Source organism: Leucoraja erinacea, chromosome 28 (genome assembly GCF_028641065.1).
Source record: "Leucoraja erinacea ecotype New England chromosome 28, Leri_hhj_1, whole genome shotgun sequence".
Taxonomy (NCBI): Eukaryota; Metazoa; Chordata; class Chondrichthyes; order Rajiformes; family Rajidae; genus Leucoraja; species Leucoraja erinaceus.
Genome location: NC_073404.1, coordinates 15,076,400 through 15,142,844, shown reverse-complemented (window position 1 = coordinate 15,142,844; position 66,445 = coordinate 15,076,400). Strand labels below are relative to the sequence as shown.

The 66,445-nt window shown below is 41.9% G+C and overlaps 1 protein-coding gene across 2 annotated transcripts; it reads left to right on the top strand.

The window, feature by feature from the left end:
* Positions 1 to 31,154: 31,154 nt before the first annotated feature.
* On the top strand, positions 31,155 to 66,219 carry ube2g1a (ubiquitin-conjugating enzyme E2G 1a (UBC7 homolog, yeast)). 2 transcript variants are annotated; one of them, XM_055657841.1, is made up of 6 exons: positions 31,155 to 31,321; positions 54,804 to 54,906; positions 57,495 to 57,592; positions 59,403 to 59,581; positions 62,409 to 62,524; positions 65,275 to 66,219. In XM_055657841.1, exons 1-5 carry the CDS (start codon positions 31,276 to 31,278, stop codon positions 62,493 to 62,495), a joined length of 513 nt encoding a protein of 170 aa, XP_055513816.1. In that variant the 5' UTR covers positions 31,155 to 31,275; the 3' UTR covers positions 62,496 to 62,524; positions 65,275 to 66,219. The 2 variants fall into 2 exon arrangements, with proteins under 2 accessions (XP_055513816.1, XP_055513817.1); XM_055657842.1 differs by lacking the exon at positions 31,155 to 31,321 and adding an exon at positions 31,763 to 31,796.
* Positions 66,220 to 66,445: the final 226 nt, after the last annotated feature.

Sequence of the window (66,445 nt, the reverse complement as noted above, 5' to 3'; positions counted from 1 at the left end):
CCTTCTTTGGTCCTGCTTTTCCAACCCCTTCCCTTTCCACCTCCCTTTCTTTTTTTCCTTTTCTTCTGCTCCCTCCTCTCTCTTATCCCTCCCCCCCGCCCTCTTGTTCTCCCCCCCTCTCCCCCCTTAACTTTTTTTCCCTTCCCTTTTTCCATGACGCGCTTTCATCCCTTTTCCATTTGTCTTCTCCCCCTCTCCTCCGGTCTATATTCGTTTTCTTTCCTCCGCTCCCACATTCTCCCTCCTCCCCGCGCCCCTTCACTCTACTTTACTCCCCTCACTCTGTCTCCTGCCCGGCTCGTTCGGTGTTTTTTCTCCCTCTCTCTCTCTCTCTCTCCTCTCTCTCGCTCTCCTCTCCTCTCGTCCTCTCCTCTCCCCTCTCCTCTCCTCTCTCTCTCCCCTCCTCTCTCTCTCCCCTCTCCTTCTCTCTCCCTCCTCTCTCTCTCTCCCGCTTCCTCTCCCCTCCTCTCTCTTTCTCCCTTCTCCTCTCTCTCTCCTCTCTCTCCTCCTCTCTCCTCTCGTCCCCCTCCTCTCCGCTCTCCCTCTCTCTCTCTCTCCTCTCCCTCTCTCTCCTCTCCTCTCTCTCCTCTCTCTCCTCTCCTCCTCATCCCCCCTCTCCTCCCTCTCCCCTCTCTCTCTCTCTCTCTCCTTCTCCTCCTCCCCCTCTTCCCCCCCCCCCCCCCCCTCTCTCCCCCTCCCCTCCTCTCTCTCTCTCTCTCCTCTCTCACCTCTCTCCTCTCTCTCCTCTCCTCTCCCTCCCTCGTCTCCCCTCTCTGTTGATAGACCAGAATGTACTGGATGCAACTTACAGTTTGGTCTCAGTATCCTGAAGTTATGAACGACAAAGATGGCAGGGTTCCCCATATAATAACGATGGAGTTAAATAGAAGAATGGAGCCAAATATAAGAATGTATCATTTTTGCAACTTTGAACAGGTTAGCAAAATTGTTTAAATGAAGCAAATTGTGTGTAGAATTATGTGCAGTGTATCAATGCTTGCTCAACATGTCAAGGTTACAGGCTGTGGTTCTATTCCTGATTGGAACAAAACTTTTGATCCTCACTAGACATTACCCGTTGAAGCAACACCATGTGGGGATTCTGTCTCTCAGCTTGAGACTACAATCTCCCACCATTGCAGAAGTGGGAGAATAGGTGGATAGTAAATGCACATAATTTACATGGAGAATTGCACAACAGTGAAGAGAATGATGTATGCACAAATTGTGTGACCGCATTTAACAATCGGGTTTAAAAATAAAAATTTGAGTCCTACGAATTCCAGCGCCATCCACTTTGAGCAACAAATCAAGGAAAATAACAGGATTGATTCAGTGCTATTGTGGGTATTCAACATTATAGGTAAGTTATTTAGTTATTGGCACTGTGTTGATAAGATTACGTTTCTTTGCAATGTTCCAAAAGGAGTGTTGCACAAGAAGTAATGTTTTCACATTGAGACAAAACAACCCAGAAATACTTGCTGTTCTGTTTATCGTCATCCTTTTTTAGTTGGCATGCTGGAAAACACAATGTGATATTGTTGAATTTACAGGTACTATTTTGCAATGCAACTAAAATCTTGCCTGCCCTCTCAGAAAAGATCCCTTTGGTGTTATTCAAAGGCTTCTTGAATTCAGAATAGTATTTATTTCACAGCAATCACCACCAATATTGATAATATAGGCATTCAGGTTTTTTTTTGTGGAATCTTGTTCTGTGCAAAGTGGGTGGAATGGGACTAGAAATACTTCAATGTATGAAAACGTATGTTGGAACAACAAAGTCACTCCACCAATATCCTAACCAGCACAATGTTCAAAACCTTATATGCAGCAGAATCAGCAACGTCAGGGCTTGTGATCAAGTCATTAAAATAAAGCAGGATGAGGCTTTTGTGTTCCAGCCAAGGCTCGTTCCTACAATCAAGGTACGCACCATCTGTGAACCCGGTATTTACAGCAAAAAATAACATCAGTCAAATATACCCGGTATGACTAAATGCGCTGGTACAAAAAACCCCATCAAATACGTTACTCTTATAACCAAAGTCTATTAAAACAGCAGATTCAACATAAGCAAGATAAAGGGGCTGATGTAACACGAAGCTCATTAAATGTGATAGTTTGACAGAAGCTAATTAAAAGATCAGCTGCAATGGAACTACAGATAAACCAGGAGGTCCATAAAACCCACAGTTAAACATTGAAATCTTTCCATTAAGAACAAATAAAATTCACCATTGCATACTGAAGTTATTAAAATAGTAACTTGGTGCTTTTCTGTATTTCAAGAGTGCCAAAGTGTGCAACTTGTTATGTATTCACCTCAAAAGCCCAAAATAAATTGTGTTGCACAAGCAGCCAATGCAGCATTGGCTACCCGCCCATCTTCTGTAAGCTTCAGTTCATCTAAAGCTCTTCTGTACGTAACATAACTCTCACCATGTTTCATCACTGATGTTCTTTCTGATCTATATTTGGTCCTGCTTGGCAAGCATTCAAATATAAAATTATCATTTGTCAGTCTGTGGCCTCTGCATTTCATTCAACTTGCTCTTAGTTCAGGAATTCCCTTCCTACATTGCTCTGCCTCTCCAGTGATATTGCCAATTTGGACAAGCTTCTTGATAAATCTGTTTGTGTAGTTTGATATGCTTTTCTGTTTGATAACACTCCTGGAAAGTACTTTAAAATATATGACTGTCACATGGTAGGATGGTGTTGTCCAACCCAACTCATATTACATCTAAGCTAAATTAATTAGTTGCATGCTCCAAGGGAACACATACTTAAAAGATTTGGAGGATCTAATTCGTCAGATTGGAAATCATATTGCTTTAAACTTTTGTGCTGGAGAGTAAGAAGAGTTGATTTAAAATGTTAATACTGTTGGTCCAGATCTTTGTTATCTTCATTTAATGAGATAGAAGAAGGGAACAGGGGCAACGCGATGTTGAGGAATCTGATGCTAAAATTAAGTGTTAAACAAGTGTTGAAGTGGTAATTATGTGCTATGACAGAAGGATGATTACATATTAATATATCTTGTAACCTTTCCCTCCACCATCATCCCCAGTATATCTGTTTCTTAAGTGACTCACTTGAGCAAGTCATTTTAGCTGCTTCTAACTACAATTATTAATCCTTCACCTACTTTTATCAACAGAATTACAAAACTCGCCCCAAGAATGAATAATTGAATCTTGAAATGAGCCATCATTCATTTTAGCAATGTAAATTTTGTGCACTTTAATCATGGGGAATTTCCACTTATTTACCATTAATCACATAGTGCAGTTTGCAGCACCGCACAATGTTTTTTATTAGACCATGATGATGCGAGGAGTAATCTCACACGGATGAATAATACTCAACCTCCACTCCCAGAATAAAATTAAGGCACCATCCTTCCCTCCAAATCCCACACCTGTTCCCATGGTTTCACAGAGAGACCATGATCTTCTTGCGAATGAAACATAAATCATAGGAATAGTTAGATCTCAAGCTGGGTGTTGAGCAGCCAGGTTGTTGTCTGTCAATGTTTGCCAGGCCCTGAGCTCCATTTGGTGGGTGGCAGAGTGGGTGGTACACGTACGTGGTGCCGACGGACAAGAAGTGGAAGCCAAATAACTGAATGGAAACAAAGCCGAAACGCCAACTAACCGAAAGGGTGGGACGCCTAAATGCAAACTAACCGAAAGGGCGGGACGCCGAAAAGCCAACTAACTGAAAGGCTGCGTCGCCTAAAAGCAATGGTTTCATGTCGAGACCATTCTTCAGACCTGAAGACTTAGTTTGAAGAGTCGCGGCCCGAAACGTCACCCATGTGGGAGAGTGGGAGGACATAAAATTGTTTGTTATGCACACTTGCCATCGGCCCGCCAGGGAATGAGTGTATCCACTGTTGTGTTAAAAGCGATTTACTATGCCCCTAGCCATCTGTCCACGTGGCCGGGGTGGGAGTGAATCCCCCGGTGTGGGTGTCAGGGTCGGGGGGGGGGGTCAACCTGGTGTTGGGGTCCGATGGCGGTGCATCGCGGTCAGTGACTGTGTGGGCGGGGACCAGCCTGTCCCACGCCTCCACTCCACCCGGCCCACAGCCCGTCACGGTGGCCGCATGGGGAGATGATGCGGAGGGTGGCCGTGGGAGAGTGGGAGCTGTCCCAAAGGATGTGCACCTTTGGCCACTTACAACCTGAGTTCAGATTGCCCAGTCACCTATGGCTTGTGTTGGAAAATGACCCCCACCCTCCCGCTGGTGGAGACAGAGGAGAGAAGGGGGCGAGAAAGAGAGAGGAGGGGGGAGAGAGAAGATGGTGGAGGGGGAGAGAGAGGGGGAGGGGGAGAGAGAGAAGGGGGGAGAGAGAAGAGGTGAGAGAGAAGGGGGAGACGTGAAGGTGGGGATCATTTTCCTGTGGGTCGGGTGGAGCGGAGGTGTGGGACAATGTTCATCCCTCCACAGTGATGTGATGGACGCGGGGATCTGGACCAATCGCTGACAAGTCCCGCCCCGCCCTTCCCCGGCAACGTCATGTTCGTTATATGACTTTTCTGTCGAGCGGCATTCAGTTCCTTGGCTTGTAGGTGACGCCGCCTTTCGGGTAGGTGGCGTTTCTACAGAGCGGCCATTCGGTGAGTTTGCTTTTAGGCGACGCAGCCTTTCGGTTAGTTGGCTTTTAGGCATCCTTCCCTTTCCGTTAGTTTGCATTTATGCGTCCCACCCTTTCGGTTAGTTGGCATTTTGACTTTGTTTCCATTCGCTTATTTGGCTTCCACTTCTTTACTTCGGCTTCTCGTCCGTCGGCGCCACGTCCGCACACGAGAGCGGGCACCCAGAGATGACATGGTTGGCGGTCTGTTGTCAGGCCCGTACGAAGCTTTTCAAAAAGGGGGGTGGCATGACAGGATTACAAAAAACTTGATGTGAAATATTGTGCGCGCAGCGCACATCATGAGCGCAAAGCGTGAAGTCCCTTGATGCCAGGGTCCTGGGCCTGCTTAAGGGCCCTGGAAGCTCTGGGGTTTTAGATGCTCTCTGATCCATTCTTAGCCTTTTTTTGGAGCATTTTTGCACCAAAATTATGACCAATATTTCAGAAATTAACAGAAATCTGAGGTAGCTTTTTCACACAAAGGGTGCTGGGTGTATGTAACGAGCTGCCAGAGGAGGTAGTTAAGGCTGGGACTATCCTAGTGTTTAAGAGACATTTGGACACGTACATGGATAGGACAGATTTAGATGGATATGGGCCAAACGCGTGTGAGTGGGACTAGTTTAGATGGAACATGTCGGTCGGTGAGGGCAAGTTGGGCTGAAGGGCCTGTTTCCACACTGCATCATTCTATGACTAAAAAGTGAAGAAGGAAAATGCATGTAGATAAGTAGAGCAGATTTGAAAGAGGAGTGAAATGTAAAGGCAGAGAGCGGTTTATGGGTGGAAAGGAACATAGGAAAGGAGGAGGGAGAGTGGGCTTGGGCAGATGGGTGAAGGGAAAATAGTCACAAAGTGCTGGAGTAACTCAGTGGGTCAGGCAGCATCTGCGGAGAATATGAATAGGCGACGTTTCACAGAGTGCTGGAGTAACTCAGTTGGTCAGGCAGCATCTCTGTAGAAAATGTATAGATTATATTTTGGGTCAACACCGTTCTTCAGTAATATTCATGATGTGCCATGCATAGACATTCCTGAATGTAACCCAAACCATCGTGAGCTACTTTGTTACGGTGCTTGCCCTCTCCTATAACATCTCTGCTGCCTTGGGTGATGTAGGACATCACCGGTAGGCGGCGCGACTCTCGTCAGCAGCGGCCTCTGCAGCCCGTCCGCGTTTTTATTATTTTCTGTCTATGTTTTTATGTAGTTTTTGTTATTTTTTGTTGGGGTGTGTGTGTGGGGGGGTGGGAGGGAGGGGGAAACTTTTAAATCTCTCCCTGCACGGGAGACCCGACCTTTTCTTGTCAGGTCTCCGTTATCGTTGGGGCTGCAACGAGGAGCGGCCTCCAACAGGAAGACCGGGGAGCTCTGGTGCCGACGACTCACCGTCGCGGGGCTGGCCGAGTCCAGAGCGGGTGGAGCGGTGGAGGAGAGCTGCTGCTGCTGCTGCTGCGGTTGCTGCGGCCCGACCTCCGGAGATTCGGAGGCTGCAACTGCGGGTCTGGCGGACGGCGGCACCGGGAGCCCGCGGGTCACTGGAGGGAGACCGCTTTTCAGGGCTCTCGCAACGGCGACTTCTCCCGCCCGAGTTGCGGGGTCGAAGAGCTCCTGGAGCGGGGCCTGACATCACCACCCCGCGCGGCTTGGAATGGCCGCGGGACTCTGCGAGCGCACGCCGGGGGCTCCAACATCAAGACCCGGTGTGCGACCTTGCACCACCCGGCGTGGCTTTAATGGCCACGGGACAATCACCATCGCCAGTCGGGGGCTTTGACTTTGACTCTGACATCGGGGGGGGGAGAGAGTGCAGTGGAGAGTTAAGTTTTTTTGGCCTTCCATCACAGCGATGTGATGGATGTTTATGTAAATTATGTTGTGTCTTGGGTCTATTTGTTTGTAATGTATGGCTGCAGAAACAGCATTTCGTTTGGGCCTCAAGGGGTCCAAATGACAATTAAATTGTATCTCGTAGGACAGGACACAAGCTTTGGACACGGTGTGAAGCTGTTGCCGTCTGTCCCAGCTTGGTAAAAACCTGGATGGAGTGGATTTGAAGAGGATGTTTCCACTGGTGGGAGAGTCTAGGACCAGTGGCCACAGCCTCAGAATTAAAATACATTCCTTTAGGAAGGAGATGAGCAGGAATTTCTTATTTCAGAGGGCGGTGAACTGTGGAATTCATTGCCACAGACAGCTGTGGAGGTCAAGTCAATGGACATTTTTCAGGAGGAGATTGATAGATTCTTGATTGATACGGGTCAGAGGTAATGAGGAGAAGGCAGGAGAATGGGTTTGAGGGAAAGATAGTCATAGAGTGATACAGTGTGGAAACAGGCCCTTCGGCCCAGCATGTCCCATCTGCACTAGTCCCACCTGCCCACATTTGATCCATATCCCTCCGAACCTGTCCTATCCATGTACCTGTCTAACTGTTTCTTAAATGTTGCGATAGTCCCTGCCTCAACTACCTCCTCTGGCAGCTTGTTCCATACACCTACCACCCTTTGTGTGAAAAACATACCCCAGATTCCTATTAAATCTTTTGCCGTTCACCTTAAACTTGTGTCCTCTGCTCTTCGATTCACCTACTCTGGGCAAAAGAATCAACGATATCTATTCAAATCATGATTTTATACACCTTTATTAGATCATCCCTCATCCTCCTCTGCTCCATGAAATAGAGTCCCAGCCTACTCAACCTCTCCCTAAAGCTCTGGCCCTCTAGTCCTGGCAACATCTTCACAGTACCCTTTCCAGTTTGATGACATCTTTCCTATAACATGGTGCCCAGAACTGAACATAATACTCTGAATGCGGCCAAACCAACTTCTTATGCAACTGCAACATGACCTCCCAACTTCTATACTCAGTCTGACCCGCTGAGTTACTCCAGCACTCTGTGAAACGTCACAGAACAAGGCAAGATTAGCAAGTTTGCTGATGATACAGAAGTGAGTGGTTTTGCAGATAGTGAAGATGGTTGTGAAAGATAGCAGCAGGATCTGGATCAATTAGGTGGGCAGAGGAATGGTTGATGTTTGCATGGTTCCTTGAAGGTCGTGTCGCAGGTATATCAGGTGGTCAAAAAGTATTTTGGCACATTGGCCCTCATCAGCCAGAGTATTGAGTATAGAAGTTGGGAGGTCATGTTGAAGTTGTATAAGACGTTGGTGAGACCACATTTAGAATATTGTGCTCAGTTCTGGGCACCATGTTATAGGAAAGATGTCAAACTGAAAAGAATACAGAGATCCCCATCCTGGATCAGTCCAATCAGGATTGTGTCAACCGCAAACTTGAGAAGCTTGACAGAGGTGTCTGCGGAAGTGCAGTCATTGGGTGCAAAGTGGTGATTGGAGTGGGGTGGGTGTAGAAGGGCCCAGTCTTTGCAGACTGAGGTCAGGCTGTGAGTGGGTGTGAAGTGTTGGTTGGGGTGGGAAACGGTCCACTCTTTTCATACTGGAGTCTTGCCTTAAGTAGGTGTGAAGTGGTGAATGGGAAGGAGAGGGTGCAGGATCCATTCTTTGCAGACTGGGGTCTGGCTGTGTTCGTTGGGGAAGGGGTACCAGGGTTACGTTTCTGATTTTCAAGCCTGCAGTAAAACTCATTCAGGTTGTTCGTCAGCTCACGATTGGCCAAAGAGCGGGGGGCTTTCCTCTTATAGCTGGTGATTTCTTGCATGCCCTTCCGAACTGAAGAAGAGTCATTAGCTGAGAACTTGCTCCTCAACTTCTCAGAGTACCTTTCCTTGGCAGCTTTGATTCCTCTTCTCAGCTCTTTATCGATTAGGCTATCTTTTAACCCTTTAACGATTAGGCTATCGGCTTGACACATATTTGCCCCCAGCCCCCCCCCCTCCCCCCGATCTCAAAATGGAAATGTTACATCTTTATAATGATCCCACTAAAATGTGTATTTATGGCACAAACTATGGAATTCATATTTTTCAGTATTGTTATCAAGGAAAAGAAAGCAGTTCCAATTGTTTGATATTATTTGATATTGTTTAATATCATTCATATGGAGGAGAAAATATAATAGCTCTAAAACCTACCTTAATTTTGCAATCTCACTCAAGATAATCCCCCTTTCCCTCTCCCCATCTCTCTCTCTCCTCTCCCTCCCTTCCCCTCTTTCTCTCCCCCTCCCCTCTCTCACATCCCCCCTTCTTTCTTGCGAGGGGGGGGGGGGCGAAGATGAAGGGGGCATGGGCCCAGCAGGCGGGGGGGAGGAAGGTGGCGTGGGCCCAGTGGGGGTGGCGTGGGCCCAGCAGGGAGTGGCGTGGGCCCAGCAGGAGTGGCGTAGACCCAGCGGGGGTCAGCGAGGGTGGCGTGGACTCAGCTGGGGTGGCGTGGGCCCAGCAGGGGTCAGCGAGGTTGGCGTGGGCCCAGCGGGGGTGGCATGGGCCCAGCAGAGGTGGTGTGGGGGTATGATGGCTTGGGCCCAGGCAGTGGGGGTAGGCGAGGGGAGCGTGCTTCGCCGCAACGGCGTCTGGTTTTGGGGTTACAGCCGTTGGGTTCATATTCAGCCACTCCCGCCCAGGGACGGGAGAACAGAGAACTGGCCGTTTCCAAAGTGGAAACGTTGATTATCCCCCCCCCCCCGATTATTTATTTATTTACTGGTGACTTTTTTCTTAGGTGGGGGGTAAAGGGGAGTGCGGTCACACCCAACGCACCCCCCCTTTGGACGGCCATGGTTGATCTGTTCTGCATGCACAGGCTGGGCTCTGGCGGAGTCCCCATCTCCACATGCTGGCATTGAAACGCCCAACTCCAGTACGAAGACCATGATAATCCCACTGTTCCTGGGCCACATGCCATTCCACACTTGGTAGCAAAGTTTGTCTCTTGATAAAATAATTCTGCATCACATCTGACCACAACTCTGAGGAGGGTTACTTGTGCCAAGGCAAAACACTGCATAATGGAGGTGGGCCAGATGACAAATAACCTAATCCCATAGCTGGTAGTCACTAGATGATCTTTCAGTGAACATGCGTTAATGAGTTGAGACAATAATGTGTAGGAGAAAGGTGTGAGGCAAAATAGGGTAATATACAGTTATTACCAAAGCAATTGACAAGAATTAGACTTCGCAATCATGAAAGACTGTTGATATATTTCACTAATCTGTTATTGTATCCTTAGAATTTGGGTGGCTGGTCCAGGTGAGTCACAAGTTATAGTAGAATTTGGCCCATCAATCTACTCCTCCATTCAATCTTGGCTGATCTCTACCTCTTAATCCCATTTTCCTGCCTTCTCCCCATAATCCTTGACCCATTCTAATCAAGAATTTGGCTATCTCTGCTTTAAACATATCCACTGACTTGGCCTCCACAGCCCTCTGTGGCAATGAGTTCCACAGATTAACAACCCTCTGACTAAAGAAGTTCCTCCTCACCTCCTTTACAAAAGAGTGCCCTTTCATTCTGAGGCTATGACCTCTGGTTCTAGACTCTCCAACCATTGGAAACATCCTTTCCACATCCACACTATCTATGTAGTGGATTAATCTGCAAACTTCTTAATCATGGCCCCTTGCATGCAAGTCCAGATCTATTAATACTGACATGAGCTTCCATCTGCCCTGAGTAATCAAAGAACTGCAGATGCTGATTAAAACACTAATGGACACAAAGTGCTGGAGTATATCAGCAGGTCAGGCAGCGTCTCTGGAGAAGAGACATCTCAACCAAAAACGTCACCTATCTATGTTCTCCAGCGATGCTGCCTGACCTGCTGAGTTGCTCATACACGATGTGTCCTTTACAGTAATCTAAATATTGATTTCACCTTTGAATACACTCAGTGCGTGAACATCCACAGCCCTTTGAAATAGAGAATTTAGAAAGAGTCTTGGACTAAAGTGCGAGGTGATATAAATCGGTGGTGATGGGGTGGGTGGGAGGCTGGACAGTTGAAGTAAGGTATAATGTATTTTGACAGGCTCTATCTAATCAGAATTGACAGCTTTCATAATGTTCTTTCACTGCATTACTGCACACTTTCCCTTGGGTCCCAGACTTAAGTCATGGACTATTGGGTAAGTTACAACAGAGCTATGGGTCAATGAGCTAGCAAAGTTTGGACAAGAAAGGACGAAACCAGAGGAATCAAAGAAAAATTAAAGATATATTTAACCTTTGATTCTCAATTGATTAATGCACTGACCTTTAAATAGCTTATAGTTCATTGTACATTGCTACACAACATGATGTGCATCAACAGGGAGGCTGGGGACCAATCCCAAATTAGGCCCTGGGCAGTCACAACATTTGGATGTACAGAGACAGCTCCTTCATTTGCAATGTTGAATATCAGTTGCTTTCCTAGGATTGTACTGGGAGATGAGGAAAGGTAGAATGGTAATGGCAGGGTAATAATTTGAATATCGTGGAGTTAAGCAAAGCAGGTGTACTTTATTTTGCTCCACAGGGAGATTTAAAAAAAAAGTTTATCATTTGGTGACTTGCAGCTTTGTGGCCTCTGAAGAATCCTGATTAGATTGGTTTGCTCAATTTCATTGTTGTTAGTAGTTCAATTGGAATTTTTGTCAGGTAAATCTATCAAGGTATACGGGGTAATAAAGCTGGATGAATAGAGCTGCAGATCAGCCTTTGCCCAATTGAACTGATATTAATATAAACTGTGTACCGGTGATGCTGGGTACCTGTATAGTAAGATTTCATGTTCTAATCCCACACATAATTCAGAGAAAACTATTTCCAAAATATCACAGTGCTCCAGCTTCCATTTCTCCCATTGATGTACTGTTTCACAGTGTTAGGCTGCAAGTCAAGATGGATTGTTATTGCTAGCCTTTGAAATAAAAGATGAATTTTCAGCTTGAAAACTTGAATCAGAATACTGGAACTCCATTCACAGGTGAAAGATGTGCATGGTGCATTGATATATGTTTGGCAAGATGTCTTTGCTTAAAGCAGAGGGGAGCAAATTTAATGTTTAAAAAAAAAGGAAAATAAACCAGCAGAAGAGAGTAATAATGCCTTCAAAACAGTGAGCTATTATTGATCTGGAAGCCAGTGCTTCAAAGGGTGGTGTTAATAGATTCAATCAAAATGTTCCAATTTAATTTGATAAACAGTATAAAGGAAAAATGTTGCACTCCTCTCTGGACCAAAGACGAATAATGCAATTAATTAGATAATTCTTCTAAAGGGTTGGAACTGGTATGATGGGATTTCCTGTTCTAATCCCAGGCATAATTCAGGGAATACTATTCCTAAAATATCACAGTGCTACAATTTTTCCCATTGATGTACTATCTATTTCACAGTGTTAGCCTACAAGTCCTGCATCGTATGTCCCCCATTTGTAGATTATGATCCTGTGAACCCTCACAAGCCTCTGATCGGACCTGAACATATTAATTTTGTTCTCTCTACAACCACCTTCTGGCTTTCCATACACTACCATGCTGTCAGTTTGTTCTTTTCATGCGCTAGCAGAATCTGCTCTGAGGTGCACAGCCTGTAGACTGCTGCCTATTGGTGAAATGAAATTTATATCACAACCACCAATTATTCTCCTAATGGTGGATTAGAACATTAGAAAATTTATTATCCAAGAAAAACATCCACAAAAACTCATTCATACCCATTGCCATAAACAGCTTAAATAAAAAATGAACAATGGACAAATTAACCCTGACGCATTGTCACTTTACACGTATCCACAACTTTTATCTTGTCTATTTTTACAGTTTTTAATCTTTATATTTCCTTTTCAGATCGATACACACTGTGTGTGCTCGCAGAAATCTGTGTTGTATGACTGCTTATCAGTGCATTGTCCTGTCTGTATGTTGAGCCACGTCAAAGAAGATTTTCTGTTACGACAGACAATAAAGTTTTCTGAATCTGAATTTTGAAACGCAATCATTGTAAACATGTGTATCTTATTTATTAAATAAGCAGGAAAGGGTTTACAAGTTCCTGCTTTCCATGGAAATTGTCTTGCCCCCATTATAAACACACAGAAGAGTAAGGAGCAATACTTTGTTGTTCAGCCTCTCCAAGTCTTTTCCCAGAAACACTGAAGACTGTACAAGATTTGAATACATCTTATGGTTACTGTCTTTCCCTGTCTCTCCCTGTCTCTCCCCTCACTTTCATTCTCTCTCTTTCTCTATCTGTCTCTTTCACTCAGTACCATGTTTCCATATTTCTTGTTCTTCATTTCAATCAATTTCACCATCATTTTTGCTCCTCTTCTGTGTTTCTTCCTACTGCTGGAGTAAAATTGGATCACCACTTTTGCAGAAGCAATGAGAGGGAAAGAGCAGTTTTGTTTACTGCATTTTCATGGAAAGGGGGCAATTTTAAATGTTAATAACTACACCACCATGATAAAATATGATAGTCTCTTAACACAGATTGCATGGACCAATGGCAGGGTTTGCAGGTGTCCTTACTCCATCACATCCATGCTGTAGCTCATAAACATTCAGGTCCAATTTACTTCACGGTGAAATATTTTTCTAAGTGCTTGGGAACACACGAAGGAGATTAAAACTGACTGACTTTCTCAGCTGAGGGCACAGAATTATTAGAACGCTCTGTGTGTGTGTGTATGTGCGTGTGTGCGCGCGCACATGCTCATGAGTTATATATGTATTGATGTCTGCTCAGTTATGCATTTTTGAGCACTGGGAATCTATAAAAACATCTGATTTTCCTCATATTACTCTTCATATTTCCATTGATATAAAAGGAGGCCATTTTCTACACATCTAGTCTATGCTGACTCTCAAAGCAAAAACACAAGAAAATCAGATTTGGGGTAAGCGGCAAGCCCTCCCCCAATGATATAAATATATCCAATGACCAGGCCTCCTCTACCCATAGATCACTACCTTCTGAGTGAAGAAGGTTCTGTGCACTTCAGTTTTAAATGATCAGCCCTTTATTATGTATCTATGTCCCCTTGCTCATGACCACCCTCAACATCTTAACATTTACCCAGTCATCCCCTTAGAATCTTAAGTGTTTGAGTAAGATCACCCTTTCTTCTTTTAAACTTCACAGAATACAGTCCCAAACTGCCTAATCTGTCTTGATGGGGCAATCCTCTTCTCTCAGGAATTGGCCTTGTGAATCTCTTTTAGACTACCTCCAATGCTGTTATAACCTTTTTTAGATAAGGAGACCAAAACTGGTAACTCTTTGTCTTCAGCTGACAGAGAAAATCAGTCAATTTCAGGATACATTCCAGATGTATACTTTCCAACACCCTGTACAACTACAACACATACTCCCTATTTTTAAGCTCCAGCCTCCTTGCAGTAAAGGCCAATATGCTGTTTGACTCCCTAACTACTTTTTGGACCTGCCTGCTAACAATGGCCTGTCTCCTTTATCATCGTTACTTTTTTGCATATCTTTCATTCATTTGTTCTATATCTCTCTATATCACTGTCTATATATTTTGTTTCCCTTTCCCCCTGACTCAGTCTGAAGAAGGGTCTCGACCAGAAATGTCACCTATTCCTTTTCGTCAGAGATGCTGTCTGACCCACTGAGTTACTCCAGCTTTTTGTGCCTATCTTTGTTTTAAACCAGTTCTGTAGTTCTTTTCTAAACATTTGCTATTTATGCTCTAGAACACCTCGATCCCCTTGGACTTCACTCATATGAAATCTCTCTCCATTTAGATATTATTCCATCTTTGGTTCCTCATAACAAAGTGTCTTCTTCTTGGGTATGGCATGTACAGCCTAAAGTTGTAGGACAACTTGTTATATTTGTTCTTATTTGATTGTGCACACCAGGTTGATTGCATTCGTCGAAACAGGGCGGACCACGTGAAGGTTGCAATCTCCCACCCCAACATAATGTCTGACCTCACACTTCTCCAAATTAAACTCTATTTGCCAGGTTGTTGCCCAAACACTCAGTCTATCTGCATCTCATTGCAGGATCACAATGTCTTCATCGCATTATGTCCTTCCATGTATTTTTGTATCATCAGCAAACTTGCAAACCTTAGACACCAGATGCTGGTTTACCAAAGACGACAAAGTGCTGGAGTAATTTAATGGGTCAGGCTGCATCTGTAGAGGCAATAGATAGGTGATGTTTCTGGTTGAGACCCTTCTTCAGACTGACCGCAGTGGAGGGGGAAGAGAGATGGTGGTGGGACAAAGCCTGGCAAGGGATAGGTTGATACAGTGGTAGGGAGGGAAATTGATAGGCAGAAGGTTGAACAAAGGGCAGAGATGAAAAGACAAAATGTGTGACATAAGATAAGTAGAGAAAAGGCATAAAATGTGAAACCAAAGGAATATAGGGGTAAGGGGAAAGGGAGAAGTGTCTTTATCCATTTTGTACACATCTTACATTTCAATCTCTCCTCCAGGTCATTAATGTGAATTATAAACAATTTAGGGCCAATAACTTATCCCTGGGCCTGAAATGACCACTTTTATTACAACACTTTGTTTTCTAGGTGACCACCAGTTTTCAACCTATGTTAATACACTTCCTCCGATTATTGAGTTCTTAAGTTATGCATCATCCTTCTGTGTGGCACCTTGTCAAATTTATTTTTGAAAAAAAAACTAAGTTTGCATTTTCCCTTTTGTCAACATTCTTTGTCACACCCTCAAAAAATCCAAGCAACGTATGTCGAACCTGATTTGCCTTTAATAAAAACATGTTGACTTAGTTTGATTATATTCAGCTTCCTTAAATGATTCATTATTTCTTCCTTTATTATCGACTCTCGTATCTTGCCAACAATAGATGTTGAACATCAACTGGCTTATAGTTCTCTGCCTTCTATCTTCCTCCCTTTTTGAACAACGTTAGCTGTTTTCCAATTTACCGGGTCTGAAGAAGGGTCTCGACCCGAAACGTCGCATATTTCTTCTCTCCATAGATGCTGCCTCACCCGCTGAGTTCCTCCAGCATTTTTGTCTACCTTCCTCTTGGAATTTAGTGAGTTTTGAAAAAATGTCAACCAATCTCTGTAGTAATTTCCTTTAAAAACCCTTTGGTGCACGCTGCCCAGTCCCACCTTTAGCGAGTTTATCGAACATTTTATCCCTTGTGATTGGGATTTTTACAAGTTCTTTCCTGTTATTAGCCCATCTGTTATCTTGCGAATATTTACAATTTCCTCCGCAGTGAAAACTGATTCAAAACATTGACTAAATATGTCTGCCATTTCTTTGTTTCTAATTCACCAGCTGCATTTTCTAGAGGTTCTGGGCCTACCATAGCCACCCTCTTCCTTTTGATATAATCATAGCAATATTTACTGTTTGTTTTGATAGCACACCCAAGTTTTCTCACAAGATCAATTTTATCCCTCGTGAGCTTTCTCATAGAAACATAGAAAATAGGTGCAGGGGTAGGCCATTTGGCCCTTCGAGCCTGCACCGCTATTCAATATGATCATGGCTGATCATCCAACTCAGTATCCTGTACCTGCCTTCTCTCCATACCTCCTGATACCTTTAGCCACAAGGGCCACATCTAACTCCCTCTTAAATATAGCCAATGAACTGGCCTCAATTACCTTCTGTGGCAGAGAATTCCAGAGATTCACCACTCTCTGTGTGAAAAATGATTTTCTCATCTCGGTCCTAAAAGATTTCCCCCTTATCCTTAAACTGTAACCCCTTGTTCTGGACTTCCCCAACATCGGGAACAATCTTCCTGCATCTAGCCTGTCCAACCTCTTAAGAATTTTGTAAGTTTCTATAAGATCCCCCCTCAATCTTCTAAATTCTAGCGAGTACAAGCCAAGTCTATCCAGTCTTTTGTCATATGAAAGTCCTGACATCCCAGGAATCGGTCTGGTGAACCTTCTCTGTACTCCCTCTATGGCAAGAATGTCTTTCCTCAGATTAGGAGACCAAAACTGTACGCAATACTCCAGGTGTGGAGTATGATGGATCTCGTCTCACTGATGGATCTAAAAAACTTTCCAGTCCTTTATACGCCCTGTTTTTAACTCAACATTATCTTTGATGTCATATAAAGCAATCCCACGTTCTTATTCCCCTAATAATTCTCTTTGAAATGCCCATCAATTGATGGAATTTAAAATAGTCAACTAACCTATCAACACAGATAGACACAACATGCTGGAGTAACTCAATGGGTCAGGCTGCTGTCTGAACAAGGGTCCTGACCCGAAATGTCACGCATTCCTTTTCTCCAGAGATGCTGCATGACCCGTTGCGTTACTCCAGCATTTTGTATCTATCTTTGGTATAAGCCAGCATCTGTAGTTCTTTTTTTCCACATTTTAACCTATCAACCAGCTTGTATATGGGATGTGAGAGGAAACTGGAACACTGTGCACCATTGAATAACTGACAAATCATTCCCTTGCTGCTGGGAAGTGCAAAGCCTTTTTTTAGTTGAAATAAAACAGCTCAGATTTCCAATGAGAACGGCTGAGCACAGGAACTTGAAATGTGAGCTGATATGTTATCTAAACCCGTTTAAGCCCTAGGTATTGGTAAAAATGATTACTTATCTGAGCACATATAGCTTACTGATCTACCATTAGGAATTCCAAGGAGCATTTACAATCACCGATTTCCATACTCCATAAATGAAATCAATCTGACTTGATCAACTCAATTTGTATTTCAATATTCCAGCACCTAGCGAAGTAACTGCAAGCTTCGAATGCTGGAATCATGAAAGGAGAGAGTTTTTGTATCTACCAAAGGAAACCTTGAAACTCAGAATATCAAGTACCAAGAATTACCCAAATCCCATCAGAGATGAAGCAATTTAGATGCTTGGGTTGGATTGGTAATGTAAGCAAGGCATCAGAGGTTGCCATTCAAAATTGGATGAGGAAGGTAATGCTGGTAATTTTTCCTTGTACTACTTCGGCAATCAATCAATTTGTAAGGAGATACACACAAAGTGCTGGAGTAACTCAGTGGGTCAGGCATCATCTCCAGAGAAAAAGGATGGGTGACATTTTGGGTTGGGTGCCTTCTTCAGACTATCTGAAGAAGGGTCTGAATCAATTTGTAAGTCTTTACTACACCTTGAATAGAACACAAATCAGACCCACCACCCGCATTGCCTGGCACCTCTTGAATTAAAGATTAATCTCCTGGACACCTTAAGGGTATTAAAAACATATTTTCATTTTGTTTGAATATTTTTGTTTACTGCTTGTTTAAGCACAGGGGATAGGAAAATATATTCTGTTTGTTTGGTTGGGGGATGCCAGCAAGGAACCGTGTAATGAACCCTCAAAGTATGTCCTGCCACAGTTGACAACTATATTATATTTAGACTGGTGCCAGTGCTTATTTAGGCAAATAAAAAAATAAAAATAAAAACATACCACAATCTTCTTTATTAAAGACAGCCAACTACCAATTAAGAGTGGTAGCTGATACAACCGAACCATGTATCAAAAGCCATACGCTCAGCTCCTAATGGTAGATTAACTCTCATATACATTACAGTGATTCTCATGAAAAATTAAATCCATACTGAGTATCTACAATATACCCACGTAAATTGTATTAAGTATATATCTATATGAAATTATATAATTAACTAATTATTTACAGATGTACATGTTTCCAAATACATGGACACATCAATCAACTAAGTCACTTATAAAATCAATCAATCCATTGGTCTTCACTTGCACCTTCTCCAACCTCATCTCTATATCCGTTGTTCATGATGTGGACTCTTATACATTGGTGAGATCAAACGCAGACTGGGCAATCTTTTTGCGGAGCACCTTCGCTCAGCCCACGTGAACCAACCTGATCTCCTGGTTGCTGAACACTAATTCTCCTTCCCATTCCTACATAGACCTTTCTGTCCGCGGTCTCCTCCATTGTCAGAGTGAGGTTAAAAGCAAATTGGAGGAACAGCATCTCATATTTTGCTTGGGCAGCTTACAGCCCAGTGGTATGAATATTGATTTCTCTCACTTCAGGTAGCACCGGCATTCCCTCTCTCTCTATCCCTCCCCCACCCAAGTCACACTAGCTTCTCATTTTCACCCTACAAACAGCCTGTTCCCTTTATCGTAGTTACTCTTTTGCATATCTTTCATTCGTTGTTCTTTATCTCCACAACACCGTCTATTTCCTTTATCCCTAACCAGTCTGAAGAAGGGCCTCAACCCGAAACGTCACCCATTCCTTCTCTCCAGAGATGCTGCCTGTCCTGTTGAGTTACTCCAGCTTTTTGTGTCTATCTTCGGTCTTCTTACCTTGTATGTTTCATCTGCAAAAATACTTTGTTTTCACGCCATACACTGTCAACTCTGTGAAACATATTTTTCTGTAGCATGAATCCTCTGTTCTCAGATTAAGGCTCATGTGCTTCGTGATTCCGGAGTTACACCATAAAACCCACTCTTATAATTCAAATCCATACTCATCCTGCATATCATGTTTACCTTCACCATTTTTTGATTGTCGTTGACATGTCCCAATTGACCATGTAAACCGTCTAACTTCAGTTGCCTATCTTTACTATGGAGTTCCTGATTCCTGATATTTCCGTAATCACCGCATGGTTCCATTTTAACAAACCTCCATGTGCCAATAATCAGAGTACTCTCATCATCCCTCCCACAAGGAACCAACTCTCCTGATTTTGTGACTTTTGCCACCCCTTCAACCCACATTGAATCGTAGTACAATGTTAATTGTCAGGTTGCTCTGATTCTGAGTCCAATTCAACTGTGGAAAAAGCAGGGGAGGGGGTTGTGATTGTTTAAGCATCATGAACCTTCCAATGCCAAATTGACCCAAAATGTTAATTATTTTCTCTTCCATAGATGCTGCCTTACCTGCTCTGTGTGGTTCCAGAATGTTATATTTTTGTTTCATATTGCAAACACCAGCATGAGCTCCATCATCAGTAGTTCTATTCGTCCCCACATCATTGCACATTAATTAGTCTAATGGCAGTGCCTACTCCTGGGTTTGCACAATCAATGGATCAATGGTGCTTTATTTGTCACATATGCTACCGCACAACAAAATTCTTCTTACATATATAACACATGCAGACGTCGCCATTTTTGGCGCCATTATTCAAAGTCCAAAATCCAGTTGGCCCACATGCTTGATGTACTGGAGCAGTTCCCCTGGATCAAGGTCTCTCTCACCGTCATGCACATTGACCAACACCCAATTCTGGTGTAAAATGGAGATTTCCTCCTCTTGATGTGCTTGAGGATATAGAGCCGGTCTCGGTTTTCAGTTTTGGGCTAGCCTCCCAAACAAACACACAAATGTGGGCACTGTGCCCAACAATGTCACTGTACACGTCAGTCCAAAAATTACCCACATAAAAATTACCCACATAATAGATTCTGCAGGCCCATGCATGCTGTGTCAACTTTGTGGATCACCACACAGTTGAAATTCAGAACCTAGCCCACACTTCAGCCATGTAATTAGCTATAATCACTTTCATATTCCTCTATCTGCCCTTGAACCACAGCACTTGAAATATAGTGAACTACTGCTCACACACATTGAGAGAAATCAATCATAATCTTCATTTGTTGGACAATTTTCATAATGTAGTTCCTGACTTCCATTATCTCTTTGTGGTCTGAATGCGACCTTGGAATGACCAAAGTGCTGAAAGACTCCTATCCATGTAACTATGGAGGTGACAATAATGTTAATTTTTGGGGCTGTTCAAAGTGCTTCAGAACCCCAGTCCTGCAGCACCCCTCCATGGCTATTTCCCTTCCCCCTTCCATCAGTCTATCCTGCCTTTTGGGCCTTGTGACCACCGTGAAGAAAGAAGGGGATACCGCCATTAATGCCCTCTGTCCAAACCCAACACATCTACCTAAACAAAATAGCCTTGAATTTTATTTTATCTGGATAATGTAACAGAATGCTCTAGTCAACCACACCAAACCCCCCTGAAACACCTGATCAAAAAGTCTTCAAATTGCACCATCTACCCAGCTTTAGCCTGACCCTATGCTTGCTATCTGTTTTCTCTGGAGCCTGTCTGCCCTTATCTCCTTTGTAAGATCTTTGTAGGTGCTGGATTTAAAGGACTTCAAGGTCATTACCATGTCTTCATTCCTGATCTTGTTCCCAATTTGTGCATGAATAGGCCAACCAATGTCTCGTATGTCTCTGGCCCTTCTCCCAGTAACAATATCGCCTTTCTTTTGCACACTAAGTTCTGTGACCTCCCTCGTTCACTGTCAGGAATATTTTCTACTTCTACTCATTTCAATACAGTGCAACCACAAAGTCTCGTATGTCTCTGGCCCTTCTCCCAGTAACAATATCGCCTTTCTTTTGCACACTAAGTTCTGTGACCCTCCCTCGTTCACTGTCAGGAATATTTCTACTCATTTCAATACAGTGCAGTAGCTGAATGACTGTGTAGGCAAGCTCCACTATGTATCAACTTTAGCCACTTGGAGAAACCTGCTCCTAAATATGTTCACCATTATTCTCTTATCTTACCATACAGCAACAAACTAAGTGAAAGCAAAATTCCAGAAAAATAACCACACAATTTCCACATAAAATATCCTGCTTTTCTGTTAAAGTTGAACATAAAATTATTTTCCTGCAGCATCCACCACAGCGGTTTATATTCCCTCCATTCCTCCCGGTGCAAACTTTAGAATGAAATAAAATCTCCTCAGTAAATAATAGTCCAATCTTCTCCCTAACTTTATTCCCACTTTTTGCTAACCACGTCAGTATCTTCAAGGATCAAGGGGCTGTCGAACCCATCAGCCAAACTAAGTGCAGTTGGTTAACATAAACATCCACCACAGCGTTTCCCCACATTCCTCAAAACCTCCTTCGCAGCCGGCGATCCGAAGCACTCTTGTCGGGGTGATCGAAACTCCCTCGTCGGGACAGTTGAAACTCACCACGGCTTGGAGCTCCCGAATCAGTCTCGAACCAGGGTCTGCGGGCTCCACAATGTTAAAGTCCACAGGCCCACGGTTGGAGCTCTCCACAGTCGATCCCTGGCAAAGGGATAGCAAGCTCCACGATGGAAAGTCCGCACCACGCCCGCGGTTAAAGCGCTGGGTCGGTCTCCAGGAAAGGCCGCGCCACTCCACAATGTTAGGCTGCAGTGGGGACGGAGATACCATACGGAAAAAAATCTCATCTCCGCCAACGTAAGAGATTGAATAAAGTTTCCCAGCACTGTCCCCCCCCCCCCCCCCCCCCCCCCCCCACATAAAACCAAGGAACATTAAAACATACTCTTGAACACAAATTTATAATAACAAAAACAGAAGAAAGGACAGACAGACAGTTGGCGAGGCAGCCACTTGCTGGTGCCACCCAGTATATTACTCCCAATTCCACATGTCCTAATCTTGTTCACCAACCTCCTGTGTGGAACTTTATCAAAATCCTTACTCTAATCAAAATATACCACCTCCACTGACTCCCCCCCCCCCCCCCCCCCTATCTTTTCTACCAGGCACATCCTCACACCACTCCAGCAGTTTAGTCAAACATGATTTTTCTTTCTCCCTTCCTTTCTTAAACAGTGGAGTCATATTTATTGCCTCCAATTCACAGGAACAGTTCCATAATCTACAAGAACCTTGGAAGATGATTACCAAGACATCCACTTTCTTTAAAACTACCTCTATCAACACTGTGCAAGATAGATTGTCACTTCCCAGCAATTTAGTTGTTTTCAGGTTCACCAATTTTTCTATTACTATATTTTGACTAAAATCTACTTTCTTTATTTTTACCATACCCTGGATTTGTCTATATATCTGATAGGATTGTGTGTTTTATTTCATGCAGACAGACGTAATCATTTATACCTCTGAAATTTCGCTTTTTCTTACTATAGACTCTCCTGACACTGTCCATAAGAGGCCCACATTTGTTCTCATTAATCTTTTCCTATCTACACACCTATAAAAACTCTTCCTGCCTATTGTGTTTCTTTCCAGTCTACACTCATATCTATCTTGTATTTCATTATCAATTTGTTTATCAATCTTTTGCTTATTACCTGTATCTGCAATAATTTATTGCTCTTCTGATCTATCACTGCTGATGATTTTTCTTTTGCTTTGTTAGCAGAACACGTGAATCCTCTACATCAGTGGTTCCCAACCTTTTTTTGGCCATGCCCCACCTAATCACCTCTAAAATCCTGATGCCCCCCCCTTGCTTTCCCTTGAGAGAAAACGGAGGAAATAGATATTATAAGGGTAACTTAGCAAAAGCTCTTTGAATCGCATTTCTAAATCCAATTCAATAAATAAGGTTCTCCCATGACCTCGCGCGCTTCGTGCAACGTGCTTGAAGAGCGATGGCGCGGTGATTATGTAATAACTACACAATAAAGACCTTTTTTACCCCCAAAAAAATTATTTACTCAAAATAACATCTGAAACATAAACTACATATGTTTACCTGATGGAAAATCCAAAAAAATAAAAATCGAAAATTTGGACCCAGACCTCCTCAGTCGCGCTCAATTGCCCCTCTTAAAAATCAAATTTCCCCCCTGTGGGGCGTACGCCCCACGTTGGGAACCACTGCTCTACATGAATACAAATATATCCATTGTTCGGCACTCTCAACACACCTCGGTTTTAATGGAAGATAAACACAAAATGCTGGAGTAACTCAGTGGATCAGGCAGCATCTCTGGATAGAAAGAATGCGTGATAGCATTGTTATCTTATCAGCAACACAATTTAAAGGGATTGTTCCGAACCATTCTCAACACAGTACAGAGATGTTGATTCAGGAATGTTCCCTTTAATATATCTACTTGTATGTGTAGGCCCTGCCAGGGAAAATTGAGTACAATAGCTTACACTCTATGGAAATTTACAACAATTTTTTAAAAATATATATCATTTTGAAGGGGTATGTAATGGTGGATGCTGAGAGGTTGCTTCCCTTGGCCAAATAATCCAGAACCTGGCTGCATTGTCTCAGATTAAGAGGCCAGACATTAAGGGCTGAGGTCAGGAATATTTTTTTTCCCTCAGAGTTGTGAAACTTTTGAATTCTATACCCAGGTGCTGTGTATACCTGATCATTGAAGGTATCCAAGGATGTGATTTATATATTTTTTGTAATCAAAGAAATCATGGGGATTGGGTAGGAAAGTGGAATTGAGGGAGAAGGCCATGATCTTATTGAGTAACACAGAAAGCTTGAAGGGCTTTGCTGCCAATTTTTGATATGATGACTCATATTCTTGAATTCACTGGATGCCTACTCCAGCCACTTTCTGTAATATAGATTGTAACTACCCAACCGATATCTAGCCAGACACTTAAGTAGGTAAAGCATAGAAGGATATGGATCTAATGTGAGTAAACAGGATTTGTGTAGATGGGCAAAAATGTCAGTATTGTCATGGAGGGCTAAAGGGCCCCTGTCTGTGCTTTACAAATTCAATCCACAGCTGATAATCAGATAATACTGCACTGTATGCTGTCTGTGGTATTCCATAAGTGGTGGTAAGTACATATATAAATCCACTCTTAGATTATTCATTGTCCAGCTTTCTCTTCCCATCTATGATTAGCTGCAGTGTAAGAGTAATTAATCACTGAATGCAGTATTGCAGATCAGGAACTGATCACCTGCTTTACAGCAGCCCTTTGTCGTATTGCAGTGCCAAGCTAAGAAGTGTTATTTGTTTAACAAATGGTAAATTAGAAATGACTTGCATTTATTTAGATTCTTCCACAGCCTTGGGGAATCTCAAAATATTCCACAGCTAATTAAATGTGTTTGAAACAAAATCACTGTTGTCATTTAGGGCAAGTGACAGCCAAATTGAGCACAACACAATTGTACATGGTGCAACGTCCCAGAAATTCCTTAAGATAACTCATTAAAAAATAGTGTGCAGTTAAAAAATTGTCTTGAGCTGGAGCAGAACACAACCATGAACATTCTGGGGGTCTTAATTGGAAAATATGTCTCTGGACTACCTTGGTAGAACATGTGTGCCTTAACACCTTTATTACCACTGTATAACTTCCCCCCATTGACACCAATAGTCTTGCAATGCCCAAAATGTATATCCAGTGGGATTTTAATCTTGACTGGTCTGATTTCCTCTATGCTAAGTACAGTGACCAGTTGCAACATCAAACACAAGATCCTGGGTGTTTTTATCATGGAGACCAAGGTCACTAAAGACCTATTTCTCGATCACCCTCAGGACAATTTCAATTGTAACTACTAATACGTATACAAATGCTTCCAATTCCATTGAAGTACCAATCACTTAATTGCACAAATATCAAAAACATACCATAGTGGAAATTTGCAAAATCCATCAGAACACTCTTTGGGTTGTCAATAATAGTTGGGAACAACCCAGGAGGAATTAACATAGCTCCACCTTCTCCAGTGAGACAAGCCCATCTGCCATGGTCACCTAACATCATTCCTCACATTTTCTGTTGCCATTCAAATCAAACTCATCTTGTTTGGCCTTAACAATATATGTTTGGCCTTAACAATTCATAGAGGAAACAAACTAATATTTCTTAATGCTCCTATTTTTTTCTCGTAGGTTGGTGAAAGCAAAGTTTTGAATAAAGAAAGCAAATTCAATGCTAGCATTTATATCAAGAGGGCTTGTATATAAAAATCAGGGATGTAATTCTGAGGCTCTATAAGGCACTGGTAAGGCCACATTTGGAATATTGTGAGCAATTTTGGGCACCATATCTGAGGAAAGATGTGCTGGGTCTGGAGAAGGTCCAGAGGAGGTTTACAAGAATGCTCGCAGAAATGAGTAGGTTAACCTATGATGAGCGTTTTATGGCACTGGGCCTGTCTGTACTCGCTGGAGTTTGGAAGAATGAGGAGGGACTTCAATGAAACATACAGAATAGTGAAAGGCCTGGATAGTGTGGATGTGGAGAGGATGTTTCCACTAGTGGGAGAGTTCTGACTAGAGGTCATAGCCTCAGAATTAAAGGACATTCTTTTAGGCAGGAGACAAGGAGAAATTTATATAGTCAGAGGGTAGTGAATCTGTGGAATTCTTTGCCACAGAAGACTGTGGAGGCCGTCAGTGGATATTTTTAAGGCAAATATAGATAGATTCTTGATTAGTATGGGTGTCAGAGGTTATGGGGAAAAGCCAGGAGAATGGGGTTAGGAGGGAGAGATAGATCAGCCATAATTGAATGGTGAAGTAGACGATGGGCCGAATGGCCTAATTCTACTCCTATCACTTATGATCTTATAATTCTCAAAGGCTTTAGGGTAATTCCAAAGACTTTGCAGTTTTTGTATATGCAACGATGTGCGACAATCCTGCATGATGCACTTGTCCATGTGTATGTCAAATTGTGCTTGTGTGCAATCTTAGAACCTTGAATAAACCAGCTACATTTATTAAAGGTTCTCCAGATTTTCCATGTGTAATTCTGCATATTACTCCACTAGAAACTAAGACTCAGGCAGGGATATACATTATCGAGGATCGAATGGTAAGGGATTAAAGCCACACAAGCGACAAAGTCAAATAGATCCAACACCCGAATGCTCATACTTTCTCAAAGGGCCAAATGGCCTCCTCCTGCATCTATTTTCTATGTTTTCTATGCAGGGTAAGCCTAAAAAATTGAAATCAATCACAGTAACTTCCATGTGCAAATGTGAAGCAACAGGACTCAAAGTCAGATTCAAGCACAGGAGAATGAAAGGATAGTGTATGCAGATCATCAACTATAGTCCTTTGTAACCTTGTAAACAATAATGGTGCACCTAAGAATGGCAGATCAGATCCAATCTGGTTACATAAGGAACTGTGTCATTACCAGACCTCCTGCCACCATTCCAAGCAAATATGTTTTACTCAGTGGGGTTTTAGAGAGACTGCACCTCTAAGGATCAATGAGCGCCACAAATCTGGAACAGAAAACCAAGAGCATGCATGACCATTAGAAATCATATATTTGTGGGAAACATTAAATTTGGTGCCATCTTGAATAAGGCACTGAAGGTCAGTTTCATGTGCCGTTTAATAGAGGAGTAACTTCAAATACAATTCTTAAATAAACATACTTTAACATTTGTTTCCATATCAATGGAGATGACAAATATTTAAGAATGTCGATTAGTGAATATTATCAATGTTAATGATCTTTTGGGGGAAATGTCAGGAGCTTGGATACTAAAACCAAGTCATGTCGGTGAGTTTGGCTGGAATGGTAAAACATATTGTGACATCGAAGGAAGCTATTTGGTCCATCTAAATCATGTCTGCTCTCAGCAGAGCAATCCATCAGTCCTCTCTTATTTCCCTGCAACCTGAAAACTATCTTTGGCTCCTGCACCTATTAATTCCTCTTTGAATCTTTGGCCAATTACCTTCTCCAACAACACTGGACAATTAATCTACTAGTTTAGAGATACAACATGGAAACAGGCCCTTCAGCCAACTGAGTCTGCGGCAACCAACGATCACCCACCACTAATTCCATGTTATCCCAATTTTGCAACCTACACATTAGGGGCAATTTATAGAAGCCAATTAACCTACACACCTGCATTTCTTTGGAATGTGGGTGGAAACCTGAGCACCCGCGAGAAAACCCGCACGGTCATAGGGAGAATGTATAGTATCAGGCCCGGGTCTCTGGCACTGTAAGGCAGCAACTCTACTGCTGCGCCACTGTATCTCAAGGATGTGAGAGGAAACTAAAGCATCTGGTGGAAACCATGATCACGGGGAGGGTGTGTAAACTCCACAAGGCATCAGATGTCAGGATCAAATCCAAATTCCTGGAGTTATGAGGACTAACTGCTGTACCAATATGCCATCCCTGGTGGAGGAAGCTGCGACCCATATAACCAAAATTAAAGTGCAAATTGGTGAACAGTACATTGAAATCAACATTGATACAGTTGCTGTCTGCTTTCTTTCACACACAGATACATTCATGAATACCACTAATAAAAGTGAACTAAATCTGCCTTTAAACACTAACCGTTTCTCTCTCTGGAGATGCTGCCTGACCTTCTGAATGTTTCCAGCATCTGCATTCTTTGAATTTGACATAATCTGACATAAAACTGAAAATCCTCTGACAGATGCAATCAACTAATGGTCAAAAAATGAAACGGCTAATCAAAGCAGTTGACTGCACAATTGACCAATACAATTAGGGAAAGGTTGTTTCAAAAACTTACAACTGGAAGAATGTATTTAAAGTGAACAATTGGCATCTATGTTTAGAATAGGTTTTGGAGAAAAAAATGTTAAAAGATTTGTACATCGGCATTAAGGGCCATAAATTCCACATATGTATTAAAATACTGTGTAAGAAGGAACTGCAGATGCTGGTTTAAACTGAAGATGGACACAAAAAGCTGGAGCTGTCCCGGTGAGCAACAAAGTGTTGGTTAAAGCTAATGAAAATCTGGTTTTGCACAGATTATAAGGTCAATCAAACCATAGATGAGAAACAATACTCACTGCCATCACAGACTATATTTGATAATTTGCCAAAAAAAAAAACAAGGCTGCTACCAAGGTAAATGTTCCATATATATTTGTATAATTACATTTAAACATGTGAATCCAACATTATCTAGCAATCAACATATATAAAGGGTTTTCTTCACACAGCAAGCTACCCGAAGGGGTAAAGTTATCATCCAGATTGCTTAAGGCCACCATAACCAAGATGTTAAAGAAAATTGGAGGAAAATCTCCCAATACTTGTAAAGTTATTCAGGAACCTTCATGAATATAACTTAATAAGAGTTAATGAATTTTTGTGCAGAAGTGATTTATTTGGACCAGCGGGTGGATACAAGGATCAACAAATTAGTTCAGGAAAATAGTCAGTTGATTGTCAAGGCTAGAAAGCCTGAATTATAGTGTTTTGCCAAAGAGTTTTTGACTTGAAATCTATATTTTTCTTTCAAGATTACTTCCATCCTGTTGAGCATTACTAGTATTTTATTTATATTACAATTTAGACTATTACTTTCCACGCCCTGCGAGTCATACACACTGGAATAAAGTATTTTTATAGGCTATAACATTAAATAAACCTACACTCTAGGAGTGTACTACTCCTACACACTACACTCGAATCTAGGAGTGCAGGTGCATGGTTCCTTGAAGGTCGAGTGGCAGGTAGATAAGGTGGTCAAAAAGGTTTTTAGCACATTGGTCTTCATCAATCATAGTATAGAGTATAGAAGTTTGGAGGTCATGTTGCAGTTGTATATGACGTTGGTGAGACTGCATTTAGAATATTGTATTCAGTTCTGGGCACCATGTTATAAGACAAATATTGTCAAGCTTGAAAGGGTTCAGTGAAGATTTACGAGGATGTTGCCAGGACTAGAGGATGTGAGCTATAGGCAGAGGTTGAGTAGGCTGGGTCTCTATTTCTTGGAGCGCAGGAGGATGAGGGGTGATCTTATAGAGGTGTACAAAATCATGAGAGCAATAGATCGGGTAGATGCACAGAGTTTCTTGCTCAGAGTAGGGGAATCTAGGACCAGGAGACATAGGTTGAAGGTGAAGGGGAAAAGATTTAATAGGATCTGAGGGGTACATTTTTCACAAAAAGGGTAGTCGGTGTATGCAACAGGCTGCCAGGTGAGGTAGTTGAGGCTTGGACAAAACAAATGTTTGAGAAACAGTTAGACAGGTATAGGACAGGTTTGGAGGGATATGGACTAAACGCAGGCAGGTGGGTCTAGTGTAGCTGGGACATGTTGGTCGGTGCGGGCAAGTTGGGCCGAAGGGCCTGTTTCCACACTGTATCACTCTATGACTCAGTTTATTGCTACTTTTCTAGCAGAAATAATAAACATTATAAACAATAGACAACAGGTGCAGGAGTAGGCCATTCGACCCTTCGAGCCAGCACTGACATTCAATGTGATTATGGCTGATCATCCCCAACCAGTACCCCATTCCTGCCTTCTCCCCATATCCCCTGACTCCGCTATCTTTAAGAGCCCTATCTAGCTCTCTCTTGAAAGTATCCAGGGAACCGGCCTCCACCATCCTCTGAGGCAGAGAAATCCACAGACTCACTGGGGCTCTATACAACTGCAGAAGGACCTCTTTGCTCCTATACTCAACTGCTCTTGTTATAAAGGCCAACATGCCATTTGCTTTCTTCACTGCCTGCTGTACCTGCATGCTTACTTTCATTGATTGATGAACAATGACCCCCAGATCCCGTTGTAGTTCCCCTTTTCCCAACTTGACACCATTTAGATAGAAATCTGCTGTCCTGTTTTTACTACCAAAGTGGATAACCTCACATTTATCCACATTAAACTGCATCTGCTCACTCACCCAATCTGTCCTAGTCACCCTGCATTCTCATAGCATCCTCCTCACAGTTCACACTGCCACCCATCTTTGTGTCATCTGCAAATTTGCTGATGTTACTTTGAATCCCTTCATCTAAATCATTGATGTATATTGTAAATAGCTGCGGTCCCAGCACTGAGCCATGCGGTACCCCACTAGTCACTGCCTGCCATTCTGAAAGGGACCCGTTAATCCCTACTCTTTGTTTCGTGTCTGCCAACCAATTTTCTATCCATGTCAGCACTCTTTCCCCAATACTATGCGCCCTAATTTTGCCCATTAATCTCCTATGTGGGAACTTATCAAATGCTTTCTGAAAGTCCAGGTACACTACATCCAAGGCCAACATGCCATTCGCTTCCATCAATGCCAGTATACACATTATGGGAGAGTCAATTTCAACTATTTTTTAACTTTTGGCCTAATCGGATCCTTCACGGGGCAAGATGCCCACTTCAATCAACTTTCTCCAATCCTTATCCGATTTGAAAAGAAAAGATAACGCATGGGATTAAGAGAGTAAAAACCCCAGTTCGGTTTCAGACCCGAAACGTCACCTGTCCATGTTCTCCCGAGATGCTGTCTGACCAACTGAGTTACTCCAGCACTCTGTAGCCTTTTGTGTATTTACTAGCATCGGTAGTTCTTTGTGTCCACATAAAATGGATACATCATTCCATCAGCCTGCTCATCCAAATGATTTCGCTGCTCTATATTGAAGATACAAAGTACATTTTCCAGTTTAATTTTGTACCTATAGTGGTATAGCGCCAGGTTTAACAACTAAGTGTGCTTCAATAAATATCAACCGCAACGATCTGGCACTTCATCAGCAGCGGTGCAAAAGTGAAACCTGGACAATTAATGCAGGAAACAAGTCGCGCTACCAATCTGCACGGCGCTATGCATTTCCTACCAAATTTGGGGAAGAGGGGGAGGAGATGCACGACATGTGACCGCGCACATTTGACGAAACCACTCCGGGGGAACACGTCCGCGAGCCCGTGACAACAAAACCACCCAATCGGGTGGCGGGAAGCCGCCGTTGCTGGGTGAAACAGACCAATCCTGAGGGGTGCAGGGCGGGCCGACCCGCCAATCACGTCACGCGCCCGCCCACTCACCGGGGAGGAGACGGGCGGGCGACGGCGGCACGCATGCGCGTAGCGGGGCCGGAGAACATAAAAGTTGTCGAGGCGAGAGCGGGAGCTGGTGCGCGTCGGCGCGGATCGCAGGCATCGCCTTTGTGCGCTTCACGGGCCTGCTAACATGACAGAGCCGCAGTCGGTCCTCCTACTCCGCAGGCAACTGGCAGGTAAGATGTTGGCGGCGCCCTTTCCCCGTGTACGCTCACGCTCCTCTTAAGATTGTGGCGATGGTCGTTGCACAACATCGGCCATCGCGCCAACTACCCCCCAGCCTGCAGCTGCAGTAAAGGCCTTGTGTGGAATCGCCGCCCGCCTCGGAGGCCCTGCCTGGGGGGATGTTGGTCCGCAACTTCTGTTGAAGCCAGAGGCCTGGTCCTTTGTGCGTTCGCCGGTTTTCCCTTCCGCGGCTGATCGTCTTCTGCGTCCAGCCCCCCCCCCCCCCCCCCCTTGCACCTTCCCCCTTCCTCCCCTCCCTCCCCCGGCACACATGGACCGGCTCTGCCGCCCGCTCATGCGCACGGCGCCAAGCGTGTCAGGTAGCAGCAAGACTGAGAGACTGCGCCTCGACTATTGGCTTGTGTTAAAGGAACAGTTTTGCTTCCAATACCCAAAATGAATCGCACATGTACAGTAATGTATCAGGTATTTTGGCATTCAAGCCATATTGTGATCACTTGTTCTTGCGAAAGAGTGTACTTTTTGTACTTTTCTGAAGAAGGGTTTCGGCCCGAAACGTTGCCTATCTCCTTCGCTCCATAGATGCTGCTGCACCCGCTGAGTTTCTCCAGCATTTTTGTGTACCTTTACTTTTTGTATTGTTCTTGCGAAATATTTAACAAAGCTAAAAGTTGACATGCAAAAGAAAACCAGCAGAAGTTGGAAATCTGATGTAAAATGCTGGAACTATTTTATTTCTTTTTTCCTGGCCTGCTCTGAGTGTTTCCAGTAGTTTCTGATTTTTGTTTTATTAGTTGAATTGTTGTGGTGACAGATTTGTTTGGTGTTTATGGAAGGGATATCTCCATTGAGAGAGTACGGGTGGGTAAGTGGGGGGGAGAGAATAATACGACTGCTTGATGTTTTCTATCCAGGATGAGTTGAATTAGACATAGACAAAGAAAATAGGTGCAGGAGAAGGCCATTCGGAAATCGAGCCAGCACCGCCGATCATAGCTGATCGTCCCCAATCAATAACCCGTGCCTGCCTTCTCCACATATCCCATGATTCCACTAGCCCCTAGAGCTCTATCTAACTCTCTCTTAAATCCATCCAGTGATTTGGCCTCCACTGCCCTCTGTGGAAGGGAGTTCCACAAATTCACAACTGGGTGAATTTTTTTTTTCTCACCTCAGCCTTAAATGGCCTCCCCTTTATTCTAAGACTGTGGACCCTGGTTCTGGACTGGCCCAACATTGGGAAGGTTTTTCCTGCATCTAGCTTGCCCAGTCCTTTTATATGTCTCTATAAGATCCCCCCTCATCATTCTAACTCTATTCTGTTACTTTATATAGTGTTCTGCTGTAACATGTTAGTAGAGCATTGGCAGGTCTCCTTTATTAGTGTCATTAAAAAGATGACTTAGTTTAAAGTTTCAGATGTGTATGGTGGTTTAACATTTTGTCCAGCATTGTACTCGGGTCTTGGAGAGTTAGAAATCAAATGAGGGGAGGGTTTATTAGAAAATTGATAGGATTTTATTTTAATAAGAGGACATGGCTGAGATACTAGATCGTAATCAAAAATTGTTGGATGTGCTTCATAAAAACTTCATACAATAACAATATTCTGTCAGTGGCACAGTAAGAGGAGGCATTAATATTTTTTGACACGATACAAGCAAGCATTATTTTAAATTTCTTACAATGTGCACTGCCTTTGTTATGAGAAGCAAATATGGATGTTGATGAAGCTCGTGTTAAAGAAGCAAAAGGAATTACAAAATGCAATTGTTGTAGTCTGATTTGTGTGGTGTGCACAGGTGTCAAGACTTCCCAATGCTTCAATTTATGTTCTCCTTGAAGCAAAACTAAGATGTTAAGCAGTTTTGCTCCAATGACAAAAGGACCAGCAGGTTAAGACTCTTAAAACTGGGATGAAGAACTTGAGGAATTCTCTACCAAGGTCAAGTTGCTGAATATCTACACAAGAAGGAATAGGTAAATTAGGAGATGTGAAAGATGTGAGGGGATGTAGAATAGTGAAAGGTTGTATGCTTAAAGTGCCAAATGGCCCAATCATGCATTTTTTCTGAAAGCCTATGGGCTACGGGATGTTAAAAGAGCTGGGGTAATAATCCTGAAAGAGAGAAAAACTTAATGAATATTGCGAGTTTGTTTAAAACCTCTCTAAACCAAGCCTAATGGGGCACAACTGTCATGTGGCAAAAGGGAATTGTATTTTAAATGAAAAATAGGACATTGATAACAAGTATATACCAAAGTAGAAGAAATTTCCCTCGAGGAATTGTATTGGGGAACCTAATGGTTTGGTTGAAAGATTGTATCCATGTTTATTAATAATGTACTTGGGTGGCATTGTATGTAATATAGTAGTGAACCAATAAAAACATTAGAAGTAGGTGCTGGTTAACCTACCTGCTGCAAATCTGATTGACTCTGATTCAATCTTTGCCTCAACACCACTTTCTTTCTCTTTCCATACTGCAATGGTCTAGTACCATATGTCTGAATGGATTAAGTGACCCCACACTCAGACCTCGGGGTTGGAGAATTGCCCTTGGATGTGAAATTTGTCTTTAATGGGTACCCCAAGTTCAGGAAATCTCAACTATGGGAAGCAGTCTGTCACCATTTAACATTTTTCTATCTGCTGTATTGAAAAGTTACTTAACCAGTCATGATCTCTTTGCCGGCTCCATGCTGTGCGCTAATATATTTTCCTTTTGTAGATGTGCATTTGGCAACAGTACACATAGCCCCTTAATCTTGGTTATTAATAGATCATAAGTCATCCAGTTTTGGAATCTCTCTAGTTTGCTAAATCAAAAGTTGCCCATTTATCATCACCCTGTTTTAGCTACCCATTTCAGCCCATGCCAATAAATTAATCATAACCCTGAGTGTTCTTGCCTTGTATTTCAAAGGAGCATTAATGAATTAAATGTTTCAGCAAAAATTGCCAGATGGCCTTGTATCCAAATGTGTTTGGTTGCAAGGAAGACCGGAAACTGCAGGTACATAAATTAAAGATTGTGGATTTCTTTAAATAAAAATAACAAAGAGATAACATTGAAAAGGGCAGCAGGTCACCTGTAGATTGAGGTTTGGTTCGTCTTTCTGTTTTGCAAGAACAATGGAGATTATGCATTGACGTGCAATGGGTAAAGTATGGCTGATTGCTTATTTATCCAATAGTGATGAACTAAAACAGTTAAAGCTTCAATTCATGCTCACAATTTAACTTGCTTGGTTAAAAGACCGAGATGTTTAAGGTCGTGGGGATTTCTGCTGGAAGCAGTGGTGGGAGAAGTGGTGAAAAAAATACACCAGGACTTGTCAAAGATTGTCAAAAAAACATAGCCTAGGGGGCCAATAGAAAAGAGAGAACTTTTCCCCTGAAAAGTAGCTTTGTACAGAGGGGGGTGGTGGGGTGGTGCTGTCTGTTGTGGTAGTATGGGTGTTGCGGGCTGAAGGTACTGGTTTCCAGAGGGCTAGTATATACATTGTGGGCCGTATGGATGCTTGGGCGAGGCAAACAATTGGGCTGCAGACACCCGACAACCAAAATTCATTTTGTGAACACAAATTGTTAAAAAAAAAAAAGGTGACGCAAACAATCGGGCTGCAGACACCCGACAACCAACATTCATTTTGTATACACAAACTTGTGTAAAAAAAATGCGAGGCAAACAATTGGGCTGCAGCCACCCGACAACCAAAATTCATTTTGTGAACACAAACTTTTAAAAAAGGGCTGCAGCCACTTTACAGCCGCATCGAGGGGACTCACCGTGGAGTAGACGTGCATTCAGTGTTATTCGCAGCTCATAGAGCCATGACCCTCTCGCTTCCTGGTCTGGCAGAGACTGAGTGAGGCACGACACTTCCTGGTTTTATAGTCCCTCCCCCTGCCACCAGCAGGGGCAGCAGAGAGAATGGGGAATTTTGTGAAAACATTAATATCTTTCATTTTTCATCGACGGAAAAAATCCTCCGCACTCATACGGCGGAGGGGGGCTCTGAGTGAGGTGGCCAAAAATGACGGCCGTAGGTGGTGGCGTTCTTTCGGAAATCGCAGCACAGTCGGCCAAAAGCGGTCAAGATCAGAGATTTAGTAATATAGATTTTGTTCCAGGCTGGTCAAAGGTGAAACTTTCAGCCCAGTAGTGACCTTGATTTTCATCCACTGCAAGGATACTCCATTAACATTTTTGGTACAAGAGGAATTTTGCCGGTTAATTTGTTGTCTGCTAGAAGTTTTGTGAATCATAAATTATGACCAGTCAAATTTCCTGTCGCTGCTGTAGGTAGTCCAGAGTAGATCTGGCATAATATGAATTGTGAGATCAGCTTGAATGGCCATGAGACCTTTTTTGTTAATGTGTTGAGGTCGGTCCATGATTATTTAATCATGCAGGCTGTCCCTAGGTGCAAATGTCTGACTTATTGACATCCCTGCATACGAACATAATATTAAATTCATAATTCTGGTGTGTGCACATAGTGTCCTCCATAATATTTGGAACAAAGACCCATTTAGTTATTTGCCTCTGTACACCATAATTTGAGATTGGCAATAGAAATCCCGTGTGGTAAAAGTGCACATTGTCAGATTTTAATAAAGGCCATTTTTATACATTTTGGTTTCACCATGTAGAAATTACAGCAGTGTTTATACATAGCCCCCCCCATTTCAGCATAATGTTTGGGACACATGGCTTCACAGGTGTTTGTAATTGCTCAGGTATGTTTAATTACCTCCTTTAATGCAGGTATAAGATGGCTCTCAGCACCTGGTCTTTCCTCTAGTCTTTCCATCACCTTTGGAAACTTTTATTGCTGTTTATCAACATGAGGACCAAAGTTGTGCCAATGAAAGTCAAAGAAGCCATTATGAGACTGAGAAACAAGAATAAAACTGTTAAAGACATCAGACATACCTTAGGCTTACCAAAATCAACTGTTTGGAACATAATTAAGAAGAAAGAGCACTGGTGAGCTTACTAATTGCAAAGGGACTGGCAGGCAAAGAAAGACCTCCACAGCTGATGACAGAAGAATTCTCTCTATAATAAAGAAAAATCCCCAAACACCTGTCCAATAGATCAGAAACACTGTTCAGGAGTCAGGTGTGGATTTGTCTTTGACCACTGTCTGCTGAAGACTTCATAAACAGTAATACAGAGGCTACACTGCAAGATGCAAACTACTGGTTAGCCGCAAAAATTGGATGGCCAGGTTCCAGTTTGCCAAGACGTACTTAAAGAGCAACCATAGTTCTGGAAAAAGGTCTTGAAATGAAGATTAACATATCAGAGTGATGGTAAGAGCAAAGTATGGAGGAGAGGAACTGCCCAAGATCCAAAGCATTCCTCATTGATGATACAACTGCTGATGGTAGTAGCATAATGAATTCTGAAGTGCATAGACACATCCTATCTGCTCAAGTTCAAACAGATGCCTCAAAACTCATTGGCCGGCGGTTCATTCTACAGCAAGACAATGATCCCAAACGTACTGCTAAAGCAACAAAGGAGTTTTTTAAAGCTAAAAAAAGTTCATTCTTGAGTGGGGAAAGTCAGTCACCCGATCCGAGACCAAACTGGAACCTGGCCATCCTATTTTTGCGGCTAACCAGTGGTTTGCATCTTGCAGTGTAGCCTCTGTATTTCTGTTCATGAAGTCTTCAACGGACAGTGGTCATTGACAAATCTACACCTGAAGAGTGTTTATGATGTGTCAGACAGGTGTTTGGGGATTTTTCTTTATTATAGAGAGAATTCCATCATCAGCTGTGATGGCCTGCCAGTCCCTTTGCTCACAAGTGCTCTCTTTCTTCTTAATGATGTTCCAAACAGTTGATTTGGTAAACCTAAAGTTTGGCTGATGTCTCTAACAGTTGTATTCTTGTTTCCCAGTCTCATAATGGTTTCTTTGACTTTCATTGGCACAACTTTGGTCCTCTTGTTGATAAACAGCAATAAAAGTTTCCAAAGGTGATGGAAAGATTGGAGGAAAGACTAGGTGCTGAGAGCTCTTATACCTGCATTAAGGAGGCAATTAAATACCTGAGCAATAAGCCAGATCGGTATTCGAAAAACACAAGGAATCATGGAATTTGGCAAAGGTCATTCGAGAATTAAAAAAGCGAACGGGGTGCCTGGTAGCGGGGGAGAGCGGGGTGTAACAGCAAGTGGGAAACAGGTGAGGGGTGGGGGAAGGGAGGTTTCAGTCACAGACAACCACTGGTAAAGCCATGGCTTTTCATTTTTTTTTTCATTTCTAGTAGATTCGAGAAAATGCCCTCAATCGAGAGAATGCAAACAGAACTCCCTTGTCTCGGCCGCTCTGGAAATTTCCACGGGCGCAAGGAACAAAGGACCTAAAGATTGCATTGAGTGAACTGAGTGTTCTTACCGTCTTCTACATACACCGGCGTTTAGTGAGAGTGGTTGGATCCCGGGATCGAGGAGTCAGCACCCAACAGGTGAACGGGTCGTGGTATCTGGTGCCTCTCCACCAGCCACCGGACGAACTGACACCTCTACTCCCCGGGTCGGGAGCTGCCTCCTCTGTCCCGCTGCTCGGCGGTGGCTGACTAGGATTCCAGAGCATCACTGATGTCTCACATCAGCTCGTGATCTACCGCTGCCTGTCTGGATAATGTGACCAACGTTGGTTGAGCTGAAGCGGGGATCGAACCACTCTCACAAAACGTTGGTGTACGACAAGGATGTTAAGAACACTCCGTTCACTCGACGCAAACTTCAGGTAATTTGTTCCTTGTGCCCGTGGAAATCCCCGCTGCCATCCATCCCAGCCACAGCACAAAAGTCTAATGCATAGGAAGTCTGAAGGAGGGTCTTCTATCCAGAGGTCCGCGGAAGAGAGTGTCGGCCCAGGCCCGCAGCCAGTGAGGAGGGAAGTGCCGGCTCCAGCTCGTCTCTGCCTGTCCCGCCGGCGGGATGGGCGGGGTTGAGCTGCAGTTGGTGCTTTTCTGGGCCGCTGCTGTGACGGGAGGGGATGGCCCAGCGGCGACTGGATAGGGACGAGACGCGGGTCTGCACCCATGCAGCGGCACGGCTGCCATCAGCGTTTAGCCCGAGTGACCTATGACCTTTGGCTTATTACAAATGCCTGGCTTATTACAAACGCCTGTGAGCCATGTGTCCCAAACATTATGGTGGCCTGAAATGGGAGGGATTATGTATAAACAGCTGTAATTTCTACACGGTGAAACCAAAATCTTTGTCCCAAACATTATGGGGGACACTGTATGTTCGCTCTCCAAAGGGAAAAATTGGTTTTGTCTCTTTTAATTTTTCATAATTGTTCTTTCTCATCAATCATGTTCCATTCAGGCCATTCATTACACTATTATTGTGGTCTGCTTATCGTATATGGATGTACTGTCTGACTAACTGACAAAGTCGTCTAATGGGCATCTGTAAAAATGAAGCCCGTTTGCTACCCAGGGCCAGCCTTCAAATCCACTTGACTGGGATTTTACTGGTGTTCAGCAAACACATCTATTAAAACAATTTTTGTATGATTTTTGTTTTGATAATCGTACAAAATGGGCTAATGGGATTTTGTGAAGCTTCCAGCCATTTTCTCCTTTCAGTGAAATTTGTTGGCATGTCAATTTATTTATTTTTTGATCCACTTAGAACAAGGATATTTGTCTTTGCTCCTTTGTTCGAATTGGGTTGTGGTGGATAAGAAGCACAATTGACATTGGATGTGCTGGATATCATTGAGGCATTGATTAAAGTTCCTGTTCTGCTGTTCCCTGTCCCCACAATTGAATAGCCTGCCAATATTTTGTCTAGGCTCAGATTGAAGGCCAGCCACGTGGGTGTGTTATTGGATGGCAGTTGGAACTTGTTCAAAAATATGTGTTCATACACACTGTACAGGAATAGCACAGTGTAGAAATTTACCACAATTACATATATAATCATGGAAAGCAATAAATGCTTAGTTTATACATTCCACATATAAAACAAAGGCAATAATATATGGTCGTTGTTTTAGCAAATGTATTTTGCCTTGCTGAATATTTGGTTCGCTGTGTAACTTGGTGCAGGAATCCAGCACTCTTGAAAATTGTCCAGAACTCACTTTGTTTCAAAAGTGCTGTGATTGCAAACTGCATTTAGCATTGCTTGTCTTTTAAATACTAGTCAAGCTGTTGGACTGGATGAATTTTAAACCTCTAGTTTTCCCCTTGTGAAGTATAGATAAGCAAGCAAAACTTTAATGAAATGTTAGCTAGTGGTAAGCTAAGACTAAATGTCGTCTGATCCTGTGTATTTGCTTAATTGTCACCTGCATTTAGATTAGAGTTTTCCGGAAGGTTCTCTGCATTGTTTATTATGAGCCACACAGAGATAATTAAAAATTGCCATACACAGGCTCCACCCTTTGGAGTAATTGAAGCTGTCTTTACCCACAATTTTACTGCTTTAAAAAAAAAAATAAAATAAAAATAAATTGTTTTGTTCAAAGGCCCAAGGGATGGGGCCAAATTACCGTGTCATTGTAGACACAAAATGATGTTGTAATTGGCCTGTCCCACTTGGGCGACTGCAGGAAACTATGCAGTCGCCACATGTTCACGGGTGGTTGCCGGGGAGTCGCCTTCATGGTCATGAGGAGTTCCCGCATTCTGGGAACTAGTCGCGGCCTCATTATGGTCGCCTTAAATTTTTCAACATGTTGAAAAATTAGCGGCGGCTGGAGTGAAGCCGCCAGGAGAGTAGTGAGATTTCTCGAGCCGTAGGTGGGTCGGCAGGAGGCCCTAGTGGGTTGCCAGGAGGTCGGCGGTTCTTGTAGGTTGGAGCTGGTGCTGACCGGTGAATTTCATTGGCACATTGGGGGGAAAAAAGGTCAGCAGTAGTTTTCAAAACCAAGGATAACCGACCGGTAATGTTAAATATCCGCTGAGCTTCACAGCCATGTATCTCTGGCTTCTTAATAGTTGTCTCCAATCCTTCCCCCCCCCCCCCCCCCCCCCCCCCACTCTTTTAAAGGACATACCATACACTGTGCTTTAGCTGTCTTTTTACAGCGCCAAATGCCTGTTCACCGTGGTGTCTGTCACCTTGGTGTTGCACCATGTGAATTTTTTTAGACGGCAAATGGGGGGAGGGCTGTCTAAAATATTCACACGGGCTGGTGAAGGAAGCAATGTGTTTGTGTGCGTGTATTCCACTCTGACAGTCGCCGTTCCAGTTCCTGGTTTTTCAGGCGACTGCCGGCAACTTGACAGGCAGTCTGCTGAAAAATTGCCTAAGTGGGACAGGCCCATTACTCGGGCAGCATCTCTGGAGAGAAGGAATGGCTGACGTTTTGAGTCGAGGCCTTTCTTCAGACCCGAAACGTCACCCATTCCTTCTCTCCAGACAAGCTGCGTGTCCTGCTGGGTTCCTCCAGCTTTTTGTGTCTATCTTGAGCAGACAGTTGTTGGATCTATTCAACTTTGTTGCTTGGGTGCCTTTAATTCCTTTCCATTCCATCCTCTCCACCAGTGTAATGTATATCCCTGCCCGAGTCCTATTTTCTAGTGGACTTGTTGAGTTACTCCAGCATTTTGTGTCTATCTTCGGTACAATTCAGCATCTATTCCTTCCTACACATGTCTTTGTATCCTGTATGGAGAAAAATTGAGCAGAAATCTGTCTTTGTGTTGCAATATACCTTTTGCTAGCCATGCAATGCAAGGCCCACACTGAGAGAGCTTGGATCAAAATTGACCACTCTTCTCACAAGGAACGATTGTAAGGCAAAAAAAAAACTGTTTATTCAATTGCCCTTTATTGTCATTCAAACATTTGAACGACACTTCGTTCCTGCAGTCATAACAGCAAAAAAAGACCAAAACGCCAAATTCCACATAAACATCCATCACAGTGAATCTCCAAACACCTCCTCACTGTGATGGAAGGCAAAAGTCTTATCTCTTATCTCTTCCCTGTTCTTTGTTCTTCTCCTGGGGTCAGGCAGCCAAACTGCAATGTCGAGGTGATCGATGTTAAGTCCCACAACCATTAAAGCTGTGCCGGGCATTGTAAGGCCCTGCCCCGGGCCGATTCAAACCTTTGATTCGGGCGGGAGAAGTTGCCGTTGCTCCAGACTCCACCGTCCACGGGGCCCGCGGCCGAAGCTCCGAAGTCGGGTTGCAACTGCAGAGTCGCTACAGCTCTGAAGTCAGCCAGCTCCGCGATGGTGAGTCCAATGGCTTTACGGCTGGAGCCCTCTGGTCGATCCCGGTTGGAGGCCGCCAGCTCCGCGATGTTAGGCCCAACGATAAACGGAGACACGACAAGGGAATAGTCGCGTCCCCCGTTCAGGGAAGAGATTGAAAAGTTTCCCCCACCCGCCCCCCTCGCCACATATACACAGCTAAAATAAAACCAAAAACACACTCCCAACAAGACAAAAGAAAAAAAAACAGACAGACTGCAGGGTGCCGGTGCCGGTGCCACCAGGCCGGTGCCACACTCCTACTCATACGCTATAATTGCTTGGATGGTGTTGAAAATGTAAATTTTGAGATTAAGCTTTGCAAAAATACATATTTTAAAAACCTTGTCTGACCTGATTTCACATGCAATCTGCAACGATTGATAGTTTTGCAATGGATTGTCTGTGTGACCCATTACTGAATTGATATGTTTGGCAGCTGTTAGTTCTTGATATAGTTTGTCTGCAGTTTAGCCTCAAATGTCTGTATAGCATGACCAGTTAAGACCTAGTGGATACTGAATAATGCATTTTAACGTTCATAATGCCCCTCAATTTGAATGTATAAACTGCTATGCATTTTAATCTTTTAATCTGCCAGAATTGTTTTGGTTGATCCTTAATTTCTTGGTAACTGGTAATTTCTTAGTTGGTCGTAGATGTCCCGGGGGAGCAAATGTGGCTGTGGTATTGGGTCTTATGTCCCGAGGAATTTCTTAGTTGGTTTCTACTCTCCAATTTGTGCACAATGATGGAGTTAAACGCAAGGAGCTAAGTTGATCGTAATGTCTGAAGAAGGGTCACGACCCAAAACGTCACCCATTCCTGTCCCGCTGAGTTACACCAGCATTTTGTCTACCTTCGTAATGAAATTATACTTTGTTTTCTTCCTAAACCTGGGCTGTGACAAAATGCTTAATAGAGAAATAATTGAAATGCAATGAAGATTACTCTAAAAAAATATATCATTAGTCAATTTATGCACAAAAAACTCTCAACTACCTTGGATACAACATCAATGTGTTAACGAAGATGTAGATTGAGGATAAATATTAACCAGGTCTCTGGGAATAACTCCCTGATCCTCTTAATGTTGAATTTATATTTTGTATTTACATAACAATAGGCATTCTCATTTTGGCATTGTGTGGTGAACATCGAGCCTAGTTTGATCACAAAAAGACATAATGCTGGAGTCAATCAATGGGCCTGGCAAAATATCTGGAGAACATGGGTGATGTTTCGGGTTGGGGCACTTCAGGCTAAAATCCCAACCTGAAACATCCATCATCTGTCCATGTTCTCCAGAAATTTTGCTTGACCACTCCAGCACTTTTTTTCTGTAAACTAGCATCTGCAAGTCATGTGTCTCCTAGTTTAATCATATTCTTGATCCTAGATCAAGGCCACATGAGTAAATCCTTAGATGCTGCTAATTTGCAAAAAAATAACATTCCTAAGTATTTCAAATGGCAGGGAGGACTAAAACTCGTAGTAATCGCACTTGCATTGATTCAGTTTGCAGAGCTGCCAAGTAGTAGGGATTTTCCTTATTTTGTACGAAAATGCGATAAGAATACGGATGTACGGATTTGCTTTGTAAATTACGGATTTTTTTAAAAATCGGCCCGACTTCCTGTTTCATATTGCTGCTTAAAAAATGTAAGGATATAAAAAGTCATACTGTAACTAATTATAGCAGATTAAATCTATTAGTATTTTAAATTTCAAGATCTGGATGATTGTTTTTGTAAGCTGCCTGTCCCGCTACAGGTTTATACAGCGCTGTCAGTTTAGCGCGTGGGAATTTAAACGAATAGCGCTACCAGCTGGAGCTCTATTGCCTATGGGTTACAGACTGTTTGGGGAGGGAGAACGAGAGAGGAAGGGAACGAATAAGAGGGAGGGAGAACAAAAGGAAAGGGAGGAAGGGAAAGAGGAAGGAGGAGAGTGCAAGGGAGGGAGGCTTCTAAAATGGCTTCTACATCTGGTCAGGTTTGCCATTTTGCCCGGCTTGGCAAGCACCCGGGACACCCCTCGTTTAATTCTGAGCGGACCCTCTCCCCCTCCCCCTCGGGTCTCCCCTTTCCCCCCCCCTCGGGTCTCCCGCCCGCTCCTCGTCCGCCGGCTGCCTAACACATACGCACAACCATGGCCAGCACCAAAGATCCTATAGCGAGGATCTTTGCCCACCACATCATCGGCCGTGGTTGAGCGCATGTGCCGCCCTGCACATGCGCACTGCAACTGGTTGCTGTCGGCCACTTTCTCCCTCCCTTTGCATAGTGGGAGATCTGGCTGCCATTGCTGTTCACTCGCCACGGCCACTGAATACCAACGCAGACTCACTAGTTCAATTTAAAGATACAGCGTGGAAACAGGCCCTTCGGCCCACCGAATCCAATCCGATCACCCGATCACTAGTTCTATCCCACACATTAACGATGTAAGTCAAGAGTCGAGATTGTTTTATTCTCTCATGTCCCAATGAAATCCTTGCATGCAGCAGCACAGCAGACTATGTAGACATAGTACTCTGTAAAAAATTTATCGATTTTTTCTTTTTTCTTTTTTTCCTCCCCATGGCGATCTTTTTTTACTCGCGGGCATATTTTAACATATTGGAAAAAACGCCATGACCTAGCTGAGGCCTCGAGAACGCGGAGACCACTCTTGAGCATGAAGGAGAGTTACGAAGACCTCCTGCGACCATGCTGTCGACCATGCTGCGAGTACGAGTTGGGCAAACTCGCCAGAACTCGCGGATTAGGTCGCCCAAGTGGGACAGGCCCTTTAGTTTTTACTGCAATTGGATATGATGTGTTTTTTGCTGACTATACTTGGAGCATTTGTTCCTGATTTTGAAGCTTACGGTTCTGATCCTTGAGCACTTGTGATTTAAACCCCCGGTACCATTGTTTCTCACTTAATCTGCCGAATTCCTGCAAGGAATTGATTTTTGAACATTGTTTTGTATTGGGAATATGAATGAGAATGACACCACGGCATTTTATCGCCACTGCTGCTGGGTGGTCAAGGGCCAGTTAAAATTAACAGTTAAATTTCACAGCTGACACTGAATCCACTGGGGGGCACTTGTTATTTAAAAAAATAAAACATTGCTTTATATATAACTCTTCAAAACGTTTTAATAGTTGGTCGAAGTGGTGTTCATCGGTTTTGTTCTAAAATTTGCCCTTCAGTATGTTTTAATGCTTGCAAACAAATTTTTGTTTTCTACAGAACGACCAATTGCAGAGCAATATTTCGTTGTTCAATGAACAAGGGAATTGTCAACTGCAGTTAATTATGGGAAAGGATAAAAATGTGTATGTGGTAGCTCCAAAACAAAAGATGGGTTTATGTGGTAAAATAAACCTGCTTTTATTCTGCCACAAATTTGGTGGTATAATCTTATGGTATTTTTTTAAAAAAACACATTTTTTTTTAATTTATGAGTTTTCTATGCTATCTATGGCACTTTGGGAAATACTTTGTAGTTCCAAACATTTTTTTTTAATGGACAAACCAAATGCAAGACATTAAGTCCATACAATGGTACCCATCTTGGATGAATGCATGCTGTCAGTACTAGAACTCCCACATAAATCACATGAAATGACAATGGAGCAATTAAATCAGCTGTTTCCACCTTGAATGCAGAATTTTGGGAATTGTGCATGAATCAACCAGCTGCTTTTAGCATTCCCTAGGTCTGAGATCTTTATCTGCTTAAAGATTTTTATGTGCCACATTATTTTACATTGTTACAATTATATTTTACAGGATTGCTCATGGCAGAGTGATAACATAGATTATAGTCCATAAACAACAAATGTTGGAGAGACTTGGCAAGCCAGAGAGCATATATGGAGAGAACTAGAGTTTATTTTAATGACATTCAATTTCCAATGTAACAAAGAGCCACATCTGTAGCTTTACCTTTTTTGATTACATTATACCAGGGGTCGGCAACCTACGGCCCATGGGCCGGATCTAGCCCGTAACCGAAATCATCTGGCCCGCAGGCTTTTTTTCTGAAGGCTTCCGAAATCTAGAATCCTAGAACAAGTGCAGACAGTGAACATGGCAAAACTACAATTAGCTGTGGCGGAAAGTGACTCTCTCTCTCAAGACCCTCCCTCCCTTCCACTTAAAGGCTATTGACAGTGCAGTTTACAGTCGAGATATAGGGTAGTGAATGAAGCGCTAGGAAGGGCATGAAAAGACGATAGATCGAGTCCAGAAATATTATGAGGCGACCCCAATGGCTACAAAATGCAGGAAGATGGATGCTGAGTGCCGAGTCTTCCAAGACACTTGGTCAGAAAAGTACTTCTTAATACAGCACTTTGGCACGCCCACATGCCTTACCTGCCACACAAGTGTTGATGTGAACAAGGAGTTCAACATCAGACGGCACTATGAAACAAAACACTCGAAATTCAGTGACATTAGTGGGCAAGCAAGGAAGCATGAAGTTCATAACCTTAAATGGGTCCTGGCAAATCAAACTCTGATGTTCAAGAAACAAAATAAAGAATCGGAAAGGAACATGCGTGCTAGCTAAGTTTCCAAGTTGATAGCAGAAAAAATGAAGCCCTTCACTGACGGAGATTTTGTGAAAGGATGTTTGATGGCAGTTATGGACATTCTGTGTCCCGAGGAAAAGATTTCAAGGGTCAGTCTCTGCAAGAACAGTTGCACGACGAGTAGAAGAATAGCAGATGTTTAAAGGGCTATTGCAAAAAAAAAAATCCAGTTCTTCTCAATAGAGCTCGATGAGAGTACAGATACCAAAGACACCGCTCAGATTGCAGTGTTTGTACATGGAGTAAATTCAGCTTTCTACACTGAGGAGTTTGTTCAACGTACCTATGAAGTACCTACGAAGGGTACTACCACAGGGGCAGACATTCTTCAAGCATTGCTAAAGTGTACTACAGACATGGAGCTGGATCTATCTAAGTTAGTATGCGTAGCAACTGATGGAATGTCAGCAATGGTTGGAGAAATGAAAGGTGTTGTGCCTCTGCTTCAAAACCGCATGGAAGGCCTTGGAATTAACCACAAAATAAAATGCACTGCCTAATCCACAAAGAAGCCTTGTGTGCCAAATCTTCAAATTTGAAGGATGTGATGGACGTAGTGGTAAGAGCAGTAAACCTGATATTGTCTCGGGTACTGAACCATCGTCAGTTTCAACAACGTTTGTTGGAAGTAGAGGCCTAGTATGGAGAACTGCTCTACTTCTGTGACGTTTGTGGCTCGCTTGAGGTACAATGTTAGAAAGAGTATATGCTCTGCGGGAAGAAATAGCAAAATTTCTCAAAGGTAAAAATGAATGCCTCAGAATTTCACAATCCTAAATGGCTTTCAAGTCTAGCATTCCCAAATAATGAATGGAAAATATACAAAAATCCCTCAATACTGTAACCATACCTGTGCCGATGGATGACATCAAAAGTGCATCGGTCCACTAAAGAATTTCTATACTTGTAACATAAGGAAGCACGGTTCTGCCTTTCATAGGATATAGACACATAAAAAATAGGTGCAGGAGTAGGCCATTTGGCCCTTTGACCCAGCACTGCCATTCAATATAATCATGGCTGATCATCCAAAATCAATACCCCGTTCTGGCTTTTTTTCCCCCCATATCCATTGATTCCCTTAGCCCCATGAGCTAAATCTAACACTCTCTTGAAAACATCCAGTGAATTGGCCTCCACTGCCTTATGTGGCAGAGAATTCCACAGATTCACAACTGGTTGAAAGTGTTCCTCATCTCAGTCCTAAATGGCCTACCCTTTATTCTTAAATTGTGACTTCTGGTTCTGGACTCCCCCAACACCGGGAACATTTTTCCTGCATCTAATCCTCTTAAGAAGTTTATGTTTCTATAAGATCCCCACTCATCATTCTAAATTCCAGCAAATACTAGCCCAGTTGACCCATTCTTTCATCATGTGTCAGTCCCGCCATCCAGGGAATGAACCTGGTGAACCTACACTGCACTCCCTCAATAGCAATAATGTCCTTCCTCAAATTAGGTGACCAAAATTGCACACAATACTCCAGGTGCGGTCTCACGATGGCCCTGTACAGCTGCAGGAGGACCTCCTTGCTCCTATACTCAAATCAGGCATTTGTATTTAATAACATGGGACCTCACTCGTGTGGAGGTTGCTCATAAGTTGGGCATTTGCAACCTGGGCCTGCAGTGAGAAAATACCATTTGCCTTTTTGTTGTGGTATTTCAACTTTTTCCTCCTAGGAGTCATCTAGTGGGAAGGAAAAATTGGACATTGTTATTTAAGGACGAGGTGTGAAAAACCAGTGGAAATATTAAATGGTTAACCTCTCACCTGTATAATCGCCTAAAATTTTTTGTAACATGGATTTGGGCATCCTTGCAAATCTGAACTTATGGAAAGGTATTTGAAGGAGTGGACAAGGGGATTTAATGTAGACAAAAGTGTTGAAGAGACTCAGCGGGTGAAAGGCAGCATCTATGGAGCAAAGGAAATAGGCAATGTTTCGGGCCGAAAACCTTCTTCAGACTGATGTGAGGGGGGCGGGGAGGAAGAAGAAAGGAAGAGGTGGAGCCACTGGGCTGAGAAGAGGAGGAGAAAGTAAGGAGTACCTGAAATTAGAGAAGTTAATGTTCATACTGCTGGGGTGCAAACTGCCCAAGCGAAGAATGAGGCGCTGCTCCTCCAATTTACCGTGGTCCTCACTCTGGACATGGAGGAGGCAGAGGACAGAAAGGTCGGATTCAGAATGGGAGGGGCAGTTGAAGTGCTGAGCCGCCGGGAGATCAGGTTTGTTATTGTGTAACCGAGCAGAGATGTTCGGTGAAATAGATGTAGAGCAGCTGACATCTAGAGCAATGGAGGCACTAGATGAGGTTGGAGGAGGTGCAGGTGAACCTCTGCCGCACCTGGAAAGACTGCTTGGGTCCTTGAATGTAGTCAACGGGTGAGGTAAAGCGGCAAGTGAAGCATTTCTTGCGGTTGCAAGGGAGAGTGCCCGGAGAGGGGATGGTTCGGGTGGGAAGAGACAAATTGACCAGGGAGTTACGGAGGGAGCGATCTCTGCGGAAAGCAGATGGGAGAGGAGATGGGAAGATGTGGCAAGTTGTGGGGTGGCAAACGTTGGAGGTGGCAAAAAATGATATAGGATTATTTGTTGTACGTGACGGCTGGTAGGGTGGAAGGTGAGGGCAAGGGGGACTCTGCTCTTGTTACGAGTTGGGGGGATGGGGGGGGGGGGGGAGAGAGAGTAGAATCACGGGGTATAGAAGAGACGCCGGTGAGAGCCTCATCTATGGTAGAGGAAGGGAACCCCTGTTCCCTGAAGAATGAGGACATCTCCGATGCCCTGGTGTGGAACACCTCATCCGGGGTGCAGATGCAGCGTAGACGGAGGAATTGGGAGATGGGGATGGAGTCCTTCCAGGAAGCAGGGTGTAGTCGAGATAGCCATGGGAGTCAATGAGTTTATAGTGGATGTCAGTCAGGAGTCTATCCCCTGCGATGGAGATAGTGAGGTCAAGAAATGGTTGGGAAATGTCGGAAATGGTCCAGGTGTATTTGAGTGCCTAATTTAATGTTGTTTATAGGGTCTGCTAGAAGGCATTTGATGGCATTGTTCCTAACTTGAGTTGAACCTTGTGAAGTGCACTAAACTAGGAAACTAGTTTAGTGCACGCAGGTGTGAAAATATTGATGGATCAGACTTGTGTCTGTTTTATAAATGACTTTGATAATGGCTAAGAAAATCACATCCAAAGTTGCTAATTATGCCAAGAGCGACTTTACCAAAACTGATCCAAAAGTAACATGAAGTAAACTGGGAATTGGTGCACATTCAAGTTAAATGTCATGGATAAATACAGAAAATGGCCAAATAAAAGCTAATGACATAATGTACTAAGGATTTGAAGTATAAGGCAATCTAGAAAGTACCACTAATATTCCAGGCTTCGCACTTTGAAATGTGAATTGTCCTTGAGTGAGTGCATAAAAAAACTTGTAGAATGCTATCTGGATTCTTCTGTTGGAATTGTAATGAGAAATTAATGAGCTATATTCCTTGGAATTTGAGTAATTGTCAATTGGTAACTTCAAGATATTAGAGGCCGACAGAATGTCTCTCTACTAGCCCACTTCTAGTGATTGGAGCAAAGGGTGTATAGATGTAGATCTGTGGGCCTTTTCAACTGGATTTAGAAATATTATTAGTCTATTGGTAGACATTCTGATTCTTGCAAATTGGCAAATTTTAAATCTAAAACTTTTCTGTTGACTTGAAACTGGTTGGAGATTACGGCAAAGAAACAGATGTAACACATGATTTCCTGGAATTTCAGAGCAGGCTCTGGGCTGCTTATGTAACTTTTGTGACATTTCCATTTTGAAGTGAAAATAACACTGGTGTAAATGCATTTAGGTGTCATGATTTCTGCCTTGTTCTAAAGTTTATTTTTGCATGCTTTGTTCTGTATCTTGATTACACAAAAGTAGTTTGATTGGTATGTGGATAAATACTTCTTAGCGAATGGTGGTGGGTTGTAGAATATCATATGCAGTTTGAAAAACCGATCAGCTGGAAACTAGAGCATGAAGCCTGTAGGTAAATTAGATCAAAGCGTTGCCAGTAGATAAACAACGAGAAGCAGTCTTTAAACTGTTTTCAGCAAATATGCACTGCATTCTGCAATAAATAATTTCATAGCTAAATGGGGATTGAATCATTCATTTGTTTATGTAGCTGAACAGGAAGCCTTAGTAGTTTTGCATTTGATAATTGGACAAATTTTAGTTTAATGTAGACAGCGCTGGAAACAGGCCCTTCGGTCCGCACCGACCAGCGATCCCCGCACTTTAAAGCTATCCTACACACACTAGGGACAATTAACGATTTACCAAGCCAATTAACCTACAAACCTGTATGTCTTTGGAGTGTGTGAAGAAACCGAAGATCTTTGAGAAAACCCACGAGTTCATCAGGAGAACGTGCAAACTCCGTCCAGACAACACCCGCAGTCAGGATCGAACCCCGGTCTCCGGAGCTGCAAGACCTGTAAGGCAGCAACTCTACCGCTGCGTCACCGTGCCACACCAATCTTGGACGACAATTTCTAAAACTTCTAAAATTACAGTTACGATAGAGGGAGGAGTGCCGTAGAGGAAATTGGAATAAAAAAGTGGTCAGAAAGGAAATTTCTAAAATTCATTGAATATAAATGAACCCCTAAGCCCTAGAATTGCTCCAGCAGATTGGAACATAGCAAATGTAAGAAAATTAAAAGCTATTTCATTAAAATAATTACTACTTAAAGAAGTGAGGAGAGGATACAACTATAAACCAATTTTCCTGGAACCTCTGTTGTCAAAAGATTGCAGGAATCCAAAGATGGTAACACATTTGGAAAATCATTGAGTTTTCCCTTCCTGTTGACTAAGCAATAGGAAGCAGTGGTAGGGAGAAGTGGGGAAAATGTGTTTGAGCAGGTTGGTTGATACTGCTTAAATGTAATATTTAGAAATTTGCAAATTAATAATTAGCATACAAGCTTTGCAGAAAATAATGTCCAGAGTTGCAAGGAATGCAGTGGCATTGATAATGGAAGGTGACAACCAGTAGATCAGGTTTATTTCTAAGATCTGAAGCTTGATATTGGAGTAACTGCAGTGAATAGACATTTAACTATTTGCAGTTTGTGTTCGTTGCTTCAATCCATGCATTTATCAGCAACCTTTGATGAAATGGCAGAATGGTACTTTGGGTGTGTGTGTGTGTGTGAAGGAGTGTAGCTTGTGAGCAAGAAAATGGCATAGAAATAATTTTATGGTCCTTCCTGCAAATTGCACAACTGCTGTTTTAATCATCTTGAACGTCATAAATGTTGGCATACATAAAGCTCCTAGTGTGCTGCTTCATCTCAAGCAGGATGAAAACATACAGGTACCAACAGGAAATTGTGACTGCTCTGTATAAAAAAAGAAAACCAGACCCAAGCTTGAAGACGTCACTTTGACACCTGACCGTAACCAACCATGGTCAGGTAGCCAGACTATATTGGGAAAGGCTGGTTGAGGTTCCATCAGATTGGTGGCAGTGGGCATTATGCAAACCTATATGTCTTTGGAGTGTGTGAAGAAACTGAAGATCTTTGAGAAAACCCACGAGTTCATCAGGAGAACGTGCAAACGGTAGGGTTGTGTCAATTGTCTGCTTCCTTTGAATTTATTGCCTGGTTAAGTGTTCTACTGGCCTCCATTACTGTTTCGTCCTGACTAGCCAGTGTACAATGCTCCCTGGTCTGTGTATAGCATAAATACCCAAAAGCAATAGGAAAATCTTTTTTGATTTAGAAGGGTAACTGCTGAAGATTTTGTTTGAATCTCATTTCTCAATTAGACTCCCATTTGTTTAACTGGGAGTTAAACCCAGTTTAACTGGAAACCAGACCTGTGGAACCCATGTAGCTGAAGTGAATTGCAGTGTTTGGTCATGTACATGGAGATGAAAGAGTTAGAAGCATATGGGCCAAACTCAGGCAGGTAGGTCTAGTGTATATGGGGCATGTTGGTCGGCATGGGCAAGTTGGGCCAAAGGGCCTGTTTTCACGCTATGTGACTCTTGCTCTATAGATGCATTCTCCTCATTTTCCTGGAATGAAAGGTAGAGCTGAAGGATTGTTTTCAAAAAGTAATATTATTGTGAACAAGATTGAAATGGCGGGGACATTTCCCAGTACAAGAGTTCTGGGGATTTATTTTGGTGTTGTGAATCTTTGGAGTTCACCACTTCTAGAGATCAATGAATACTGAAATAATGAACATTCATTTCAAGCTGAGATGATTCAACACTAACAGTTACAGAATATGGGGAATGGACGGGAAGTGAGTTCAAGGCATGAAAAAGTCGATCATGAATGGTGAAACTGGCTCAGTTTGGCCTTCTATTTGTGTAATGTTCCTAACTGCAAGCTAGACACAGGAAATTGTTAGTTGTGCATATTTCAAGGCTGGTTAAAATTGTAGCCTAATGACGGTTGGCACTTAAACATGACATGCAGGGTGATGCATTTTAGAATGAGGGTAGGGCATGCACAGTGAATTGTAGGGCCCTAGGCAGTGTTGATCAACAAATGTAGTCTGGAAGTACAAGTCCATAGATCGTTAAGTTGCACTGCAGGTAGATTGGGTTGTGAAAAAGGCATGTAAGAATTTGTTCTAAAACGGGTAAACAATGCATCAGCTGGGGCATGTTACAACAGTAGGATGCACCTGAATTAATGTGTACAGTAATGGTCACTATACTATACAAAGTATGCGATTGTGCTAGAGAGGGTGCAGTGGAGATTTGCCAGGTGTTATTTGGATTGGAGGAATTTGTAAGGAGAAAATTGATACCCTGGGTTTGTTTTTCTCTTGGACAGAGGAGGCTGAGGAGTGGTTTGATATAGGTATACAAAACGGAGGGGCATAAATCAGGTGGTCTTTCTCTCATGGCGAACATGTCTAAAGTACAAGCATATTGGTATAAGCAGAGTGGTGGAAGATTTTCGAAGGGTTCTGACGAGAATGGAGACTGGTGTTGGAGTAACTCGGCAGGTCAGGCAGCATCTCTGGAGAACATAGACGGTATTGTTTTGGGTCTAGATAGGGGGATGGGGGAAAAAAGCTAGAAGAGGGGCAAAACAAAGCCTGACAGATGGGTTGATACAGGTGAGGAGGGTTTTTGATAGGCAGATGGTTAGACAAAGGCTAGAGATGAAAAGGCTAGCCAGAAAGTGAGACCAGAGGATTGAAGAGTTGAAGATTGTGCAGCTAGAAGAATGGAGGGGTTCAGTGGTGGAATATGAAATGTGCTGCCTGTGGAAATGGTAGACAGGTACACCAAATTTAAGAAGCACCAAGATGGTATGTGTATCATCAAAACATAAATCTACAGATCTAATGTGGGTTAGTATGGGCATGTTGGGCTGAAGGGTAAGTTTCTGAGCTGCATGACACTCTGAATTGGATTGTTCTGGCAGGTATATGCAGGAACCAATAAACCAATACCAGTCCTGCTATGCATGGTTTTGGTATACTTGCACCTGTACCGTATACTGTCAACATGTGAAGGCTACTTGATGTAGAGGTGTGACAAGAATAATGTTCCAGTACAATGTATTGAGGCAAATGGAGAATCATGGGTTAGACATTTATATATTCATTTTGGGAATTGTTTGGATACAGTATGGCTGGATAAGATTATTCAGAACTGCACAGTCGATGCTGAATGTCCTCGCGAGGAAATCTACAAGCTGAATCTGCACTGCCTGTAGATTATAATCTTTTTAAAGATTATTTGTCTGGACCTGTAACCAGTCCCTCAATCTTTTTCAAAATTGTTCTAAATTTAGCATTGTAAATTTGCCTCTTATAACAAATCACAGGTAGTTTTGTTATAGCATGTTTCCCACACAGTTTATTGCACATAATATGATTGAAATGGTTTCTATTCACACATGTGCAATGATACTGCATTGATATACAGCTTTTTTTTGTTATTGCAAGCTGAAAATAATCAACTTCAACTAGTCAAAACTCATTTTTAAAAAAGCTTGTTGGTTGTGTGGGGGGAGACTTTGTTCTTGCAATTCTGAAGTTCTCTAGCCCTTTTTGAAACAATTGTTTTTCAAATGAACAGTTTTTTAGGTGTGTGACTATTGTGTTATAGCAGAACTCACCGTGCTGACTTATGCACTGAAATTGATCGTTGAGTATCATCAGGACATTGGCACATTGAATACGAATGCTTGATTAACTCATTGGCCTCTGAGGTGTCACACAAATTTGAGATTTCTCCTGACTTTTGTTTTTGGTGGTGTGGTTGTGTGCACAAGGCATGACTCGACAGGGTTGAATGGTAGAGAAAAATCTAGAAGATTGATAGTTCGCATGCAGTATTTAAAATTAAGGCAAGTATGAAGAAACAACATTCTTCAAGCTTGCTTCTTCCAACTCAAAAGTATAATCAACTTTCAAAAAATGTAGTGCACATTTTCATTAATCTTGTGCATGTTTGGAATATATTGGGTTAATGCTTCAGTGACTATATGTTTTATCCAGTCACTTGTATTTCTAATAATGCTCTGGTGCTTTTTGTGAAATATTGTAAACTGTAAATGTAACCTTTTATCCATTTTTATCATTTTAGAGCTGAACAAGAATCCTGTTGATGGTTTTTCAGCAGGGTTGATTGATGACAATGACCTGTACAGATGGGAAGTACTTATCATAGGTCCACCTGACACTTTGTAGTAAGTATTGCACTGATGACCTGTAAAGAGAGGTCATTATGCTATATTTTGCAGGTCCCACTACACTGGGATTTCTAAAATGGATATGTTGGGAATGTTTCACCAGTGTGATGAGAGGAGAAAGCTAATGCTGCTTAAAAGGTTAAAAGTTACATTGGCAATTGACAAATAGAAAAAGCTGGCTTGGAACTTAGCAGTCAGTATTAGGATGGAGAGGAATCATGTTTTCATGTAACCTCTTGCAGCAATCTGATACCATTGTCTCTTAGTAACTCAACTGTTACTTTAACTGTGAGCAACCATTGAAATAATCAAGCAATCGCTTCTATTAACACTTGTGCAATAATACTGTTAAACAATGTAGCATGAAGGTTTTAGTATTTTTAGCTTGCAGTACCAAAATAAACTTTTCTATGGAAAATATCTTTATTTTTGAAAATTCTGTAGCTGTTCTGAATGCTCTCGCCCCGAAACCATTTTTTAACCCCCCCATTGACACAATTGTCATTACAGTGTGATTTTTATTCTATAACAAAAGGTCGCTTAGGAACATAACTATCATGTTATAGCAGACCACTTGTATTTAGAATATAATACATCTCTAGACAGAGACAACCTGATTTGATATGTGCATTGGGTTAATGTAATTAACATTGTAGATAAAGGGACACCAGTGTATGTAATGTATTGATTTCCCAAAAGGTTTTGCACAAGAGAAGGCTTGTGGTTTTGATGGTGATATATCAACATGGTTAGAGGTTTGTCTAGCAGAATTAAAGTAATTTTTATGGTGCAATACAGATTAATCTCAGCTTGTCTGTTTACAATGTAATAATCACAGGTCATAATGCAGTAAACTGTTCAGATTTGATAGGAAGATGGAAGGGAAACTAGGAAAGAGGATCTTGGTTAAGTAAGATGAGTTGATGTAGGGTGTATGTTGTTGGAAAATATGGTTACTTGTTTTAGAATATTTTTTTTAAATGGCTTGAGTCCCAGTATCAGTATAAAGTGAGCAGGATGTCCTTGCGGAAGAATTGTAAAAATGCTGGATTAGCAAGTAAGGCTAGTGTACCGTCAGACTTTATTGCAAAACGAGCGGAGTGCATATGCAGACTATTTTCGATAGCTGCGCATGGCTTTGTAGCAATATTGAATTTTTTATAATGGTCATCTACCAACTTTCATTTGGTAGCCTAGTCTACTTGGTTAATATGCTAATTGTACAAATATCAATGTCTGTATGGTGTTTGGCATGTTGCTTCGCATTCTCTCAATATTGATAGTTTGTGAAATATGTAACTAGAGTATGTTTTAATTAACTGTTTATAATATACCAAACGTTGGATACGCAAAATCTGTTGATTCCTGCCTTGCGACGTTTCATTTTAGATATTTAGTTTAAAAAATATTGCCAAAATGAGCTGTATTTTGCTATGTACGTACCTGTGGCTTTTTACTGTTGAAATGTATTGTGAAATATAGGAGGTAAACAAAAGCGCTGGTAGTCATTTTCAGTTCTCTAGCTTGTACTCTGAGTTAATCCCCATAGTGACATTTAAAAATACTAATTTGTTTGTACTTTGTGTCCTAAAATGGCAGAAGAGTTGATCATGATGGTACAAATTCTGCAACATTTAGTATTCCCATCTATATGGTCTAAGTTCAAGAGGAACTTTATTTTATAGGCCCTCTTTACAATCTTAAACTACCTTACAACTCATATTTTGAAGTGTAATCATTTTGTATTGTACAAAATGCTGTGTGGAAACAATAAACATGGGATAACAATGTGATGTTAGTTGACTGGGACTTGGTAGGACATTCCCTGCTTATTTAGTGTAGTAGGGTTTTCTCCTCGTATCCTTCCGAGGTCAAATCTGTTCTGCATCCTCAGCAGATGTAGCAGCTCCAACAATGCAGCATTCTTCAGTGCTTCACTTTGTCAGCCTGGATTGCATTTCAGAAGTAAAGCCTTTACATGTAATACATAGATTTAATGCTCCCTTTTCACTGACTGTCTGATTTGTTATCTAAACTACTCTTATTTACATCAAAAAAACTTTAACTTGGAGGATAATCAAGGCCATGGAAAATTAAGATGCCCATATTCTCATAGAAGCATTGACTGAGCAAGATTTTTTTTACCCCTTCATAGATCTTTTTTAATTCCCACATCCTTTCCCAGATGGAGAACATTTCAATAATAATACCTTCACCTCTTTGATTAGCATATAGTGGGATACAGCTCTTTGGTTGACAATGCTGCCCCTAAATCAGTTTCACGAATAACAGTTCTAAAAGGCACAGAATTTGAGGTACAAATTTCCTCTTGAGTTGAGTGTAGGGATTGGGGAAGTTGTTGGAGTATTGAGATGTTTCACAAAGATGGTGAGTGAAAGAAACGTGTCTAAATTGCCTACATCAAATCCATAATAGTGACATGGTGTAAGAGAGATATATTTCACTTTGCTCAATATAGACTGCCATCCGCAGAATTATGCAATGTGTTTTTCATATTCCAGAATTGAATTTGATCTCCATAAATCTGTGTCGCAGAAACTAATTATTGCACTTTTTCTCCACAGTGAAGGTGGTGTGTTCAAAGCTCATCTCACCTTTCCTAAAGACTATCCCCTCAGGCCGCCAAAGATGAAATTCATCACAGAAATCTGGCATCCAAATGGTGAGAACAAAGTCAACAGTGGGAAGCACAATCAGAGGAAGCACAATTTTTCAGTTCAGAAAAATCTTTGCTTGTAAAGCTCCAATAATTTATTTTTGCAGTTGGTACAATCATAATGTCCCATTAAATTCCAGATCATTTGTACCTGCTTGAATTGGGCATCTTGTTTTCATAAAATAGAGTACCTTGAGTTTGAGCTGAACATTAGTATTTGAACCAAACGTACTTGTTTTCTACTTGAAATTACTTCCACGGTGTAAAGGCCAAATACTTGTCAATGCCCAAAGTGAAAATGCCAAAAGACTTGAAACTAATTTGGGTTGGTTGGAAATTGGAGAAATCTAAGTGCCTTAAAATGTCAAATGAAATAATGAAATAAATTGGTTTAAATGGAAAATCCTAACTATAAAGCTGCAGAGCTATTGTGCTTGTAAAATAAGAAGGTCATGTTAAGACTCAAAGTAAGCACAGGATTTGTGAATAGCTATAGTGGTAAGGTGGATAGGAATAAGAAAGAAAATTGGAGAAACTGTTGCTGCTGTTGCTGACCATGTGCCATGTCACCTGACTTCTAATGGCCAAACCCCAAGTACAGTGCCCTCCATAATGTTTGGGACAAAGACCCATAATTTATTTATTTGCCTCTGTACTCCACAATTTGGGATTTGTAATAGAAAAAAAATCACATGTGGTTAAAGTGCCATTGTCAGATTTTAATAAAGGCCATTTTTATACATTTTCATTTCACCATGTAGAAATTACAGCTGTGTTTATGCATAGTCTTACCCCCCCCCACCTCATTTCAGGGCACCATAATGTTTGAGACACATGACTTCACGGGCGTTTGCAATTGCTCAGGTGTGTTTAATTGCCTCATTAATGCAGGTATAAGAGAGCTCTCAGCACATAGTCTTTCCTCCAGTCTTTCCATCACCTTTGGTAACTTTTATTGCTGTTTATCAACATGAGGACCAAAGTTGTGCCAATGAAAGTCAAAGAACTCACCAAGATTCAACACATGTTACCTCATCTGTGAAACACGGTGGTGGCGGTGTTATGGCTTGGGCCTGTATGGCTGCTGAAGGGCAGCCATACATGAGCCCATACATGCTGCTGCATGTATGGGCTCATCTATCTTCATTGATGATACGACTGCTGCTGGTAGTAACCTAATGAATTATGAAGCGTATGGACACATTCTATCTGTTCAAGTTCAAACAAATGCCTCAAAACACATTGGCCAGCGGTTCATTCTACAGCAAGACAATGATCCCAAACATACTGCTAAAGCAACAAAGGAGTTTTTCAAACCTAAAAAATTGTCAATTCTTGAGTGGCCTAGTCAGTCACCCAAGTGAGCATGCCTTTTATATGCTGAAAAGAAAACTGAAGGGGACTAGCCTCCAAAACAAGGGTAAGCTAAAGATGGCTGCAATACAGGCCTGGCTGAGCATCACCAGAGAACTGGTGATGTCCATGAATCGCAGACTTCAAGCAGTCATTGCATGCAAAGGGTATGCAACAATTCTAAACATTATTTTCATTTACATGACATTGCCGTGTCCCAAACATTATGGTGCCTTGAAATGGGGGGCTATGTATAAACACTGCTGTAATTTCTACATGGTGAAACCAAAATGTATTAAAATGGCCTTTATTAAAATCTGACAAAGTGCACTTTAATCACGTATTTTTTGAAACGAAAAAAAAAACGAGTTTTCAGTGTGTCAATATATTGAAATATGAAAAGAACACAAGATTTTGTAACTATTCTTTTTTTTTCTTCTTTTTTTTTTTGCTCTGTTAAAAGTTGATAAGAATGGCGAGGTATGCATCTCTATTCTACACGAGCCTGGTGAGGATAAGTATGGGTATGAAAAGCCTGAAGAACGCTGGCTGCCAATCCACACTGTGGAGACTATTCTTATCAGCGTGATTTCAATGTTGGCAGATCCAAATGGAGACTCACCGGCTAATGTGGATGCAGCGGTAAGAGCTTTTATTGATCAGAATTTTGGCTCCAACCTGATTGCTTTCTACTTCGTTATTCTCTATTTCAAGGTTCCAGTAAGATTTTTCACCACCATAATGAGCAGTAATGTCAAAGCTTTAGAAAACCCGTTCATGAGTTTGAATCCAAAGTACTAAATTCCACACACATTTGTTAAATCAAAATGCTAAATTATACATACAATTAAGTGCTCAATTGGTTTTCACGTGTTAGAGCACCAAGGTGAAATTATTTTAATATTTTGGCTGTGATATATTGGAATACAGATTTTTATAAAGGACATTAGCAGTTGAAATATATTAAGAATTACATGTTCATTCTTTCCCTCTTTTGCCCCCTCTGATCCAAACTCCACTCTACTTTCAAATGTCCAATCCTATACTGTAAAAATGGACATTAGCGAATTTATTGACAGCATGGAGATCTATCTAGCCTTGGACATTAAAGATGTCCAATATATGCTGTTCATCCCTCTTGCCTTCCATTGCTGCATCTGTAACTTGATGCTACTAGCCTTATAGAATTCAGTGGTATTTCTGCATTAAACTGGCGGATAACTTCAATTTTGTGTATTTTAACACTTTTTGGGCTTCTCAGGCTCACCTTGCCATTTAACTAGGAGATGGGGAAATAGTTTTAAAAGATGGCATGTCACTAATGATTCCCACTGAGATCGTTTAATTTATACATTCTGCCCGGGATCAATATAATGCGCGTCTCCATTGGAAGCTATTTGTAATTATTGGCCTTTACACCAGTGGTTTCATGTGATCTTGAATGAAGCACTACCATGCTTTCATTTTGATGAAAATGACCTTCATTCATCCAGCATTTGGGCAAATCGCTATATAACATTTTGCATGCAAAACTAATTTGTTGCCAAGGTTTTGTTGACTTGCTTCAAATATTGTAGCCTGCATTTTCTGGAATTTGGCTGACTGGTTAGAATATATATTTCAGCTTCTGATATACTGAAGGGCAAGGTGGCCAGATAAGCGCTTGTTCATTTTATGGATCATTGCTGCTCATGCAGCCTTAATGACAGAAGTTAAAGCATTGATTTTTCTTTCTTTCCCTCCAACCATGATGGATCAACATTTAACTGTTTCTGCCCCCTTATCAATACATGTCTAAGCTAGATCTGCACAATTAGAATATAGCTTGATTGAATGTTTGTGCTTTATACTTTTTTATAACAGTAATTATGATTTTACTAAAATAACTTGTACTGTTACAGATTCTGGCATTTGCTCATTTGGTCTTTGCTCTAACTTGCCATTACCTATGCATTGAATTGTGACTTGGTTCTGAGCAAGATTAAGTTCTTCATATTCTTACTACATTATTCTATCTGATGTTTTTTTAAACAATTTATCCACGGATTTGGATTCAATTTCACACGTTGTAGCCTGCATTCTTTTGTTTTCGATATATGTAATGTTCATTTCTGGTCAATCTTTCTGCAACATCAGTGGGTACAGTAAATGTTTTTTTTAATATTGTGAGCAGAGGTGGACAGTTGTAAAGTATTGCAGTTCTTTACTGAGTTGTGTCAAAATGTCTAATTGAAGGTTGCATCCTACAGTGACTGAATTACACAAACTTGGCTTTGACTTAACAGAATCAGAATCACACTTTATTTGCCAAGTATGTTTTGCAACATACGAGGAATTTCATTGGCCAGGTCAGTCGTACAATTAAAAGCAACAGATCACTCAAACACATTTTAACATGAACATCCACCACAGTGACTCCTACACATTCCTCACTGTGACGGAAGGTGAAATAAAGTTCAAGTCTCTTCCTTTTGTTCTTCCTTGGTCATGGGCCTCGAACCCCCGTTGACAGGATGATCTTGACTCCCATAGTTCGGGCCCTCCACGTCGCGGTGATCAAGCTCCCGCATCGGTGTGTGGGGGGGGTCAGCACCCCCGCTCCGGGCGATCGAACCTCGTGTCGGGGCTGGTCGAACCTTCCGTGACGTTGGAGCTACGGACTTGGCCTCACCCGAAACTGCGAGCCCTTGATGTTGATTTCACGGTGGGAGCAATCCCAGGCAAGGGATCGGCTCCGATGTTAAGTCCATGAGATATAAAACTATTTTATTTGTTCTACTTCAGTGATACCATTTGCATCCACCTCTTGAGCAACATTTGCTTTGCAACAACCTGCTCTAGGCTCCATTTGTGTTCTGCCAAGATCGCTCTGATCCTGACCTTGTTACGGCTTTGGTCCAAATATGGACAAAAGAACTAATCTCCAAGGTGAGATGAGAGTAACTACTCTTAACATTGAGGCAGTATTTGATCAAGTATGGCTTGGCTGAACTGGAGTTGGTGAGAATCAGGAAACCCCTTTTGAATGATGAAACTAAGATGTTGCTGTGTGATTTGCTTTTTCCATATGGCCAGTCATCAGCTTCAATTTTGGGCACTGGTTCTTGGGAGTTATTAATATACAGTACTGAAACAGACCCTTTGGCCTGACAATACTGGCCAAGATTCTACATCTAAGTTTGTCCCATTTGGCCTCTATTGCTCTAAATCATTCTTATCCATGTGCCTTTTAAATGTAGTTTTTTGACGTACCCTAAGTATTTTCTCTGGCAGCATCTTCCTGCTTAATGGCGTCTTTCTAAAGCAGGGTGACTGAGCACAATACTCGAAGTGCAGCCTCATCAATGTCTTGTGCTATTATAATATAATGTCCCAACTTCTGTATTCAATTTAATGACTGAAGGCTAGCATGCCAAAGCCTTTATATGCTGATTTGATTTATTAGTTTGTTTTGAATTGCTAATTGCAGAAAGAGTGGAGGGAAGACCGCATTGGCGAATTCAAAAGGAAAGTTGCACGCTGTGTAAGAAAAAGTCAGGAGACGGCATTTGAGTGAATTTATTCGGCAGAAAGCCTCATTTCAAGGTAAGGAAAAGTCAATGGTAGAAATATTTCTTCAAATCTACCTGCCATAAGCAAACTACTTTGGTTCAGTGCCCTCCATAATGATACAGATACAGTACCCTCCATAATGTTTGAGACAAAGACCCATCTTTATTTATTTGCCTCTGTACTCCACAATTTGAGGTTTGTAATAGAAAAAAAAATCACATGTGTTTAAAATGCACATTGTCAGATTTTAATAAAGGAATTTTTTTTAATACATTTTGTATTTCTACATGTAGAAATTACAGCAGTGTTTCTCATTTCAGGGCACCATAATATTTGTCATGTAAATGAAAGTAGTTATGTTTAGTATTTTGTTGCATATCCTTTGCATGCAATGGCTGCTTGAAGTCTGCGATTCATGGACATCACCAGTTGCTGGGCGTATTCGCTGGTGATGCTCTGCCAGGCCTGTATTGCAGCCATCTTTAGCTAATGCTTGTTTTGGGGTCTAGTGCCCTTCAGTTTTCTCTTCCGCATATAAAAGGCAGGCTCAATTGGGTTCAGATTGGGTGATTGGTTACCACTCAAGAAATTAACATTTTTTAGCTTTAAAAAAAAAACTCCTTTGTTACTTCAGCGGTATGTTTGGGATTATTGTATTGCTGTACAATGAGCTGCTGGTCAATGAGTTTTGAGGCATTTGTTTGAATTTGAGCAGACTAGCTGTGTCTATACACCTCAGAATTCATTATGCTACTACCATCGGCAGTTGTATCATCAATGAAGATAAGTAAGCTAGCACCTTTAGCAGCCATACATGCCCATGCCATAACACCCCCACCACCGTTTCACATATGAGGTAGTATGCTTTGGATCTTGGGCAGTTCCTTCTACTCCATACTTTGCTCTTGCCATCACTCTGATATAAGTTAATCTTCGTCTCATCTCTCCACAAGACCTTTTTCCAGAACTGTGGTTGCCTTTTTAAGTACTCCTTGGCAAACTAACCTGGCCGTCCTATTTTTGTGTAGCCACATCTTGCAGTGTAGCCTCTGTATTTCTGTTCATGAAGTCTTCTGCGGACTATGGTCATTGACAAATCCACACCTGACCCCCGAAGAGTGTTTCTGATCTGTCGGACAGGTGTTTGGGGATTTTTCTTTATTATGTAGAGAGAATTCTTCTATCAGCTGTGGCGATCTTCCTTGGCTTGCCAGTCCGTTTGCGATTAGTAAGCTCACCAGTGCTCTTTTTAATGATGGTCCAAATAGTTGATTTTGGTACACCTAAGGTTTGGTTGATGTCTTATTCTTGTTTATTATTGTTTCTGTGTCTCATAATGGCTTCTTTGACTTTCATTGGCACAACTTTGGTCCTCGTGTTGATAAACAGCAATAAATGATTCCAAATATAGAAAGACTGGAGGAAAGACTAGTCCTGAGAGCTCTTGTACCTGCATTACGGAGGCATTTAAACACACTTGAGCAATTACAAACACTTGTAAAGCCATGTGTCCCAAACATTATGGTGCCCTGAAATGGGGGGACAATGCATAAACACAACACAATGTATAAGAATACCCTTTAATAAAATCTGACAATGTGCACTTTAACCATATGTGATTTTTTTCTATTACAAATCTCAATTTGTAGAGTACAGAGGCATATAAAGAAATGATGGGTCTTTGTCCCAAACATTATGGAGAGCACTGTGTGACTAAACGGTAGTAAAGCAGTAAGTTTTTTATGCTTCAACACCAATGTTACTTGAGATCACTTTACCTGAATTTTTATAGGAAGTATTGTGTAAATCTATGTTCGTCATTACTGTTATCAGTATCTCAAAATCGTGCTGCAGAAGACACGATTGTGTCTTGACCTGAAATGTCAACCATTCCTTTGTATCCACAGAGCAGATTTGTTTTTGCTTCTATATAGTGCATTTGCTGAGCCTCTTCTTTAATCAAATTTGGAAGGTTTGCTCATATAATTGCATCGATTTTTTAAAATGCAGTTGAATTAACATTTCTGGTGATATACTGTAATTTCACGGATGTCTGTAACACGTTTGAAACTTTTTTCGTTGAAAGGGTTGAGCGACAGCAAAGGAACTCCTTTTTGTCCAAAATAACAAGTTATTAAAAAATAATGCTGTCCATTCTACTTAATTTCTTGTGGAACACAATGAAACAGTAATTGAAGTCTGCAGAAATTCTCTTTGAGAAGTATTTAGCGACAGGACAGATGAGCAATGGTGTCATTTTGTGTAGACGCCCTGCTCTTTCAGCAAAGTGCCTTGGGGTGTTTAACAAGATTAATGTTTAATGCAGGAGGTCAAATAACAAAGGGCTGGAGATCATCTACAATTTATTGGCTATTAGGAATTTGAGTTGTATGTATCAATTATCCAATAATGATTTGTGGTAACATTCTGTTGGATAACCTTGCCATTCTGGAATTTTAGCAAATTGATCTTGTGTCTTGAGCCAAAAGCTTTTTTTTTTTTATAATACCATGACTTCAGACTTCACTTGATTCCGTGTAAGTCAGCAAACTTGTTTTTGTATAGGAAAAGACGTGTTGTATAAAGCAATACTCATGGCTCTAGTCTGGAAGTTGTCTTTTTAATGGGAATGTTTCACAGTAGCCAATAACCTAATTATTGTATATGTTTGTCCTATCTGTCCATTGGAATTAGGAAGGACTTATTTTAATTACATACTCTGTACTTGTTTCTAGGATGGTTTATGAAGCTGCAATAAACTAACGGGAAATTTTGGGTTGCAGGTCTCCAATTAAAAACTAACATGGCACTGTTGACTTTCTGCACTCAAGCCACCAACTGTTGGACTTCAAGCTAGTAAAAGTTGCTAATCCTGGATTGGCATTCTGGAGCAATGAGTGAAATTTGCCATCGTTGTGGAGTCAAGCTATTGTGCCAACTTCAGGGGTGGGGAAGGGAGTGAAAACAATGATGCATCAGGATTCCTGTGAACTGCTTTGATCTTCAGGAGTAATTGTAAAGACCTGTACATAGCATATTATCTGGAGATTCTATATACAGTACTTAGATGCCCACGATATGCATTGTACCAAATTATAGCTTAGTTAGAAAATCGTGTAAATTCTAAAAAAAAAAATTAGCAGCGGGGCTTTGTGCATTCATTTTTCTTAAGTTTACTATTAAATAAACTTGTTTAAAAAAGGGTCCTGTACTGTTAAAAAAAAAAAAAAGTTGCATTTCTCAGTTTTTAAAATGGATTCAATAGTGAAAATGTTTTACCAGCTATTCTGGCACTGCATAGACACTTAGGTGCCCTCCAGTATTTTGACCATGAATATATATATTACAGATCTTCACATATTTAAGATGCCAATACTTGTGGTTTTACAGTGATGGGTTAAAGTTTATACCTGAATTTGTAATTAGGCAGGTGAATTCATTAGTCTTCACTGCCTAACTGATGAACCAATTTTTTCTGAAGCTTGGTCTCTTGAAGAGTGTCTGGAGTAGGTTGTGCATGTTTAGGTGTAGACTTTTACCCTTCTAGGTGGGCAATCGGAGGATTTTTGGTATTAAAAATGCTGTTGTGTTTTTCTTTCTAGCTATACTGCAGATTTTCTGCCTGATGTACAAAGACAAATGGTGATGTATATTTTCATGTAATTTGGTTTTTGGAATTCTGTCACATGTAGTGAAAGCTCTTCCAAAATACAATTGTTTTCCAATAAGAGTTGTCAGTTTCAATTATCTAAAGGCTCTCAATTGCACCTGGTTTAATTACATATACAGTGCCCTCCATAATGCTTGGGACAGACCCAACATTTATTTATTTGCCTCTACTCCACAATTTGAGATTTGCAATAGAAAAAAATCACGCGGTTAAAGTGCACATTGTCAGATTTTATTAAAGGATATTTTTATACATTTTGGTTTCACCATATAGAAATTACAGCT

Bases quoted from the DNA above. Each gene is read 5' to 3' on its own strand.
- ube2g1a (XM_055657841.1), top strand. From the start codon at position 31,276: ATGACAGAGCCGCAGTCGGTCCTCCTACTCCGCAGGCAACTGGCAG. The intron at 31,322-54,803 runs GTAAGATGTTGG...TTATCATTTTAG, and splicing joins ACTCCGCAGGCAACTGGCAG to AGCTGAACAAGAATCCTGTT. The intron at 59,582-62,408 runs GTAAGAGCTTTT...TGCTAATTGCAG, and splicing joins CGGCTAATGTGGATGCAGCG to AAAGAGTGGAGGGAAGACCG.